This window comes from Salvia miltiorrhiza, chromosome 7 (assembly GCF_028751815.1).
Source record: "Salvia miltiorrhiza cultivar Shanhuang (shh) chromosome 7, IMPLAD_Smil_shh, whole genome shotgun sequence".
In the NCBI taxonomy this organism is placed as follows: Eukaryota; Viridiplantae; Streptophyta; class Magnoliopsida; order Lamiales; family Lamiaceae; genus Salvia; species Salvia miltiorrhiza.
In genome coordinates this window covers 51663291-51735379 of record NC_080393.1, presented here as the reverse complement: position 1 = coordinate 51735379, position 72089 = coordinate 51663291, and the positions used below count along the sequence as shown (strand labels likewise).

Genomic DNA, 72089 nt, shown 5'->3' with positions numbered 1-72089 from the left:
GGCCAGGTCCAACATAATCACTCCCCAGTCACACGGGATATACTATCCCGAACTTGGAAATTATGTGTCTTCTAAACCCTCAACATACTATACATAACAAAATTTAAGTTCACACCAGCAAGCTAAAAGCTTAAACTCAGGGTCCTATGTTCTAGACTCTTGTTTCGAAAGTTCAATATTTTTCGACTCTCCTCTCATGTTGCGGTGGTGGTGGCGGAGTATTATCCCGCCTATCCTTCACATCACACTCTTGATGACATCTTTGAGGCATTTTTGAAATCACAAAAGGAAAACTCAACTCGACCAACGCTCTAAGCATCCTCAAAACTCAAGTTCAATTTACTAACTCAACTTTAAGGAAACCCTCACGGTTACCTTAACATTCATCTGTAAGGCAATAAGCACTCACGAAATGCTAACAAAAAGACCACTCTGGTCAACCTAATATATCCATCAGTAGAATGCCTCTTTTTAGATGGCTTACATAAAGGGGTTATTTAAACCCTACAAAAACCATAGTATCTATCGTAATGTCCCTTCTAAATCGACACCATTAATAGTACTATGTCTCGGTCTGGACCTCCTACGGTAATTGCTACCAGTTAACTCATCTAGTTGCTACTTTAGCACACTAGGAACATCCATCTATTTAACATCAGTAGGGTACTAAATTCGCATGCTTATCTATCATCATGTCAAAATCTCAAGTACCAGTATCTCCTAAGTAAGTTATATACATCGCAATGTAATTGCAACTAATCAAAAACGAGGGTGTACCACGCATACTCTCAAGATCATCCTTAGCTCTAGCCTACATCGACTTCTCTTCTCATCCTCATCAACTCTAGCCCTCCCCGGCTACTTCTCATCCTCATTATCGTTTATCATTTTATCATCTTTGGTAACTGATACTCAAGAATCGACTCGATATCTACTACACTCTTCTAGAGTCCCTGGTAGAAAACAAGCATCCGGTCAGTAGATCCGCATAGAAAATCTGGGTATCTGTAACAAATCCCATCTCCTGTGGGTCCAATGCTCAAGACGACATGTCCCATCATATTGAGTGGCGTTCTTCCTTGCTCAATCCTACCACTCGATTGGTAGCACGGGGACTAGGTGCACGATGCCATCCAGTCTAGTAACAACCATAAGGCTTTCATCCTTTCATAGTCTATGAACATGTGTTTGAAAATCTGCTAGGGTATCTCTGTACCACATACTGTACGCCTCGTCCTCGTATCCGATCTTTCCTGAGTTCGATCTCACAACAGTCCACTTTCGTGCAGTGCCAACAGTCCTGGCCAACCTATAAGGAGAACTTAAAGGTGACTCTAGGAACTAACTCTACTTGGCTCCAGCAACAAAAATAAACAAAACATAACTTAGCAAAACTCCTATTAAGTAGTACTGTTATCTTAAAACTCAAGCTCAAAACATCTAAATTCATAACTCAAACCAACAAGTACTTAAAGCAATTGCTAATTCTCTCAAGCTTTAGCTCTAAGTTCTCATTTCATCCTTCTACTTAATAAAAAAAATCTCTCTTAACAATGACATTAGATTCCTTCATCTAAATCATCGTGACTTATCACAACTGCTCAAACAATTCTCATCACAAAACATCTCAAATACATCACATCATAACTCATAATTATGCATCCTCAATCATATAACATCATATGATATAAACGCTCTCATGATTCATCATGTAACATCACATATGCTCTTACAACATAATAACTCATTATTAATCATGTTGTCATCCTCAAACTCAAACTATGCACCTTTAAAGTGTAACATCATAACTCATCATATAACCTCAACATCATGCTCTTCAAAATTTAACGTCAAATAAACTTTGAAATTTTACATACCTCGTTGAGCCTGGTGTGATGGTGCGCTGAGCTCACGGTTGTTAATAACTATTAGTCTAGTGACTCATTCTAGACTAAACTCAAGACTTCTAATTCAGAGCTTTCCTTCGCTCTGATACCACTCTGTCACAGCCCGCCCTAACTATGGATAGTTAGGCCGAGTGATCCACGACTAGGGATGGGGTTAAAGAAGAAGGGGAAGAAAAGGGGCGTCATTTATAGCCGTAAAACTTACTCATCTTAATAAAACTCGTCATTTTTATTCATTAATACTCAATTGAAAACAGTCTATGAAAGACAGCATAAAACTTAATTAATATCATTAATCAAGTTATACATCGTATGAAACCATTCTCTTAAGACTCAAAGTATGACATAACATACTATAACATCAACAACATCTTGCAGCGGAAAGTAGCTAGACATATGTATGAAGACATATTCTAGACAGGTTAACTATTTATTAACAACCCTGGAGACTCCGCTCATTGCAGCACCATCATCACATCAGCTCAACCTGCACATTTAGAAAACATATGCAGGGCTGAGTACAAAAGCACTCAGTGGGCACGTATGCCTAGGTATAAAAATACATGCTTCAAAACTGTAAATTGTCATGCCATCATAATCAGTACAGCAAGGGAGTTTTTCGCTAAAAATGCCCAAGCTTACTAAGTTCATTTGTGATTCTTAAAGTTCGTCTGATCAGACTAAGTTCTTTTGTAATCTATCATATCTGAAACTGTGTGCCGGAGAGGTGGCCACCTCTCACGGTCACTTGACCGGCCAACCCGCTAGATGACTCACGGTCACTGGTGTACACTAGTCCTAGCAGGATAGCTATCAACTGCTCAGGACCCGAATTCGATTGCATCATTGGCAAAGCCAAAGCAGATAGATATCATACTAAAATTTAAACATTTTATGGCAAGACAACAGTTGTAATATTTTCCAGTTCAAAGATTTGTGACGAAATAACTTGTTCAAAGGTAGCATTAAACTCGTTTGATAGATATATAAAACTGAAATTAACAGTTAAATCATCTCATGCATTCATTCGTATAAGAGGCCTACGACACGCAGGGGATCTCTATATACGTATAGTAAAAGTAATGCCCACCTCGTTGTGTCTCTGTATCAATGAGTAACGTCACTCTCTCCCTCAAGTCGTTACTTCCCAAAAGGACCTTCATCGTTATGAAGAATTGGTGAGAAGTTATAAAAGAAACCTCGATTAATAATCTAATCTCTTTTATGAAACATTAGTATCTCTAATGTTCATCTCTCTTGATTGTTAATCAATATAACAATTATTATCTCTCGTCATTACTCATTAATTATAACATCCTTATGTTATAATTAGCAGCGCTTCAATTAAAAGAAATATTTAACACATCGAAAAGTCCACTTTCTTAGCAGATCTATTCGCTCTCATCTCGTCTAATTAACCGATTAGAAAGTTAAACTTTCCATTAGGCATGTATTTGAGTCACGGGTCAACAAGAATTGACTATGCTCAAATTCTAATTTCACTAAAAATTTCGGCATGACCTATTCATATATAATGTCAGCCACGAGATTTCAACGCGTGAATCTCACTACGTGAACTCGTCTCTCGACTCAAAACTTAACATCTTGACATCTTTTCAACGCAAACCAAACAATTCAAAATCATCAAAACTCTTTATCAGTAAACTATCATTTATACTCGACACCAATTGTTCGAGTGTCAGATACCAACATTTATGTGCGTTAATCATAACTCTCACAACTCACACCATTTAGTCATATCGTATCATCCATCAAAACAAATATAATCAAGTTGTTTTCTAGAAAGTTTTGCTGTTTTTGTGTCATCTTTAAAAATTCATAACAACCAACTCAATCATCATAAACTCTCATACCAATTGATCTCAAAAACTTCATGAAGTGTAGTTCACTCTAAAAATGGTAGTTAACCAAAAATGTTAAAGGTTTTTGGAGATATTGCTCTTTTAGTGCAGGCTGTCAAAGATTGACAGTTTCTGCCAATTTTGTTTAGGCCATTAGAAACCAAGGCAAACCTTAATAAAATTCCATCAAATTTAATCATCCAAAACTAAAGGTATCCTTGAAGATTTGGTTAAAATTTCACAAGAGAAAACGTTCATATGATCTGCCAAATAAACAATGAAACTCATACACTTTTACTGTTGGACAAATATGACAGCAGAACAGGGCATTTTTGAAATAATAAACTGCTCTGTTTCAGAGGTCATAAAAATCGAAATCTTATGTTTTTAGAAAAGCATTGAAGTCTAGTTTCGTTTAAAAAAAACGGTGATGCAAAATCCTTCATGGATTAATAGATATAAACGTTTTTGTGAAGTCTACCAATAGTTGACAGATTCTGTCAAGGATTTTTCAAAATATCTTTAAAATAGCAAACATCATCCAAAAGACATGAAATTTTGCAGCAACGAAATACACATATCATAGATAAACATACTAAAATTTCAGAGCCATCAAGCAATGAAAACTCATCGAAACATAAGCTTGAAACTGCTGTAAAATTTTGACAGAATTCCAGTTTTAATTTCGTTCAACAATTATCATCCATAAATTGTAAATCAATTAGCATGCTCATGTGATATCGTAGAACACATATACGCAATAATATTCATTATGCAACGTCCCAAACTTCACGAATTTAAATAATCATACTCTAAAAATTTATACAATTTTCGTGCTTGGAAAAATACGAATTTAATATATATCGATTCTAGCATACCCCTAAGCACAAATATCAAGTCAAAACGATCAAACAAAAATCGAAAGACAAGCTAATATGTGAAAAACGGGGCTGCCCTCATGGGTTTCATAGCTACGGTTCGTTCCGTTCTTACTCCCTTCATTAAACATGCTCAACATCTACCCAAGAACAACATACTAAAATTTCACGACGATCCGACGTCGTTTCAAAATAAAGTCGAGAATCGACGTTTTTCGACGTCGACGAAAATCGAAAAGAAAACCATCAAAACGTAGGTAGAGATCTTACCTACTTAGATACGTGATCGAAAAGATGATCGGCGTTCGTCTCGGTGCTCAGATCGGAAGTCAAAAGCTTGAACACCAAAGAAATGGTGTTAACGTGAAGTGTGTGTGTGTTTCTAATGTGTTTTAGTGTGTGCAAATTAGTGTGTGTGTTGTGTGTGCAGCGTGAGTTAGGTGAGATAGAGGGATAGTGGGCAGTTGGGGGGGGTGGTTAGGGGTAGGGTAGGTTAGATATTTAAGATATTAACCCGTTAGTCGTTAAATATCTCGTTTCGTCTCGTTTTAACGATTAACTACCCATACTCTTCGTTACTCGCCCTCTCAACCTCTACTCACTTTCATTGCACTCGTAATTCTATATAAATATAGAAAACACAAGCTCGTTCTCGAAATTCTAATAAACGAGCTCGGTTCGTTTATCGAGAAAATCTAGTTCACTATTCACTCGTCGTCCAAAAATAAAAACTTTCATTATTGGACTCGTATCGAAAAACTAAGAATATTTTTCGACGACGTGCACGTAAGATTTTGAAAGTCGACAAAAAGACGAAATAGCAGTATTTTACTATTCATCGTCAAAAAGTCAAAATTTTCAAAAACGTCTTAACGGACTCAGATCTCACTTCCGAGTTCACCGTTCTCATTCAAATAATTATCTCGAATTATTCGAATACTCAAACTCAAATACGAATATAAAATCTCACATCATTCTTACATCATCGAAAGAACATCTCAACATCTTTAAAAAAAAAAACTTCATATAACTCCTCATCTCTTTACAAAGTAATCAAACAAGGGATCTATACCCTAATTACTCAAACTTAAGCAATTAAACACGTCATCAAAAGCACGGGTATTACAAATTGCCATCCCTAATCACATACAAACTTGGCATTAACTTGTCTATTAACTTGTACTCTTACACATGTATGTGTACCACTTAGAGTCTTTATCATACATGTAGGCTCTCCATGGATCTTGCTCGCATATAATCTCCATTGGCAGCCTGCAGTGCAAACGACCTGTAATTTTCCATGCGAACTCTTTGTCCACTTAATATTGTAGCCATTTGCCACGGCCCATTTTCTAATAACTTCTTGACATTCTCTTGGATCTTTGAATCTCATACCGAGCTCCATCTTCAAATCACTGAAGGGAATTCCCTTCGAGTACAATTTAGACTTCAACTTTTTTTGCCCTTCATCATCCAAGTTGTCACACGATGCATCTGAATCAACATCATCTACATCAATTGCCCGCGTCTCATCTGCTTTGCAAACCCTCTTTAGAGTTTTGTCTTGTCTTTCCTTCTTTCTAGCTTCGATGAATTCATCATCTTCATCAGAAAAGTCAATATATATCTTCAAGCCCATCATTTATGGTTTCATCATTCTCAATAATTTTCTCATCAAATTCCCAATCGACATCTTCAACATCCTCATCTTCATCTGCAGCCCGGTCTTGAAGCCTGATGTCTTTCTTCTTTCGTATCTCCTCCACATCGGTCTGCTTTTCTTTCTTACATTTACAATATATTTCTAGCATTTTTTGTCATCCCACATATTTCATTGCCAAACTAACAAAATCTTAATAGTCAGCTTCATCTTCCACGTTCACAAATTCAAACTCCCCACTATCCTTATCCCATATCTCGACATGCTATTATATCCAAAATCAGCAAATATCAACTCATTGATGAAGGCGTCTTCACAATCAAACACATCATACTCGGGTATGTCGAAAAAATCTCGCCTTATATATACTTTATCATCCTGAAAACCCCCACCATGCCACATTCTAAGCAAAACCACAAGCTGCGACATACTGATATATATAAAAAGAAACAAAATTGGTCCAATAAATTATTGAAAATGATGGTTGTCTCGGTGCATTTTAGTAATCCAATGATACAATCTAACATATAATCAACAATGACTTATTCAGCTTTTTAGAAATCCAAAGATATAACCCAGCTTAGAAATATGAAATTGTATTGTATCTGAAAAATAATTATCTTTTTAATTCAAAAAAAAAACATCTATCTATTCACAAATTAAAATAGCATAAATATGAGTCATTAACCACATGATTAATGACATAAACAGTAAACAACATTTATTTTTTCGATTACATCTTTACCCCTTGAAATAAGTTCAAATCTGCAATTATCTTGTTCCACCCAAATACATCGGTATGCCCTCGTCTCCTCCATCGGCACCATCAGAACTTGCGACCAGGTAATAGCTGTTGCAGGGTTGGGCGAACTGGGCTTCATCTAGCTGATTGACGAGAACATGGTGCATTTTTACCATTGTAAACTTTGATTCATATGTTTTATCCACAATAATTGGTAGTCAAAATTTGGGGTTTTCCAAAACCGATATGGTTTATGTTGAGTGAAGAGTACAGAATGGTCGACAATTATTTGTAATGTTCACTTGAATGTATCTGTGCTAATTTTTTGCCTAGTTTGGATGCCATTGGGCATAATGGCAGCGGTGGCGGCGGATTGAGCATGGCGGTGGCGACGCGATTGGGATATGGCGGTGGTAGAACTTGTCGATGTCAGGAGAAATTTGCTTGTAGATGGAAGACGCAAAGAAGTTGTGTACTCGGAAGGTGAAGTACACTGATGATACAAGGTTCCAGGTGGGTGAAAATGTCACAGCCCACTATCCCTAAGGATGGATTACCCGGGGTTATAACTCAGGGTGGGAATTAAGAAATGGAAAGAAAGGGGATTTGTCGAACATTTCAAGAAAACAACATTCATTCAAACAAACTAGTAATATATATATATAGGAGAAGGCTAAAATAAGAACGCTTCTTAAAATATAAATTAGGAACCATTTTCAGCCCTTAGATCATCAAGATCTACGGTTGATTCATCACCTTATTGGATAAATTCATGGTCCTGAGTTCGAATCCCAAAGGTAGCAAAAAATTATTTTTTGCAATTCATGCCTTTATACAGTTTATTCATGCGTGTTATACGTAAAATTCATGCATTTTTGCTGGTTCGTAATTCTTAAAATAAGGGTGGTTTCATTTCATAAGAGCCATTTATCATGTGAGCATAATATAAATATGAAATTAACAGTTAAATCATCTCATGCATATATTCGTATAAGAGGCCCACGACACGCAGAGGATCTCTATATATGTATAGTAAAAGTAATGCCCACCTTATTGATTTCTTATAACGGGCGTGGAGTCACTTCTTCTTCGGCTTCACTTCCTGTCGCCCGGACCTTTATTGATAAAGAGTCAGTAAGTTCGTGAAGAAATTTGTCATAAGACAAAATCTATTTCTACTTACCTAGGGTATCTTTTAGTGTTTTAGGGTTCTAGCATCCATAAAATACATTTTGATTAAGAATAGTCAAAACCAACCATAGCCTCGTGACCAATGACATAATATCACGTAATATCACATAACAAACAATACATGAACCACAAATCTCAATACTTAGTATCACTTAAAATCACGAGTTCACTTAAGCATAAAAACCATGCACCAATTTTTTTAAAAAACATCCTATACATTTTTTACCATGTAAATAAATAAGGAATTCTACTACTTATTTACACATAACTTTAAAACATAAGACATTTTAAATTCCATAAAAATGGAATTAATAATAGAAGTGGTTGGGGATGATTCTATCTCGTGGAATGGATCAAATTCTGAAAAATTTTCAACAAAAGAGATGTATTTTCTTCTTCACAAAGACCCAATGATGGTGGATAATATCCCGAAAGCCTCCAAGTTCATTTGGATGAAATGCATCCCGTGCAAAGTATCATCTTTCGTCTGGAAAACCCTACTTGATAGAATCCCTACAAGAGAAAATATGATAAAGAGAAGAGTTAGCCTTGAGAACAATGATTACGTCTGCCCACTCTGCTCCTCTCAAGTGGAGTCTTCCGAGCACATTCTGCTCCAGTGTCCGTTTGCTGGTATGGTTTGAAAAAATATATGTAGTTGGCTCAGACCACCCTTCATTCTTTCGTCTTCAATCTTGGATCACTTCTATGAGTTTGTTGAGAAGGGTGGGAACAAGATGGGAAATAAGTTATTCAACTGTATCTGGCAGTGTGCATGTTGAAAGATCTGAAAAGCTAGAAACGAGAGAATATTGACACATAAAACTCCTGATATTGCTAGAACGGTGGATATATGGTATCATTTTCTGCACTTGGAGATGGATTAAGGTGACGAGTCCTTTTAATTTTGGCTACACATCACATGAATGGGCTACCAATCCAATTAGATCTTTCCCGGCCAAAGTCCTTTAATTTTCCCTAGTCTCCCTAATGTTGTTTTTCCTTGTTGTACTGTATTGGTGGATTATGTGGTGGTGTTGTTCTTTTTCTTTGTTCTGTGTTGGACTGTTTGGTGTTTTAGTTTGAGTACTCCTTATACTCCTTTAATAAAATTATTTTACCTTCCAAAAAAAAAAAAAAAATTGGGGTTGGAACACATGTCAGCATAAGAGGATGCACAAATAACTTTTTAAAAAAAAATTATTAATTTAAAGTTAAAATGGTAATTTGTTAATTTAATCTAGAGTTATATTTCGTCTATCAAACAAAAATATTAGATATCTTAAAATTATATCTTATCTACCAAATACATGTAAAGAAAAATCACCTAATCAATACTCCCTCCGTCCGCGATATCATTTCCATATTTGTTATTTCGATCCGTCCGCGATATCGTTTTCACTTCCATTTATAGTTGTAGGGTCCACATATCACTTTATTCTCTTAACTTTATACGCAGATTATTGGGTGCGACCGTCGCACAGGTGTGCGACGGGTCGACCCAGCCCCAAACCCGCCCTCCTGACCCGGAACCCCGACCCGCGTGGGTTTGACCCATGCTCCTAATTATTACATTTGTTTATAATAATTGTTACTTTTAATAAGCATAATATATACATTTGTTCATATAAATGTATATTTATGTTAATATAAGTAGTTAACTTCAATATTGTGAAAATTGTAATATTTTAAAAACATTATCTTTCTTTATAATAATAATAATAACTTTTTATTATAATAATGAATAAGTTTTATTACAACAATAATTACAATTAATATAACATTTTTGAAACATTACATTTCTCCATACCAAATATTACTTTTTATTATAACAATGATTATTTTTAATAAGCATAAATAATTACATTATTATTTGATCAAATAATTATTATCGTAAGAAAAAGTAATTATTGATATGTATAATGTTTTATATTGAATGGAGGAATAATAAAGGAAATTCATCCCGGACTCCGGTGGACGACAGAGGTGAAAAGAATCATAAAGAGTTGGATGGCGTTGTTGGGGTTGATGAAATTGTTTCGTACCGTTCACCAGTGGAGCTGGGAAGCGGAGTTTTGAGAGGAGAAATTCAGAAATCGTCTTCTCCTCGGATGGGGTCAGGTTCGAGCAACAGATTTTTGGTTCTTGATGATGATGAGTTAGATGTGGAAGCTCACACAAAAAATATGAGCGACAAGCTAACACACATGAAGACTCCTTCTGATGATGAGAATGAGGTTGCTACGGATTCAGAGGAGTCGGTGTATGACGAGCAGATTGTTTTGGAGTCGAATCAGCAAGAACAGAAGTCGAGAAATCAAGATTGCACAGAGGAGGATATTGTTCTTAAAGAACAACAATTGGAGGACAAGAGAAGAGAGTTGCTTGAGATGGAAACTGCCATGCAGGCGCAAAGACAACAGAAGACTAAGGCTCATGTTACAGGGAACCCTAATACTGATTCGGTCATGGTTAAGAGGGGCCGTGGTCGACCAACTAAACAGGAACAGGCGTTAAAAGCTTTGGAACATACGAAAGTTCAGGAGGGGATCAAAAGCAGGCTTCGGAAATCGGTTGATACTGGACAGAAAGGGATTTCGTCATTGAAAGTGGTGATAAAGCGAGCATCCGCGCGATGGATAATGTCGTGAAAGGGAGATGGGCAGATGAAGTAGAGATGAGCGATGCTCACTCTGCTGAATTCTAATTTTTTGGTGATGAATATAGTCGCGTGGAATATCCGTGGCATGACGGACGAATCCATGCGATTACTTAGGGAGATATGTTCTTCCTATTTTCCCATTGTTCTAGGTGTTATTGAGCCCAAAACTGCTTTTAGTAATGTCCCTAATAATTTCTGGAATTCTCTCAACCTTATTCTTGTGCATCAAAATTGTAGACTGCCGAGATGCTCGAATATTTGGTTCTTTGCTCATCAGGATGTTTTTACTACTGTTATCTTTTCCTCTGACCAATCGGTTATTGTCGACTATTATTGGCAGAATTTCTCCTTCAGAGTGGCTGTGGTTCATGGAGCGAATGATCAGCTCACTTGTCAGATTCTTTGGCGTGATCTCCTCCGTTTTGCGGGGACTAGCATGGTTATTAATGGAGACTTCAACGTGGTTAAAGGGGCCCACGAGCGCATTAGTCCGGCTCTTCCGTCGCCGGGTTCTTGCAGGGATTTTTGCAATTTTATTGAAGAGTTGGATTTTGTTGAATCGCCTTGTGATGGTTTGCGTTTTACTTGGTCAGGTAGAAGATTTTTACCGCGTCATGTGGAATCTATACTTGATAGAGCTTTTTTCTCTATGGAGTTTGGGAGTAGGTGGTCGTCGATTGTGACCTCGGCACTCCCGCGTTTGACCTCGGATCATGCTCCTCTTGTGTTGCAATGCAAAGATGATTATCGTCCTGGACGGAGGAATTTTAGATTTCTTAATATGTGGACGACTCATCCAACTTTTCAGGAGATGGTGTCGTCGTCCTGGAACAGACCTATCGACACTCGTTGCTCGATTCTTTGTGTTATGCTAAGCTGAAACGCCTCAAGCGGGATATTGGAGTTTGGAACAAGGAGGTTTTTGGGAATGTTGATTTGAATATTAGGAGGTTGCAGGAGCAGCTCGCTGAGGTTCAACAACGTATTTCGCTGAATGGCTATACTGATGATGTTTTCGAAGAGGAGATTGGCCGTCAAGCTAAGATAAATGTTCATCTTTCTCAAAAGAGTAATTTATTTAAACAAAAAAGCCGTGCTACGTGGTTGCAGGATGGGGATAGAAACACGGCCTTTTTTCACAGAATTGCCAAGTTTAAAAGGCGTAATTCTTCCATCTCTCACTTGCAGATTGAGGGTAATGAGGTCTTTGATCAGTCCGTGATTGAGCAGCATATTATCAGTTATTTTTCTTCGCTTTTCTCGGATGATGGCAGTCCGGGACCGGAGTATACGAAGATTGAAATGTTTGTCGATCATGTCATTACGGATGATCAGAATTTGTCGCTTATTCGTATTCCAGAGGACAGTGAAATCGTGGCTGCTGTCTTCGCTATGGATGCAAACAGCTCACCGGGGCCAGATGGTTTTTCGTGCACGTTTTTTCAGCAATGCTGGGTCACGATTAAGGAGGACGTGACAAGGGCTGTTAGAACTTTCTTCTTGAAGTCCTATCTTCCAAATGGATGCAATGCTAGTACGCTTATTTTGATTCCCAAAAAGGAGACGGTTACGACCGTGGCGGATCTGCGGCCTATCATTTTGTCTAACTTCTTCTTTAAGATCATTACTAAGATCTTGGCTACTCGGTTAAGTTTGGTGGCTGCCACTCATGTCTCCTACAATCAGTATGGTTTTATCAGTGGTCGCAATATTCATGATTGTATTATGATGAGCTCGGAAGGATTTTCGTGCATGCAGCGTACTGATCGTGGTTCCAATCTGGCATGCAAAATTGACATCCGTAAGGCTTTCGATACAATTCGCTGGGATTTTATTTGTCATGTGTTGAAGGCGAATGGTTACCATGAGAGGTTTATTGATTGGATCTTGGTCATATTCAAGTCGGCTAGGCTCTCGATCTTGTTCAATGGTACTCTTAGTGGTTATTTCTGTTGCTCACGTGGGGTACGTCAAGGAGACCCGTTGTCTCCTATTTTGTTCGGTATTGCAGAGGACGTTCTGAGCCATTTATGTTATAGCTGTGTCGCCTCTGGTCATTTGAAGCCCATGCATTTTACTCGGGCTTCGAATTTCCCAACTCATTTGTTTTATGCTGATGATATTATTCTTTTTTGCAAGGCCTCTGTCAGGAATGCCCATAAGATTAAGGAGATCTTAGATTTTTATGGGAGGATTTCTGGTCAGATTTGCAATTCGAAAAAATCCCACATTACTTTGGAAAAGGTGTTTCCATCGCTATGCAGAGAGGGATTAGTCGTGCTCTGAGCTTTCCGGTTGCTAGCTTGCCGATCACGTACTTGGGGGTGCCTATTTTTATGGGTAGGCCAAGAGCGTCTCACCTCATGGCTATTCATGACCGGATCATTCAGAAGTTCGCTCGTTGGAAAGGTTTACAGCTTTCCATGGCGGGGCGTATTTGTTTGGTGAAATCTGTTATTCAAAGCTCAATTACTCATTCGATGATGATTTATCGTTGGCCAAAATCCCTCCTGCATAATTTAGATAAGAACTGTAGGAATTTTATTTGGACTGGACGGACTGACTTGAAGCCTAACTGCCCGGTGAGCTGGAATAAAGTGTGTTCAATTAAGGAAGAAGGAGGTCTGGGTATCCGTTCTTTTACTTTGATGAATAAGTGTTTCTTAATGAAGCTGGCTTGGAAATTAATTAAAGGTGGGGAACCCTCTCATGAGATTATTCGCACACGTTACCTGGACATCTTTGGTCATGCCAAACATTTTGTGGCTAATTCGCCGGTGTGGCTGGGGATCAAGGATGAAGTGAAGGCTTTGGTGGAGGACTCTTATGCTTATATTGGTAGCGGAGACTGCACTTATTTCTGGAAAGACGATTGGCTTGGATATAAACTGGTAGAGAAACTCAATATTCCTCATTACATGTGGGATTATCTGAATTTTTCTGTTCAGGATTATTTCTATGATGGGGTTTGGCACTTTTCGGAGTCTTTTATGAGATGTTACCCGAACATTGTGGTGGATATCATTTCTATTCACATTGGGAATGAGAAGGACATCAGGTATTGGAAAAAATCTGTGAAAGGCGAGGTGTCTGCTGCTCTGGCGTTCTCTAATGCTTGTCATCGTTTCCCTTCGGTGAAGTGGGGGAAATGGGTTTGGGAAAATTTTATTCCGGTGAGACGCTCACTGATTTATTGGCGTATGATTCATAAGCGTCTTCCCACTTTGGATATTTTAATTCGCCAAGGGTTGATTACTCCGAATGGTTGGTCTTTTTGTTATGAGGCGGAAGAGTCAATTTCTCATATTGCTTGGAGTTGTAAGAAGGTGGTCCCTCTTTGGCGTGAGGTGTTGGGCTGGTTTGGCAAGGAGGAGCTTATTCATTGCTTAGATATTCACACTTTATTGGTTCAAGCTTGGAATAGCAACTTCAGTTCACAAATCAATAATCTTTGGAAGGCGGTTATTATCAATATTCTTTGGAAGCTTTGGGATGTCCGTAATAAAATTATCTTTTATAATGGACGGTTTGAGCAGCGGGCGATCATTGCGTTTGTTAAAATGGCTATTAAGGAGTTGGATGTGGAGTTTCCTCGGTTGGGAAATACTAATAATTCTTGGCCGGACTACTTGATCATGCGTCGTCTTGGAGTGCAGAGTAGAGCGGCGGCTCCCCCATCTTTCGTCGACGTTCATTGGTGGCCTCCGGTCAATCATTGGATGAAAGTGAACACTGATGGTTCTACCCTTGGCGCTCCGGGGAGTATATCTGCCGGGGGGTCTTTCGGGATAAGTGGGCGGCTGTCCGAGGTTGTTTCCACGTCAAAGGCGGTATGGGATTTGCTTTTGAAGCGGAGCTTTTAGCGGTCATCACGGCAATCAATATTGCCCATTCTAGGGGATGGCGTTTCTTATGGGTTGAGTCGGATTCGTCCTATGTGGTTAATCTTCTTAACCCAGATCGGAAGACGTTCCTTGGAGGTTTGTGGCGTCCTGGAAATCGGTGTTGAGGATTCTGCCGGAGTTTAATATCATGGTGACTTACATCTATAGAGAAGGTAACTCTCCGGCAGACATTATGGCGAATGGGGAACGCACTGAGGGGTGGTGGCCTTACCCTATCGATGAAATCAAGAAGGCGGTTGCCTTGGACATGGCAACGCATAGCCATATTCGGATGGTGAAATAATGGGCTGGTTTCTCTGCTGCTTTTCATCAAACAGTTGGTGTGCTATTTTTGGGACCTGGTTTGTGTTTGGTTTGGTTCGGTTCGGTGCTTGATGTGGAGTGTTGGTACTGACTTGGGTGGTGCGAGCTCTTGGTGGTGGAACTTAGGTGGTTGGATGGTTAGTCCTCATTTGATGAGGATTTTTGATTTTCCGTTGAGCAGGTCGACTGTTTCGCCTCTCGCGGATATGTCGCTGTTTTGCAGCGTTTGGTGGCACGTTCACGTGAAGTGGTTTACAGATAGGTGGCGGGTTGGTCTTCGTCAGTTGGCCAGCTTCATGATGTGCGATACTTTGGTTTGGACTTCAGCTGTTTCCGTCATTGATGAGCTGAATTTAGGAGTACTATCTCCTCTCTTTTGGGTTGGGTGGGACTATGGGATGAAGCTGAGCAACGAATTTTCGATTTCTGAAGGTTTGAGAGGTCGTGACTCTAAAAGCTTTAGAGAGATTACAAGAAATGTAAGTAAGGATGGTCGTGGGCTATTGTGCATGGTTGGTTCTTACAGTGGCAATTTTTCAAACTGTTGGGGCGCTATTTTGGGGCTGTTTTTCGTGGACTTTTGGCTGGAGTTAAGTTCTTGGATTTCGTGTAGGTTTGTTAGCTGGTGTTGGGATGGACGGGTCTTCGACGACGGCATCTCACCGGCCGTTTTGACTATCTCTCCTGACCTCTGGTATGCTTCGTGCGATAGGGTGAGAGAGCTCGGCGACGGCGCCTTACCGGCTGAGACTCTCTTAAGCCGCACCACCTGGAATTTGTGGCAGCTGCAGGGATTGCGCCTTCAAGAAGGTTTATTTCAGGGCCTCGGCGATGGCGTATCACCGGCCGGGGCTCCTTCTACGACTGTTCATGGTTGTTGTTTGGAGGCGATGAATCCTTCGGAGGCTTTTTGTTTGGTTGGTGCCTCTTCTCTGATGGATCGATGGCTGGAGGAGGGCCTCGGCGACGGCGTATTACCGGCCCGGGATCCTTCTATGACAGACGTTGATAAGGCCGGTTCGTATATTTTTTCTTTTATGGGTTCTTGGGTCTCTCTTGTTTTTGTTTTCTCTTGTGTTGTGAAGCCGAGATTTTCTAGGGGCGATGGTACGGCCGGAGCTTCTGAGATTCTCCTATTTCAGCTTCTAAACACTTTTTTCTTTGTAGACGAGTACTCTTTTTCCTCTTGCTGAGGTTTTAACGAGGCTCGGCCCTTAGTTTGCTCTCTGTGCTTTCAAGGGTTTAGGTTTTTTCTCCTTTCTTTTTTTTAATATAATCCTATTTTAATAATATTGAATGAAGGTAAATATTTATATTAATATAAGTATACATTTGTGCGACAAAATGTATATCTTATGCTTATTAAAAGTAAATACTCCTATTAGGGTTTAGTGTTCAGGCTTAGGGTTTAGTTTACAGGGTTTAGAGTTTAGTTTATAGAATTTAGGGTTTAGAAAATATAATACATTATATTAAATGAAGGTAAATACCTATATTTATATAAGTATACATTTGTGCGAACAAATGTATATTTCATGCTTATTAAAAGTAATAATTATTATAAACAAATGTAATAATTTAGGATTCAGGATTTCGGGTCTGGGCACGGGTCGGGTCGGGCGCGGGTCGGGGCGGACCCGTCGCACTGGAGTGCGACCGCCGCATGCAAGACCGGCCCAACTTTATATCAAAAAGTGTCTTTATTGTGGGTCCCAAACTCCACTCACTACAATATCCACTATTATCTACTACTATCCACCACTTTTCTTAAAACTCGCGCCGTCCACAATGTGGAAACGATATCGCGGATGGAGGGAGTATTATTTTATCCAAATTTTAACTATCACACTTTATCTCAACTTAGATATCAAACGAGGCCTCATCCATTTCGTGTCGATGGATTTTATCTTGTCCAGATTTGCACCCATCTCGCTTGACCTAATTAGACTCTAAGCAAAAAAAAAATCGATTTAATTTTTTTGATCAATGTAAATGATACTTCACAAATAATATATTTTATAGAAGCAAATATTACTTTCTATAAAAAAAAATGAAACATTGCAAATACACTTTTAATAACATAAAATGATACTTATAATGTATACAATGATTTTTCGCATGGCCGAGAAAGGTCGGAGCAAAAAAGAAAAAAAAAGAAAGAAACAGACCGTACAAATCGAAATGGGTCGGGCCGAACTAAATCGTCAACCCCATACATCCGATTGTATAAGAGAATTTGTCTATATATTTTTAGATAGAACTTTGAGGCGATTTTTGAGGTAGTCACTGAAAATTAGGGATGTCAAAAAAGCCCGAAACCGACGGGTCGATCCGAATAGACCGATAAAAAAGCTGGGTTAGGGCTGAAAATTTTTAGCCCGAAAAAAATTTAGTCCGAACCGAAAATAGCCCGAGCCCGATAGGGTTGGCCCAAAAAGTGAGTGGGTTGGCCCGTTTAACCGAACATTTTCTTAATAATTGATTTTTAAACTTTAATACTTTACTTTTTAATTCGATAATAACATTTTGATGCTTGTAGAATATGTTTTGATTTTTTCCAACGGTTGATAACAAACTATGATATAAAAGACAAAGAAAGATAATCATTTATATTAAATTTATATACAATTTATATTGGAAACGAAGTTAAAGTTAGATATTATGTAAACTTACGTTAAAAAAAACACTAATTTTTGTATCTTAAAATAAGGCGAAATGTTTTGATTTAAAAAATACGACATATTTTTATTACAAGAATGTGATTATTTATAAAAAAAATTAAACATATAAAAAAATCATAAACTTGCGTACCCGAACGGGCTAGTCCGAAACTGAGTGGGTTAGGGTTATGATCGAAAATTTTTAGCCCGAAAAATAAAAAAATCGACTAGCCCGAACCGAAAATAACCTGAAACCGAATAGGTTGGCCTGAAACCGAGTGGGTTGGCCTGATTGACATCCCTACTGAAAATACTGAAAACCAATAGCTGCCCACCAACATTATCTCACTAAATTTTAACCAAATTTTAAATTTTTGGCCAAGAATGCCCCCGGACCCATTATATTTGGCGGCTTTTATAGAACTTGGTGAAGTATAATTGAACGGGTATAGATTTTCTCGATGGATTATTGTAGAACTATGAATTATACCTAGTGTTGCTTGAGAATCGAGAGAGGAAAGTAAAGTTGGTCGCACAAAATTTCGATTGCTGCAGTATTATAAGTGAAGATAGCGTAAGTTTACAAGGTACACGTTGGTAGCTATTTATAGATTACACGTAAAGGGTAAAATGGTAACTTCATTGCTGGAGCATGCGTCTTGCGTGGTCAGGGGCATAATAGTAAAATTGCCCTCAGGCGGGAGATTTTCCCGCTCTTCTGGTGATTCCTCTGGCAAAGACCGTTGCTCTGGCGAACATGGCTTCTCTGGGTAGGCCGTTCCTCTGATAAGGCCCATCACTCTGACTTCTCTGCGGGAGCCCGTTTCTCTGATGAAGCCCGCTCCTCTGGCTTATATCATTTCTCTGCTCTGCACATATTACTCCTCATCAGAACTGTTATAACTTTTTCTACATAACTCCAATTAAGATGATTCTGGTGGACACAGAAAGCTCTTTTAAAGATGAAGATATCGTATCGTTTAAGACCTCAAATTAGTCTCCGAAGTTTTGACGATAATTTTTTTGAATATTGGGACAGCCTAAAAAGGAAAACATGTCATGAATAATGAGACGGAGGGAGTATAATTTTCTTTTTATTTTCTTTTTCTTTATCTTTTTTATTTTGTTTTATTTGTTTTTAAAACTATTAAATTCGACTAACTATAAAATATTTAATATACACATCACATTAAAGATCACAATAAGAACTTTAATTTGATATATTTTATGTAAATGTTTGATTTAAAATATAAAAGTTATATTTATTTAAAGATTAAAATTTTAAAACATTCTCTCTCTCATATTTTTTAATAAGTCTATTTTTCATTTCATTTTTGTTTTTATCTTTATCTTTATTTTTATTTTTATTTTTTTGCTTTTTCATAATACTAAGGAGATGATTGGTATGATGGAATGGAATGAGGGTGGAATGGAATGAGGTTAGGAATGGAATGAAGGGGGGAAAGGAATGACAAACCTTGATGATTCCTTTGCTTGGTATGCATAAGGAATACAAGAGGAATGGAATTGTAATTCCTTGTTTGATTCCATTCCTATGATTGGTATCTAAAAATAAATTCTAGGAATGGAATGAAATTATTTTGTTTTACTAAATTAACATTTACAGCATAACTAGCATTTGCACTCGTGCAACGCACGAATTTTTTTATATATTTTATTATATATAAAATTTATATTAATTTGATTTTTATATAAAAAATTCTAAATATAATAAAAAATATTGTAATTTAAGATAAATATTTTAGTTTAATATGAAAAAATAAAGAATAATTCACGTTAATAATTTTATTATAATCACAAATTTGCCGCTCAATTTTGTTTGAAATCAATTTGAAATTGAGAACTCCATTTTTAATATAGTATAGATTTATCAAATTGGCATTATTTTGCATCTCTCATCTCTATTTTGTGTTATATTTGTAGGGACAAACCAAAATTTGCACTGGGGTAAAATCGGAAAGAAAAAAAAATTGTATATTAATAAAATTATATTTTAAAAAAAATTGACGTATTTTCCATGCATATTACACAAAAACATGCACCCCCAAAAAAATTAAGTTTTTCTTGCCACCCACAACCCCCCAAAAAAATTGGAGGGTGGAATGGCGAGAAATATTTTTTAAAAAATAAAAATATTTTTTTTTTGGGTAGAGGGGGTGGGGTGGAAGGGGTGTAAGTAGGGGTGGGGTGGGGGTGCAAAATATATAAGGATAATTTAGTCAAAACCTAAATTTAGGTGAATTAGAAATGGAATGGAATGGAATGGGTAATACCATGTGGGAGAGAAGGAATGGTGATTCCTATATGTAAAGGAATGGTGATTCCCTTAAGAATGGTGATTCCTAAAATAAAACTATACCAAGCATATGAATGGAATGGAGGTAGGAATCACCATTCCATTCCCACCTCCATTCCATCATACCAATCACCTCCTAAGTATTATTATTGTGAATTTTTCTTAATTTTTTATTTTTCAACATTCAACTAAAATATATTTAGTTAAAATTATTTTTTTATTTGAAGGGAGGGGGAGTAGTGGGATTTAAATTTTTAAATCTCATTGTTTACATATAGAAATTGAATCCGTATCAATTTTATATAAATATTAAATATAAAAATATTTTTCGTACATTACATCGGGTGCAAACGCTAATTTAACTTAAAAACAATAAAAGAAAGCGGGGATCTAATTTTTAAAAGTTGAATATAGGGCGACTGGGCGAGGGATGAATTATGGATGCATGCGATGTTATGAGTATAAATTAATTGGAGTATCAACCAAATCCAAATCCAAATCCAAATCTTGGGTCAGACTTTAAGTTCTGAATCATCTACAGACTACAATAATATCTCTCGATATATATATGAATTAAAAAGATCTCACATCACAAGCACATGTAACCTATGGCATAAATAAATTCACACACTCTGGCTAGCTAAATCCAAATGCAGATTGATATGGTCAACAGGTCGAGATAATCACTTATCTATTTCTGATGTGAATAATTCAATTTTAATTTGTCAGTTTAACCAATATATAAATAATTAATAATTCCCAATTACAGTTGAACTAGTATTTGCACTCGTGCAACGCACGAAAAATATTTTTATATTTTATTATATATAAAATTGATTATCATTTGATTATTATATATATATATATATATATATTCTAAATATAATTAAAAATACTATAATTTAAGATAAATATATTTTAGATTAATATAAAAATAATAGAGAATAGTTCATATTAATAAAAAATGATATTTTAAAAAAAGAAAACAATATAAGTTAAAAGATAATTGAAAAAAATAGATTTATTCAAAAAAAAAGAGGAAAGAGGAGAGAGAATTTTCTTAAGTATTAATCTTTAAATAAATATAATTTTTATATTTTAAATTCAATATTTACGTAGCATATATCAAATTAAAGCTCTTGTCACGATCTTTAATTTGATATGCATATCAAATATTTTATAATTAGTCGAATTTCACAATTTTAAAAAAGAAATAAAATAGAAAAATAAGAAGTTAAAGAAAAAGAAAAAAATATGTATAGCTTAAAATAAACCTTCAATTTTATTCTAACTACAAAATTACCACTCAATTTTGAAATTGAAAACTCTCTTTTTAATATAGTATAGATGTATTATGCGTTGTGACGAATTTCCACTATTTTATAGTATTTCGAATAATCGATATTAGGTGGCCATTTTTTTATGCTTAGTTAAGTGTTCGATAATTTTTGAAAACAATTATACTGATTTTTATCCATTCAATTCTAATATATTTACATCAATTATCACAAATAGCTAGACCCTTCATTTTTCTTTTTAATTGGTCAATTAATCACTATCATAACTTTTTTTAATTTATGTTTATTTCGTACTCATCAAATACACAACTAACTGTTACTGCTCAAATAGAAATTTTATTAAAAGAAAAAAAAAAAGCAACCCGTGAGAGCACAGATGCAAACAAAGGTCCGGGTCACGAAGGATCCGTCAAATGGCAAAATAAAATCAGCCTAAAAACCCCCGCAAAGGATCACAGGTAACCGAAAAAATAATCAAAATGAAGAATATGAGGGAATATCTAAAGAGTCGTCCTCGGTCCAAGAATCTTCGTCGTCCACCAAATCCCCCTATTTTTTACAAGCCACCACCGACATAGATCGAGCTGCGTCGGGAGAGGAATGAATTACAAAATTTTGTAGAATCGCACCTCTGGCCTGAGCCTGTTGCACTTTATTGAAAAACTCCATCGGCAAAGGAACTGCGCCCTGAACCCCAGCAGCACGTCCCGTTGCTTTTTGAAAAGCATAAATATCCGAAGACATATCATTCTTGATCACATGCCAGAGTCGGTGCTTTATCAAGGAGTCAGAAATACTCCCCTTCCTGGATTTAGCACCCTTCGGACACCCACGACCGCGAGTTACTATCACTGGCGGCAAAGCTTCCGTAGAAGCAATTTCGGTGTCCCCCACTATCGAGTCTTCCTAAGTACCACCTCCAGCGACGACCTTGCCAGAGGACAAAGCAGAGCCATCAACAGCAAGGTTCCCCTTAGATGATTGGGAAGTTTCCTGCACCATATCCTCTCCAGCCCCAAAACACATCTTCTCATCAAACAATGACACATGATTTTCTAAGGAGTCCAGGGCTGATGGGACTCCTTCATAGCGTTGTGAACCATCCACCGGTGTTCTCGGGTCCACCGGTGCTTTCGGGACCTCCACCCTGGAATCCTTCATCGGTGCAACAGGTTGGACCGGAGCCTTAGCTCTATTGTCTCTTGCTAGATCATGCATCACATTGGTTTGTTCACAACATTCAGAGACACGGAGCTTTGGGGATGGGACCGATTCAGATTCCATATCATCGTCTTCAAGAACATGCTCATGCCCATCCTGCAATAAACCACAATCCAAAATGGCATTAGCGTGAGGAGCTGAAGATGGGCGGGTCGCATCCGGATCAGCCCCGTCAGGAAAATACGCGGCTGCTGCCTCCGTGTGAGAGGGAGGGGCGGCACGGGGCTTTGGGTTGAGAGCAACCCGAAGCCAATTAGCCGTTGACCGATGGGCAGCCTGCTTGTGCCTCTTGACTCCGGTAAAGTTGTCGTCAGCTTTAGGGGCCTCAGGGAGCTCAGCCCCGATGTCAGTATCTCCTTTGCCACTTCTGCAGTCTTTAGTAGAATGGCCCGTAGAGTTGCAAACAGAGCATAAATAAGGCAAATTTTCATAACCGAATTCAACAATAAACTCAATATCCCCACATTTAATATCCAAAGCCTCATGAATCACAGCAGTGATATCCATCTCAACAAGAATTTTAACGAAGTGACCCACTTGAGCATGCACAGATATACCATCTATCAAAATAGGATTGCCCACCTAGCGGGCAACCCCGGATAAGACCTCAGGTTGCCAATATTCATGCGGCAAATTAAATATTCTAATCCATACCTGTGCCAGCTTAGAAGCCGTCTTGTACGAGTCGAAGTTCGGGACCCAAGCTTGAAGGTGGAGGATCCCAGATCGGAGGCGCCAAGTAGATTTCGCAAAGGCAATCGACAAATCTTCTGCGGTAGAGAAATTCAGGGTGAAATATCCCTTACCGAGAGGGTGAATCATCCATGGCATGGATGGCATCCACAACGTCTGCAATTCATTCGATAGGTCAGCCGCATAACGAGGTGAGTCCCCTTTGCGGAGCAAAAGTCGGCCATGAACAGCATGAGCAAATCATTGGATTTGGCGTTGGTGGAACGAAGGCTCCAAAACGAGGCAGCGTTTGAGGTCGACCAAAGTTGGGCGGAGGACCGTAAAATCATGAGCAGGAACATCTAAAGGCCTATTTGAACGGCTTTTGACCGCCGAAGCAAAAGGCGGCTTCATGGTGATGTTGACGTCGGACGTTGGTTTCGCATCCGGTGTGATCCCAGTTCGTCCATTCTCCATAGTGGAGATGGCGAAGGCCGTAGCATGCATGCTACTTGAAGCCACCAGAGCGCCGCTGGCAGGGTTAGAGATCGGCTCACCGTTGTTAGGGTTCGCTTTGGAGAACGGCGGCGGTTTGAAACCAGCGTTGTCAGCGGATGGATTGGTAATGCATTCTGGGAAGAGGTCGGAGAGTAAGGCAGGAGACAAGAGCGCCGATCTGGATGCGGCGAGACTAGGGGCCAGGGAATTAGGGTTTTCCAAAGCAGAAACCCTAGGAACTTGGTGTGTGGCGGTAGCTGCAAAGAGTTTCGGAAAAAGGGCCGACGCCTGATCAGAGTCTGCCATGATTCGCTGGCTTAAGCAGGGGCCGGCCGAAGTAAAGGTGTGTGAGGCCGAGACGTTGGTAAACGTCGGCTGTGAAGGACGGCCTTGAGCGAAGTTACTCGACATTGGAGGAAAATCTGAGGCGTAGGAGGCTGAGGACGACATGACGGCGCCGGTCGGCAAAGCGAAGAAGGTTCGGAACCCTACACCGCGGGGGCGGCGGAGGCATCGTTAGAGAGAGGTGAGAGCATACGCATCGTTCGGAACCCTACACAACTAACTATTACTAAAACATGTGCGACTCCTCTTAGAAAGATGGAGGTGGTCTTAGGTACACCCGGGTGTACCGAATAACCGGGTTATACCTTCAGTTAAACTTTTACCCGCACCTTGATTTGAACCCATATCCTGACCTAATCCATATAAATAATATTATTTTGGATACATGTCAACCTGATTGTACGGTACACCCAAGTGTAACCAAAATTTTGTGAGAAAGATGTTTCAGAGACAGAGGGAGTAGAAAAGAGCATAAACTACTCTTTGAATATATATATGTATTTGTAAAACCCTGTCTTTTTAATTATGATTTTAAATTAGTAAATATAGTAATTTTTTTTTTTTTGCATATTTTAAATAATAACGAGAGATATAAAACATAATGATTTAATATCCAGTCATGAGTTAGTGACCCAATAATTAAATGTCAGTTAACTACGCAGTTAAAACTTTGTTTTACAGTTGATTGATTAAATCAATATTCTCAATTTTCCAAATTATGAATCGATTTCAGATCGTGTTTATTTTAATTACTAGCATTTGCACTCGTGCAACACACGAAAAATATTTTTATATTTTATTATATATAAAATTGATATTAATTTGATTATTATATAAAAATTCTAAATATAATTAAAAATACTATAATTTAAGATAAATATATTTTAGTTTAATATAAAAATAATAAATAATAATTCATATTAATAAAAATTAATATTGTAAAAAAAGAAAACAATAAGTTACTAAAAGATAATTGCAGAAAAATAGATTTATTCAAAAAAAAAAATATATAGGAGAGATAAGAGAGGAGAGAGAATTTTTTTAAGTTTTAATCTTTAAATAAATATAATTTTTATATTTTAAATCCAATATTTACATAACATACATCAAATTAAAGCTCTTGTCATGATCTTTAATTTGATATCCATATAAAATATTTTATAATTAGTTGAATTTCACAATTTAAAAAAAGAAATACTGTGACATGCATACCAAAATATTTTATAATAAGTTGAAAAGATTGAGATAGCAATAAATCTGTGACATCATAACTTTTCTCAATACTTACAATGATCTTACATTTTTCTCAACACTTACCATCAACATGTCACGACTACAGAGGTCATGCATCTTTTTCCTTATTTTCCTCGACCACCATGCCTAAGGCTAAGGGTATATATAGAGAGAGAATTGGGTCAAACTTCTTGGGCCTAAATAGAGAATAGGCTCTCAGGCGCCCCATTTTCTCCTCTCAACTAAGGTTATTGGTCTGTGTTGGGCCAGTCCAGGAATTCATTACTAGGATTAAAGTTGAACCTTTTATAAAATAACATTCGGACCATGATATTAATTTAGTTTATAATATTAGTTCATTCCACTCAAGAATTAATGTTGAACTACATCTATATTCGAATCAGGTCTAGTAAATTCAACTTAAATAGTCATTGTGATTAAAATACCATCATTTTCTTATTATCATATTGGAATAAATATCCACATGCAGGGTTTGATATTATAAATTTATGAGTTTATTGAGGGAATGTTGTCATCCTTAACGGATGCAATTTATCAATACAATTAACTAAGTATCCCGTGCGAAATATCATTGCCCAAGATATAGAGTATATTAAGTTTTCATAAAAATCTCTTACTCGATGGGCATAGGGCTCGTTCTGCGCGATCATGAGGGTGCCTTCATCCTCGGCAAATCTGTCAAAATGCCGGGATTGAGAAGTGTGGAGGAAGGTGAGCTCATTGGCATTAAGGAGGCCCTCTCTTGGCTCAAAGACCTGGGTTACACGCGTGGCTGGGTAGATTCGGATAGCAAACGGGCATGCGACGTCGTGAGCTCGGGAGAGAGAAACATCATGGAGTTAGGCGTTATTGCTGCCCTTAATTTTGCCGAGGCGACCTTCTGCTTCTTCCGGATATTCGTCTCCGCCATATTAGAAGAAATCAAAATACCATCGCTCATTGTTTAGCGAAGGTCGCGAGGGATATTACGACACAACATGTTTGGAATGAGCCCCCTAACTTTGTGGTGGGTCATTTCCATGTACCATGCTCTTGTGGTTAATAAGATATCTCCTCTTTTCCTCAAAAAAAAAAAAAAATCTCTTACTCTTAGTAAATCAAACAATGCACAAGTACTCGCATATACCTAGAAAAATTTATTAAGATTTAGACCAATAAGTTCTTGACTCCTTAGTTCTCTTTCAAGATCAAAGATAAGAGAACATGTCTCGCTGTAATCCTTTCATATGTTATTAACGTACTAATAAACAATAGCCAAGACAATCTATTTAGCTATTTATACTCCAACTTAAATCAGTAAATTGTTTGCAGTTACTTCAGCTGTGAAATCTATTTATGTCTCACGAGTAGGAATATCAATCGGTCCAACCCACCGAATTTCGTGTTATCAGGTTATTCGAGTGCAAACTAATAGGGTTAGAAATTTCAAACCCTAACCTTAAATGTTCGGGTTTCGGGCTAGTCCATCGGACTAGTCAGGCTCGAAAATTTATTTTAAAAAATAATTTATATTTCTTTTGAAAATATTATATTTGTAATGAACAAATACACGTATAAATAAGTAATATTTGAATGAGTGTATAGCTTAGTTGGTTGATTAATAAAACCATAAACTGCAGGTTGTAGGATCGATACCTGGAATTGGAATTGTAATTATTTTTAGTGCATTATATATATATATATATATATATATATATATAAAACTCTTATTAATTTTATAAAAAAAGTAATATTTGAACATCGTCTTACATATTAACTAAAATGCAACTCTTAGATATATATAAAGATGCAACATTTTTGTTAAATAATTATTACTCCCTCTGTCCCAGAAATAATGGCCTGTTTTCCTTTTTGGGTTGTCCCACATATAATGGTCTGTTTCTTTTTGGGCTATAATTAACACATAATTAAAACTTTTAATTAAGGCCAACAAAACCCTAATCATTTCCCACCTCCACCAAATCTGCTTCTCTCTCTCTCTCTCTACTCCATCGCCTCCGCGGAAGCAAACAATCAGGCGTCGTTCCCCTTCTCCTTGCTCTCCTCCTCTTCCTCTTCGTCGGCTCCCTTTTCGCGGCCATGGCCGACGACAGGGGCCTCTGGAGCACCAATCGCTGCCGCGGATCTGTCAGGAAGGTCGGGCGCGGCTCGGGCTGGACCAATATCGGACCGTCATTTATCCTTACTTTTCATATTTTCCCCACTTCCAATAGTAATTAAAACACATTTTTCATAATTTTCAATACACTTAACAATCTTTTCTCCACTCTCGATACACTCAACAACCTTTTCTTAAAACTAGTGTCACTCTCTCTTATGAATTATTTTCGTGGACGGAGGGAGTATATTTTATTGGATAACGATATTTATTTATAAGCCTTATCAAATAGATTTAGTGTAATATCTAATCAATTGATATATGCTTATAAATATATAATATTTTATTTATAAAATTACCCTTAAAATAAAATATACAATTGTGATATAATAATCAATTTATATTTTGTGCTCAAAAACACTTTTTTTATTAGTAAAGATTAATTTAAATCGTGTGTGTTGACCAAGCGGTCAAGTAGTTAATGTCTAAGGCCAAAAATCTTGGGTTTGAGTCCACCGTGGTGCGGCCTTTAAATTTCTTTATTCTATAAAAAAAAAGATTAATCTAAATCAACAATCATACACATAAGTGATACTCATTCAGACATTAAGGGATGTGCCTCTGATGATGACGTGGCCATGTTGTGATGATTGATTGTCCATGTGTACTCAACGTCTGAAAATATCATGTTCTTGGCTTCAGAGACCGCTTCTTCTTCTTCAGGCTCATCAATAACAGTTGAAGGCATTTGAGACATCCTTAAACTTTCCAATTTTGTTGTCACTTCTTTCATGGTTGGCCTCATTCTCCCCTTAACATTCAAGCATCTTCTTGCAAGTTTTGCGACTACTGTCACAACTTCTTTTGCACCTTGCTCAAAAACTTGGGTATCTAAAATGGCATCAAGATTGTTTTTTTCCATGGTTGCAAGAAAATGTGTGGCTAGATTTCTTTCCACTTCTGATCTTTCCCAAGAGATTGGTTGTTGTCCTGTTAGAAGTTCAAGAAGAACTACACCAAAACTATAGACATCGCTCTTTTCTGTATACTGACTCGTTTGGAAATACTCTGGATCTAAATATTCAAATGTCCCTTTCACTAGTGTGGTTAAGTGAGTCTGGTCAACTTCAACGAATTTGGAAATTCCAAAATCTGATACTTTGATAACATACTTTTCATCTAAGAGGATATTGGTGGATTTAATGTCTCTGTGATAGATAGGAACAGAAGCAGAGTGTAAGTAGGCGACTGCTCCGGCTATATCTGCAGCAATTTTCAGTCGCATGTTCCATGTAAGCGGAAATTCAATCTTAGGATCCCGAATGAGATCGAAGAGCGTTCCACATGGTAAGAACTCATACACAAGCTGAGGAGCTTCGGTCGCAAGACAACAACCTAACAATTTAACCACATTTTTATGATTGATCTGTGATAATATCACAACCTCATTGATAAACTGCTCCACTTGCTTCTCATCAACTTGCTTTACTTTCTTGATGGCCACGATCGTACCATCGGATAACATACCTTTGTAGACTATACCTTGCCCTCCTTGTCCACAAATGCGATTTTCGTTGAAATTATCAGTGGCTTTCTCCAACTCTTTTGCAGTGAAGAGTTTGGTTTTCCCAAATGTGCCTTCACTTGTTTGTTGTTGCAAGAGAAGGTGTTTGAACAAATCTTCTTTGTGCTTTTTATTCTTTCTCTTCCTTAATATCTTACACAACCAAACAAATAGTAAGAGAAGTAGAACAAGTCCCAGTGCAGAGCCCAAACCTGTGGAAAAATTACTCAGCTAATTAACAAAATTAAAATAATTAACAATTTATGCTTAGATTTTCAAATATTCGCTCTCTTTTTTGCTTCTGCTTATTTAATTTCTTCTCGTGTATCAAGAATCAATTATATCTATAGATGAATATTGACCAAGTAAAACATAAAATTAAATGTACTTCATATAGTGAGGACCCAAATTGATTAGACTTTGGGTTTGGAATAAATATATTACCTATTAAGACAATTTTGATCATGTTTGGAGATTGCAACCTCGTGCAACCACTTCCGCTCAATCTTCCATCACCGGTATACCCTCTTAGACACAAACATTCAAAAGAGCCGGCAATATTTTTGCAATAAGAATATGCATCACATGGATTATTTGCACATTCATCAATGTCTGATACAAATTATAAAGATTAAGTTTATTCATAAGATAACTCATGTAAAAAAAAAAAATCATGTAAAATTTTCACAAAAAAATACTAGAATTGGATATTGTACTCCCTCCGTCCCGCGAGTCTTGACACGTTTGGGTTCGGCACGGGAATTAAGGAGTTGTAGATTAGTGTTTTAAATGTGTAATTAATAAAGTATAAAATTGATAAAGTAGGAGAGAAAAGGTAATAAAAGTGATAAAGTAGGAGAGAGAATATAATAAAGGTGATAAAGTAGAAGAGAGAAGGTAATAATTATTACCCAAAAAGGAAACGTGTCAAGATTCGTGGGACGACCCAAAAAGGAAAACGTGTCAAGATTCGTGGGACGGAGGGAGTATATATGAATATAATTTTCTTTTACTACGTAAAAAAGGCTAGAATTAGATATATATATATATATATATATATATAGGGTTGGGTTCCGGTGGATCCCTATGCTTATAATAGATCCGTAGATCCAAATCTAGACCACACATTTATGACATGTGGCACATCAAGATGGTGACACGTGGCAAGACATTTGAAGGCAAAATCTGGAGAGGGGTAAAATTGGAATGTAATTTTCGAAATTAAAAAAAAAAAATAGATTTTCTCAAAATAGGTATATTTTAGATGCATAAAGTTTCATACGAGAATGCATGAACTTTCATATAAAAATGCATAAAGTTTCATATAAAAATGCATAAGATTTCACCCCACCCCAACCCCACCCCCCACACCCCTGAACCCCACCCCACCCCAGAACCCCACCCCCACCCACCCCCACCCCCCCACCCCCCCCACCCACCCCCCACCGCCCAAAAAAAAAATTTTTTTTTTATTTTTTTAAAAACTGATTTTCTGACCACTGACCCACCCCTACCCCCCCTACCAAAAAAAATTTTTTTTTTAATTTTTTTATTTTCTCAAAAACTGATTTTCTGACCACTGACCCCCCCACCCACCCCCCACCCCCCAAATTTTTTTTTTTTTTGAAAATCAGTTTTTAAAAAAATAATTTTTTTTTGGGGGGTGGGGGTGGGGGTGGGGGTGAGCCAGCAATCAGAAAATCAGTTTTTGAAAAAAAAAAAAAATTTGGGGGTGGGGGGGTGGGTGGGGTGGGGGTGGGGCAGGGGTGGGGTGGCGAAACTACCAGATTTATTAAAATGAAATACATTTTTTGTATAATTTAATGCATTTTTATGTGAAAACTTTATGCATTTTGTTTGATTTTATATGCATGTGAAACATGCCTATTTTTGGGGGGTGATAATGGGGAGGGTTGGGGGGGTGGTGTGGGCTGGATTGGGGGGTGGTATGGGGTGGGGTGGTGAAAATACCAAAACTCGAAAAATTAAATGCATTTTTCTGTTCAAAGTTATGCATTTCATGTGAAAACTTTATGCATCTTTGTGTGAAACTCTATGCATCTAAAATATATCTATTTTGAGAAAATCTAAAAAAATATATATTTTTTTAATTATTAAATCCGAAAATTACATTCCAATTTTACCCCTCCAGATTTTGCCTTGGAATCCTTGCCACGTGTCACCATCTTGATGCGCCACATGTCATAAATGTGTGGTCAAGATTTGGATCTAGGGATCTATTATAAGCATTGGGATCTATATGATCCCATTCCTATATATATATATATATATATATATAAATTTAGAACCATTTTCAGCCCTTAGATCATCAAGATCTACGGTTGATTCATCACCTTGTTGGATATATTCATGGTCATGAGTTCGAATCCCAAAGGTAGCAAAAAATTATTTTTTCGATATTCATACCTTTATACAGTTTATTCATGCGTGTTATACATAAAATTCATGCATTTTTGCTGGTTCGTAATTCTTAAAATAAGGGTGGTTTATTGAATAACCGCCCCCTATATATATATATATATATATATATATATATATATATATATATATATATATATATATTGTCTATTCTCTTTTTTTATATTGGCCATCAGACTCTAAAAAATCAAGTTATTGGCCAACGAATTTTTGGACTCATACCAAATTTCAAAAAATTAAAAATTTATGTATTTTTTGGCAAAAAAAAATAAATCTAGTTAAAAATCAAAATTTGAGTGTTGTCCGTGTATCTATAGGCAATTAACCACAAAAAATATTAGAACACTAACCTTGGCAGCCTGGATGGAGATAAGCATTTCCTTGGTATCCTTTGGAGCAGTTGCAGAGGTAGCCTCCAAGCGTAGCATCATAATCAACACAATCAGTGTTTGCCTGACACATATAATCAGTCGGATTTAATTGCGCTTCTTTGCAATTCAACGCACCAATCCTCCAATCCAATGCTGTGCTCGGGTATTTTGTTCTCGAGAACAGAACATCAGGTATGATCCCCGTTGAGTTATTCATCAAGGGAAATGAAGAAGTGTATATAGTATTTTTTTCAATGTATTCAACGAAGGCGTAGCTGCAAGAAAAATTTGTACGTGGCCATCGTCCACTTAGGTCGGTTAAATTTGCTTCAAGGTAATTCGTGCCTGCAAATCCACTTAATTAGCTTGGCTTTCTTTTATATAACTTCAATATTTCCCAAGTTATTTCCTTTTTACTAAATGTCTGTTTTGAGAGTAAAAGTATTAAAGAATGCGTATTGAATAGTATTGTACTAAATTAAATTTCCAGGGTGCGTCGAGATTTAAACATACACAACTTTAGGATTTTTAGAGGGTAGTTTTGTTTAACAAAAAGTTAATAATTTCCACAAGAATAAAATTATATTAATTCTAAGCAATTTAATAGTAAACAGACAAATTTTCCTTTTTAATTATTTTTCTATCATCAATTTTCAGAGTTTATATATAACTAGCATTTGCATCCCGTGTAATGCACGGAAAATATTTATATATATATATATATATATATTAATATAAAATCGATACCAACTAGATTATCATATGCATAAATATAATAAAAAAATTATTTTAACTAAATATATCTAAACTGAATATTGAAAAAAAAAATCGCAACATTAAAAACAAATATTATGAAAAGGCAAAACTAATAATTTTTAAAAAATAACAACATTAAAAATAGATATTATGAAAAGGCAAAAATAATAAGTTAAAAAAATAAAAAAATAGAGTTATTAAGAAAAAGATGAGAGAGGAGAGAGGAGAGAGAATTTTTAATAATTTTAATCTTTAAATAAAAATAACTTTTATATTTTAAATTAAATATTTATATAAAATATATCAAATTAAAGCTATTATCGTGATCTTTAATTTGATAAGCAAATATTTTATAATTAGTCAAATTTTAAAGTTTTAGAAAGAAAAAAAAAAGAAGATAAAGAAAAATGAAATAAAAAGAAAAAATATAATTTACAAATAAACCTTCGATTATAAAATTGCTACTCAATTTTGAAATTGATTTCAAATTGGGAGCTGCCTTTTTAATATAACATAGATATTGCAAACAATAATTTTTTTTGAGAGAAACGAGACGATATATTATTGAACACAGGTACATGGTAAATGAAGATGACCCTCCACAGACACCGGGGGTTCACTCCAAACATGATGTGTAGAAATGTCTCTCGCCGCCTTGGCTAAACAATGAGCAATAACATTACGCTCACGTCTAATATAATGAATTTTAAAGCCCGGGAGAGTTGAAAGCTCATCCCGACAGAAACTAGCAATAGCACCTAACTCCGAGATGTTTCTCTCGTTTGACCAAATCGCGTTGCACGCACGTTGGCTATCACTCTCCACCCAACCATTCTCAAAGTCAAGCTCCTTGATCCAAGAGAGGGCTTCCTTGATGCCCATCAACTCACATTCCTCAACATTACGCTGCCCCATAATGTTAAGAGTTTTCCCTGCAATAAAATCTCCCTCGTGGCTTCTAATGACCATGCCAATCCCCATGGAGTGAGAGCTAGTGAAAAAAGCTGCATCAACCCCGCAAATAACCATACCAAGCGTAGTGGGGTGCCAACCCAAGCACGTAGGAGCAGCCCGCTGATTAGGCCCATGCTGCGTCTGGGGCGCCCGTTCCAACAACCAATCAGCTCGACAATCTGCAACAAGAAAAACCGAACGGGACGGAATAGGGTATATGCCTTTCCAAACAACTGTATTCCTATCGCGCCATATTTGCCAGAGCAACATGCAAATAGACGCTTTCAGCTCCTCATTCTTGTCATCCACAATCGAAAACAGCGCTTGCTGAAAAGAATCACACCTGTTAACAATGGTGTCAATGGCGGCGAAGAACTCACTAATACGCCAGCATTCCTCAGCAAAAGGGCAGTGGAAAAAACAATGCCAAAGATTCTCATAACCCTCTCGGCAGATGGCGCATTCACCGCCAACCGCAATCCCACGAGATAAAAGATTTTGCTTCGTCGGGAGGTTATTCTTCGCCGCGCGCCAGAGGAAATGACGGACCTTCGGCAGAACATTGATCTTCCAAAGATTGCTCCATTTCCCATCTTCGCGGTAGGTCTCATCGAGCGTAAGGGAGCTCGCCAACTTATAGGCCGACTTCACCGTATATCTCCCATTGTCAGAAGAATGCCAAATGAGTTTGTCGAGAGCCACGTTAGGAAGCAAAGGAATGCTGACAATCTCTCTGAAAACAGCGTCACTAGCAATAGCGTGGATAATATTAGTATCCCAACTTCGAACTCCCGGCAACATGAGCTCCTTCACGGTTAGATCATTCATTAAAATAGGTGATGCAGTTCAGAGCAGAGCACAGGATGCAGAGCAGAGCCGAGTTTCAGAGGCTGCACAGAGTGAAGATTCGGTACACGTGCCCATTGGTCCGGTGACGAGGGCTAGAGCCAAGACGTTCAAGGCTAATTTAATGGCGTTGGTGGAAGAAATCTGGAGGCAAGAGCTGAAAAGACCAATTGGAGAAGGAACGATAGATCAGAGCTCAAAGATAGTAAACCTTATAGCTTACAGAGAAGAGCCGCACAGCAGAGCCGATCCGCTAGAGCAGACTCGATTCCTCTGCGCTTTGTTAGAGCAGCGGAATCGTTTCGCCCGAGAAGACGCGATTCCTCTGGCTTTGCCAGAGCAGCGGAATCGTTTCGCCCGAGAAGATGCGATTCTTCTGGCTTTGCCTGAGCAGCGGAATCGTTCCGCCCGAGAAGACGCGATTCCCCTGGTTTCGCCAGAGCAGCGGAATCGTTCCACCCGAAAAGGATCGACTGTGCAGAGGATTCACGTCGAGTCTGCCCGAGCAGAGAATTCACGTCGAGTCTGCCCGAGTAGAGAAATCAAGTGGAGTCTGCCCGAGCAGAGAAATCAAGTGGAGCCTGCCCGAGCAGAGAATTCAAGTGGAGTCTGCCCGCGCAGATTCAACCCGCCAGAGAAGACTTGATTCCTCTGCGTTTTTCAGAGGATTTCTCGCTAAGGTTTCTTTTGACTTGCCGAACAAGTTCCGTTATTTCTTTATTTCTGTTTATTTCCTTTTTATGTAGGGTTTCCTGTTCCCTATAAATAGGGATGTTATGTGTTGGACAAGGTAGACAATTTTGATAATATAACAGTGAGTTTAATTCTCTCTCAAGTTTCGAATTCTTCTTGATAAACAAGGATTCAACCTATCGACGAATCGACGAGTTCTTCATCCCTCGCCGTGTGTCATTCAGCGTCTCCGAGTTACTGCGTCAAATGCACGTTGGGGTCTAGGGATTCGTTCGCCTAGATCATTTCGTGGTTTAGATTCAGGGGTTTTGAGGCATTCCATCCTTTATCTGTATTTTCAATTTTATCCGTTCATTTTCAGTCTTCCGCTTACAAATCAAATAGGTCGGAGATTTCCGTATCTTTTACGTTAATGCTTGAGTTTTCCGGTAAAATTCCATAATTTTCGGCGAAGATCATATCAATAGGAGAGTCCGAGAAAAGCCAGAAATTCTCAGTACTACGAAGCCAAGGATCATGATAAACCTGAACTCGACTACCATCACCAATCTGCCATCTTACCCCACGCCTAACCAAGTCTTGCGCCGATAGGATACTGCGCCAGGTAAAGCTCGGGTTGTGCCCAACAGTGGCACGCAGAAAATCACAAGTAGGGAAGTATTTAGCCTTTAAAACTTTGCACACAAGAGCTTCCGGCTCATCAATAAGTCTCCATCCCATCTTTCCGAGCATTGCTAAATTGAGAAGATGTAAGCTCCTGAAACCAAGGCCACCGAGTTTCTTATCGACACAAAGCCTCTCCCATTTCGTCCAATTAATGCCTTTCCCATTTCCGCTCTTATTTCCCCACCAAAAGGTGTTCATCATGCGCTCCATCTCATCGGTAAGGGTAGTGGGGAGTGCAAAGATCGCCATACAAAAAGATGGAATCGCTTGGGCCACCCCCTTGATAAGGACTTCTTTTCCCGCTTTTGATAATTTCTTTCCATTCCAGCCGTTGATCCTATTCCACAGTCTCTCCCTTAGGTAAGCAAAGCTCTCTCGTTTCTTCCGGTCGATAAGAGAAGGGAGTCCCAAATAGCGACCTGTATTGAGAGGTGACAAGACCCCCAGTATAGAAGAAATGGCTGCACGATCAGCCACCGAAACATTTCCACTAAAGAAGATCCCTGACTTTTGGTAGTTGATTGCTTGCCCCGAAGCAGATTCGTAAACCCCTAAAACACTTTTCAGAGTAGCACATTCATTAGTTGAGGCCCGATAAAAGAAGATGAAGTCGTCGGCGAACATTAGGTGGGAGATAGGAGGGCCCCCGCGACTAATTTGGAGGCCGTGTACCGTACCCCGTGCTGTCTCGTGTCTCACCATAGCCGAAAGGCCTTCTGCACACAAAATAAAGAGATAAGGGGAAAGCGGATCTCCCTGGCGCAGCCCTCTATGTGGATTAATCGGACCAACAGCCACTCAATTAATAAGCACATCGTAGGTAACGGAACGAACGCAGAGATTTATCCAAGCGCGCCATTTGTCATAGAACCCAAGACGGCGCAGCACCACGTCCAAATATTTCCAGTCAACCCCGTCGTACGCTTTACTGATGTCGATTTTGAGAGCAAGAGATCCATGTTTCCCTTTGGTTTTCTTCTTCATTGAGTGGATCGCTTCAAAAGCGATGAGAATGTTATCTTGTATAAGCCTTCCCTCCACAAAAGCCGACTGAGCGCGGTCCATAAGATGAGGAAGCACTCCTTTTAGTCTATTACACAGGACCTTAGAGAGGATTTTGTACATAACATTGCATAAGGCAATGGGACGAAGATCTTTCATAGTTGTCGGGGACTCCACCTTAGGAATGAGAGAGATATGTGTATGATTCAAGTTTGCTGGAAAAGACTCATTTTCCAACCAAGTACAACAACTGAAAAAGACATCATTTCCCACCACATTCCAGAACTTCTGATAGAATTTAGGATTAAATCCATCGGGGCCAGGAGATTTGTCTGGATGCATTTGAGAGACAGCAATAGTAAATTCTTCCAAACAGAGAGGTTGTGTAAGTTCGGTATTCATATTGTTGTCTATACAGGGATGAAGGCGGTCCAGGGCCTGGTGATAGTTGCTGGTGTCCGAGGGCTCATCAAAGAGCTTCTCAAAATATGATATGGCCACATGGTGGATATCTTGATCGCTAGACGTCCACCTCCCATCGTCACCTTGGAGTCGGACAATTTTATTAGTTTTCCTCCGAGCGAAAGCCATGGCATGGAAGAATTTCGTGTTCCGATTGCCGTCCTTTAGCCAAAATTGTTTAGCTCTTTGTTTCCAATGAGCTTCCTCCCTCAATAAAATGACTCCAAGATCTTTCTTAGCTTGTTGCAGATTTCGAACATAACGAGCATCATTTCGTCCCTGCAAAATAGAGATTGTCCTCTGTAGATCACTCTTAGAACGTCTCTCAAAATTCCTAAGGTGAGCAGCCCACACAGTGATGGAATCAGAGACTGCCATGAGCCGCTCCATGATGTGAATGCCATGCAAGTTCGTCTAGCAGTCACGGACGACGTTTGGTAAGTCCGGCTCAACACACCACTTGTTTTCAAATTTGAACCGTCGAGAAGAGCGAACAAAAACCTCACCCTGACATTTGAGAAGAAGAGGCGCATGATCAGATATGGGCGCCGTGAGTGCAGTTAGAGTAGCAGCAGGAAAGAGGGTTCTCCAGTAGACAGTGGTCATTCCTCTATCAAGTCTCTCCTCCACCGAACTAACTGTCCCCAAGCCACGAGACCAAGTGTATTGACTGCCATTTAGCGGAAGGTCAGACAATCCACAATCCAAAACCACGGTACGGAAGCCTGAGAAGAGCCAATTGGGATGCTCGACCCTTCCACGCTTTTCTCCTGGATCCAAAAGGTCATTAAAATCACCAATAACAAGCCAAGGAAGAGAATTAATACCAGCCAAACGCCGCAGAAGATTCCAGGAGTCCCTGTGACGATTTCTTTATGGGAAACCGTAGTAACCAGTAAGCCTCCAATCGCCATTGACATCCATAATGTGGAGGTCGATATGATTTTGAGAAAAACCAATGAGTTTGCAAGTCGAGGAAGAATTCCAGAGCATACAAAGCCCGCCACTCCTCCCCAAACTATCCACAGTAAAACAACCCTCGAAGTTAAGACGAGAGTGGACTTCTTCCATGCGAGCCTTGTGAGAAATGGTTTCACACAAGAAGACAAAATTGGGCCTGTGAACTCGGATGAGTTCATGCAGCGTGGGAACTGCAAGGGGTTGGCCCAGCCTCCTGCAGTTCCAGCTCAAAGCTATCATTGGGCCCGGCTGGCCCTGAAATCGGAGCCCGCCGATAGAAAAGTAGTAACAATCGCGCCATCCTCGATAGTATCAGAAAGAAAAACATCGGTTGTGAAAGTTAGCTATGGAACAAGAGTAGGAGAGCCCCTGATCCGCTTTCTTTCATCAATGTGAACATGAGTAGGATTATCAATTTGCATTAATTATCTTGAGTGGAAATGGTTGCTGATATCTTGTAAAATAACCCCCTGCTGATTTGGTGGGGTTGCTCTCCGAGAAATCTGCTCATTTGTTACATGAATAATGATACTCCTATTTTCTTGGGATTTTCCTTTTGGATCTTGTAACGGCTCACCAGAAACCCTAGCAGCTGCCGCCTCCTTGCTAGGGTTTTCGCTCGTCTCCTCCACCCACAACCACTTGCCGCCGGCAAGACTGGGAAGCCTGCGATCGACAGCCTTGAGCCCAACACCCCATTCGCGAGCCATGTCCTTCGTTTTGGGATCGAACATAAGATCGCAAAAACTCTCCGAATGCCCTAGTCTTCCACAAAGGAAGCAAAAGACATTGAGGCGTTCGTACTTGAAGTTAACAATGAACGTGGACCCATCTTTATTTTTAATCTTCTTAAATCTCTTCAGAGGCTCCGAAACACGAACACCAACCTTGACTCGCATATATTGGCGCCATACGCCTGAAGAATTCGAACTATCGTATTCCAGAAACTTTCCGATAAAGTTTCCTAGCAATCTGCCCACGCCCTCCGTTAGATAGCCCGCTGGGAGGTCATGGATTTGAATCCAAAAGGGCAGCGTATCAAGCGGGACACTCAAAGGGAATTCACCACGTTGTAATCTATGGAGAATGAGAGGAAAATTGCCAAAAGCCCACGGACCTCCTTCGTAAACCCTAAGGAGATCGATTTTATGGAAAAATTGAAAGATAAATCTTCCACTTCCGATATCCTTCATAAAGACCCCCTCGCAAGACCGCTACGCATGAGATTGAAGTTGATAGTTTGGTCTGTGAGAAACTTTCCGACGAGGCAAAGATCCACAGCAACTGACGAATCTCCCGCAATATCGTCATCAAGTAGAAGTTCATCGTCTTCTTCTGATAACCTCATTCCGGCCATATGATCTTCCATGAGAGAGCAGGACAAAAAAAACGAGGAAGAAAAAACAAAGGTCTCAACAAAGGAGAAAAACTAGGCTCTCAACGAGGAGAGAAAAAGATTTGTAATCCTAGTTAAGGAGACTACTATTATAGTGATGTTGTTGTGATTGCCCTATGATGTTTTCTATATTTGCGATCACCATATGATGTCTTCTATGTTGAGGGTTATGTCATGCTGTCATGTTTCAATTTTTTGCAAACAATAATTTAAAAAACCGCAAACCCTTATCTTCTTCTTCTTCTTCTTCTTCGATTCCTAATTTTTTTATTTGAATTTCTTCTTTATCTCTATCTTGTTATTCTTCTTTTTATTTCCGTTATCTGCATTTTTGTTGGAAACAAAATATGAAATATGAAGTGATTATTACCTCTTGGAATTGGTACCCTACAACAAGCTTCACCTCCCAAAGATGTTGTTCCATAATCGCACTGTGCGTTATCGTATTCGTAAATCCATGAGTCGGAGCAAATGGCTGCGCAGGCGGTGCGAATAGAAGCTAGATTTGTTTGTCCAATAACCGCCACAGCTGTATCATCGCAGCCAACGGCAGTGATCCAGTTCTCTTCTGATAATCTATATTGACTTCTCATCAAGTCAAGTGTCAATCTTCGCTCCTCTGCCTTGGTTATTCCATTTTCATTGTTGTAGCAAGTTGAAGCTAGGTTGAGATAGTTGACCAAAACTTTTGTTGAATTCAGCTCAACGATTTCAGTGTTGAAAATGGCGAGGTAGGCTTTTGGGGGGTTGGTGCTGGTGTTGCAGAGAATTTCAAAAGATGGCTCCAAGCAACAATTTGGCCCCACTCCAAATGGATATGGAATCGACACTTGCCCACATTGATCTAAGCATCCAGATTTGGCAATTGAACTTCTGGAAAATGAAATTGCTGGCAAAGAAGCAAAGGAGTTAATGCAAATTTATTTATGTAACAAATTTACATAAATCCACCATGCATGTATTGTAAAAAGAATAGTGGGATGTTATTAGAGATAGTAGTGAGATGTTATATTTCTTTAATTGAGATTAGATATATATGAAAGGTCTTTCTTGGAGCCTATAAATACTACATGGATCAAAGAGGGTGATAAACAACAATTCCACAAGTTTTATAGAGTCTATAAGTTTCCTACGTATTTTATTTTGTTTGTTTTATCTTTTTCATTACTGAATACCGTCAAACTCGAACAAGATTTAGAGGGTGTTTTCTCATTCAAAGTGTTTGGCAAAATAAGCTCCTAAAGAGCATATAAGGTGTAAAAATAAGCTCTAAGCCTCTAAGAGCATATAAGTTGCTCAAAAAATAAGTTCATCTACCTTAACTTATTTTCTCATTATCTTATAAGCAACACTCATTTTACAAAAATAATTCAACTATATATTATTTTTTATTTTCATCATATATCATTCTAATTTCATTTTTCTTCGATTTTCTTTCTCTAACAAATTTTTTCTCTCATTGGCTAAAAATTCTCTTTTTAGCTTTAATTATAAGCTCAATTACTCAAAACACTTTGACATCTTATAAGCTATTAGGAAACTACATCTTATAAGCTCTTGAAACATCTTATAAGCTCTTTAAAATAAGCTTAGCCAAACACCCTCTTATTTAGTTAATGAATTTCACTAAACAAGATTTGAACAAATTTTTATATAGTCAAGATCTAAATACTTTAATCTGTTTCCACCTCCGTGGACGCATTACATATATGTTATTAAGATGTTTTTCGAAACACAGTACTCCCTCCGTCCCGACTATCTTGAGATATTTTTCTTGGGCACATGAATTAAGAAAGTAATGTTTTTTGTGTAGGTGAAAAGGTAAAAAGGTGAATGAAAGGTAAAACTTTTGTCAAATAAAAAAATGTCTCAAGATAGATGGGACGCCTAAAAAAAGTAGTGTCTCAAGATAAGAAATAAACACAAGTGGGGAGAAAAAGAAACTAACTTTGGCATCCTCCCTGTAGGTAAGGATTGCCCTCGTAGCCTTGCACGCAGTTACACATGTATCCTCTATTGGAGTCATCATCAACACAAACACTCTTGTCATCTCCGCACGCGTAAGTTGCGGAATTCCTAGCTCGGCTGCAGTTCTCAGTCCCAACGATCCAGTCCAGCCGCACCACCGGTCGTCTTGTTGCTGATGCCCAATTATCATTTACCAATGCCGTTGAGTTATGGAGGTAGTACAACGGATACGAAAATATGGTGGTTTCATCCAGCTCCTGCATAAAGGCGTAGCTGCATGGGAAAAGCTTCTCACGTTGTGATTTCCCGCTCAAGTCAATTAATTGTGCTTCCATCACACTCGTGCCTGCATCAAATTTTAGGAAACTAGCTAGTAAATTAAGTTTATATTTGGTTAAAGTATATAAAAATTTCTACCATGCCAATTACCTTTATCGAGTCTTTCCTGGCAACAACCATGAAATGGGCAATTCCCGACGCCACCTGTACCATTCTTGTTGGCACAAAACGCTGAGCAGCCGCCGGAGACGGAACTTCCGTTGGATCGCAACACCATATCATCACAGCCGATGGCGGTGAGCACGTTTCCAAACGACAACGTATAGGGGGTTCCCGACAAGTTCAAACTCAAACTATGCCCATCATTTGCTGACAAATCATAGCAAGCTGAAATCATGTAGGGGTTTATGAGGCGAATGTAAGTTTGATTGATTTCAATCACTTGTTTATTGATGAAAGAGAGGTAAGCTTTTGGAGGGTCAGTGGAAGTATTGCAGTCGATGTTAAAATACGGGTTGAGGGAGCAATTTGACCCGACTCCGAATGGATATGGAATGGGTAAATTCCCGCAGGTATTCAGGCATCCGGGCTTGGCAAATTGAGCGGCGGAGAATAGTGGTGAGAAAAGTAGGAAGATAGAGATTAGTTGCAGAGGCCGCATAATGAATGGGTTTAGTTGAATGCGTGCATGTTTTGTTTAAACGACTTGTGACTTTCTATAACTATATAAATATAAGATTCTTTGGGGAGGACTTTGACTATTAAATATATTAAATAAATAGATCTTCCTTCTATATATTACTCCCTACTTCCCAACTTTTAGTATCCAACTTTTCTTTTCTGATTTAGTATCTATTTCTATTTTTAGTAAAAGTAGATGAGACCCTTGCTCAACTTTAATTATTTTAACACTCGTATAAAACTAGAACCCTTATTCCACTCACAACACACCTAATAACTTTATTAAAATTTGTGTCACTCTCAAATGGATACTAAAAGCGAGATGGAGGAAATAAATATTTACTAATTTTTTGAATTATATCAATTATGAGAAATCAATATCTTGAAATTTCCTTTTGAAGCATTCAAAAGAAGTGGCGAAATTTCGTCGAAGGGGACTAGTGGGGGTGCTGCTATTATGCATGTCAAACTTAAGTTTTCAAAGGTGCGTAGCTCTTCAATCGCTTTTTTGGACTAATATATTTTTCACATTTAGAAGATACAAACACGTACTCCCTTCGTCTCATAAAAACATGAATAATTGGAAGTGACATGAGTCTTAAGAAATATTAGTTGAGAGTTATTGTTAGTGAAAAATGAATTCCACTTTATAAACTGTTATGAGAGTATTGAGTTAATTGAGAAAACGTAGTGGTAGATTATAATGATTTTTTTGTGAATAAGCATGAAATGGGGGATAAAATATAAAGGATTAGTAAATGAAAATGTTTATGTTATTGTGAGACGCCTCAATATAATGTTCATGTTTTCGTGAGACGGAGAAAGTATATTACAACTTTCCTCAAAAAAAAAAGAAGATATACTCCCTCCGTCCCCATAAATATGCATAGTTCACCGTGGAAGCTCTATCCTACGTGGCGTCATAGAATCATTCTATTCTAATTTTCCTCAATTCTCATTCATTCTTATTTTCTCTAAATTTTTAATCAACAAATTTCTATATATCTAATTTCGAACCTATTCCAACTCCACGCGTGATATTGTTACGCTAAATTAGGGGAGTTACCAAAAATATATAAGACTTAAAAGACTTTATTATCCTTATTAAAAAGAACGAACATGTAAAATTGCTTCTAATATGATCCGTTGGATTAAGCTAATCTAAAGGTTAAAAATCTTTCTCATTTCTCACAACATATGAGTTTCTCTAAAGAACTTTTCCATATATATATATATATATATATATATATATATAAGTAAAATAATTCTAATTTTTATCAATTCTCATTCATTCTTATTTTTTCTAAATTTTTAATCATCAAATCTATATCTAATTTCTTATGCATTAATTATATCCCAATCATATATATCTAATTTCCACGTTTGAGCTCCAAGGAAAGACTAAATGGAATCAGCACATTTCTTATTTTATTTACTTCAACCTATCATCTTTATCTTTTTCTCTTGATTTTAATTATTAACATGTATTTGATCAACATCACAATTATTAACAAATTATAGATAAACTCAAATTCTTAGATAAATCCTATCAAAGGTAGAATTCTTTGTCAAATTAACTATCTTATATTTCATCTATAAAAAGGTGTATAATTATTTTTAGGGGTTATTGCCAGAAAATACATATACTTTGTCAATTTTCTGGTTTATATCATGACTTTATAATTTGGCCAGAAAATACATCAATTTTCAATTTAATTGCAATTATAACATGACTTTATAGTCTGGCCAGAAAATACACCAAGTTTCAATTTATTCTCAATTATAACATGACCTTATTTAGATTAATTTTCATCATAGATGTATTAATATTTATTGTATTTATATTAAATTGTTATGTACAAAATATTTATAATTGATTGATTAATTTTTATAAAAATTAAGTTAGATGATTAATTATTTCATAATATATATATATGTATATATATATGTATGTATTTTTAAGCCATCAATATAATATCTTGTTTATATATATATATATATATATATATATATATATATATAGGGAGAGGTTCAAGAAAGAACCATAAATAAAAGAAGACCGGAGAACCATTTTCAGCCATTCGATCATCAAGATCTACGGTGGATGCATCATCTTGTTGGATGAATGCAGATCCTGGGTTCGAATCCTGAAGGGAGCATTTTTTTTTAATTTTTTTAGTGCATTAATTTTAACAGCGAATGCATTAATTTTTACGGTGGATGCATTAGATTTGATGGTTCTCCCGTTCTCACAAATAATGTAGTTCTCTCTAGAACCACACCCTATATATATATATATATATATATATATATATATATATATATATATATATATATATCTACATTTTCAAGACACAAATGCACATATATATATATATATATAAATTTGATTTTAATGTTCTATTAATATATTATATATATATAATAAGTATTTATTTATTTAAATTATGAAATTATAAAATATTAGGACCAATAAAAAAAATTGTGTACATATATAATAGAAACTATGTTAAAAAGTAAATAATATTATATATTATTTACATATAGATATATATTTATCAAATATATATGTATTTATATATAGTATATTGTGAGATGAAAAGAAAATTAAAAATATTTAATGTATTAAACTTGATATTATTATACTAAATTAATTATAAGGTCATGTTATAATTGAGAATAAATTGAAACTTGATGTATTTTCTGGCCAGACTATAAAGTCATGTTATAATTGCAATTAAATTGAAAATTGATGTATTTTCTGGCCAAATTATAAGGTCATGATATAAACCAGAAAATTGACAAAGTATATGTATTTTCTGGCAATAACCCCTTATTTTTATATCTTTAACGTGAACTATTCTCATCAATTCTGCTTTTCTTCTGCCGGTTCTGCTTTCTTTCTCCGCTGCTCTACCGGTTGGCAAGTTGAAGTTTCTGCTCTCTTTCTACGTAGAGGTATTTATTCAGCCCTTAATCTTTTTTTAGGTTATTAGTGTTGTGACTGAGGATTAAGAGATAGTTGTTGGAGCGCTATATCTATGTATGATTATGAATTATGCGTAGAATTGTGTGAATTCGTTTGTTGATTTCTGCTGAAGATTCCAACAATAATACCATAGCTAATATTTCCAGAGCCGAGAAGTAAAAAGTGAAGAATGGTCCCTGCTTTAGTGAAAACAATTAAAGAAACGAAAAACAAGATGAGGAAATATACTTTATATTTTTTTCAATATTTAGAACTAATGCAATGTATAAATATATTCTTATTTGCAGATGCAATATATTCATCATGGGTTGCTAGACAAAGGAGGCGAGCTATTATGTTACGCAACGTAGATTACTCAAACATTAGCGAAGGAATAAGATAAATTATATATTATTATTTTATAATTCATGGAGTTTGTTTAAGCCAATTTGGCAAGCCATTATGACTCGACCTAATAAATCTTCTGAATTTTTTGCAGATCTCAAATACTCATCATATATTGATAGACAACGAAGACGTCATATCCTATCGAGAAAAAGGAATAGACCACTACAAAACAACAATGTTATCTGGATTCATACAGGTAAATTATTAACAATATATAATAATAATAATAATAATAATAATAATAATAATAATAATAATAATAATAATAATAATAATAATAATAATAATAATAATAATAATAATAATACTTTTTTAGAATTATTATAACATTTGTATAATAAATAACATAGAATAGTATAAACTGAAGTAGTAAATTGATTAACAAAATTCATTTATTATTATGTTATTAAATTCAATTGCAACCATAAAGTCAAATTATACATTTTATAAATACATAATCTATTAATTCAGTTAGTAATACCAATTAAACATACGTTTAGAATCTTTTAATTTTTAATTTATTTATTGTTCTGTTTTTTTTTTCTTCCAGTTCCTTATAGTTATATATTTTTTAATTTTATTTTTTATTATAATTTCACTAAGGGTAAAATATTATATTCAAACAAAAAATAATTATAATAAATAATTTTTTATTTTTGCAGCTAACATCAATCTTTTGTTAAACAAATTAAATGGTTATTTACATGTAGTAATACTTATTTTTAGGTATATATATTTAATGCTTCTCAGAAATATATTGATCCATCTAATGAGCTTTGCAATGGCACTAGGCTGATAGTAACTCAACTTAGAGAACGTGTAATTGAAGGCAAACTCATTTAAGGAAAAAATGCGGGCAAGAAGTTTCCCATAGCTAGAATGATTATGAGTCCATCAGATTTCGCTAAATTTCCAATTCGATTTCAGAGAAGGCAATTTCCTGTGAGTGTTTGTTTTGCTATGACAATAAATAAAAGACAGGGACAATCTCTTTCAAATGTATGATTATACATACCGAAACCAGTTTTTAGTTATGGACAACTCTACGTGGCAATCTCAAGATCGAAACCTAAAAAGAAAGGTCTAAAGATTTTAGTATGTGATGAGAGTGGTCATACGCAAGACACGACAACTAACGTTGTGTATGATGAAGTTTTCGATAGATTATGAGGTAATTGCAAATTTAATATTTTATTCAATCTTTAAAAGCTTTAAGTCATTACCGATATTATTTAAAATATTTTTTTCTTATATTTTGCTAGGCTGATTTGATATGTGTGTGTTGCTTGTGCTTGGAGGGAAGAAAGGTGCAATAAATCCCATCATATTTCTTCATGTTCATAGGTAAAATATGTTATATGAGGATGGTTGAGCCGGGTCGATTTAGGGACGATGGTTAGGCCAGAATTCTTGAAACTGACCTTCCAGCTCCTCTTTCCTTTCCTTTTTGTTTTCGTTTTAGACGAGTACTCTTTTTCCCTTCTACGGTTTTTCCTACCGGATTTTCCGTAAAAGGGTTTTAACGAGGCTCGACCCTTAGTCTGCTTCTTTTTTGCTTTCAAGGGTTTCTTAGGTTTTTCTTTTCTTTTATATATAATCGCATTATAATAATATGTTATATGAGGATGAATATATTTCATCTTTTACTCTATCATGTTTCGGCTTGGGACTTCGGAGTTTGCTTTATTTATTTTTATTTTTTTTAGGGGGGATAGAAGTTGATTTTTAAGCATCGGAAATTTCTAAAATCATCATAATCAGATTGGATTGGTGGAAATGTCTAAGAAATAGTTTCTTACAATTAGCTTATGAGTTGAGAGGATTGTTTGACTAAATATTAGTAAAAATGTATTTAGTTAACATCTTAATTTTACTTTAAAACAAATTTATTTAATGCTTTATTTTAGTGAAAATAATTCATCAAACAAAAAATGTATTGAATATAATTATAAATATTTATATGTTTTCATATATTCCCGTCGATTTTCGACGGGTTACCGACTAGTCTATATCTATATATCTATCTATTTATAATATAAAAGATGAGTCTAATGTAAACTTTTCCCACCAAAATTTCTCTCTCTTTATTTTTCTTTTTGTAGTTTTTGATTCTCTTTTAAAATCATCAACTTTAATTTATAAAAAAATATTCAATATGGGTGTTAAATTAAAGATAATGACGATATCTTTAATTTGATGTAAAAATTATAAAAAATAAATTTAAAACCATAAGTTATTATAGTTTAAAAGTCACAAAATTATTTTTTTTCTCTCTCCTCTCTCTTCTTTCCTCTATCATATCCTCTCTCATTTCTCATTTTTAAAATGTTACGGTTCTTTAATTCCTTTTTCCATATTCTTTCATTTTATTTTTTTATGTTTTTACTATATATTAGTAAATTGAAGAGTTTAATTTTGCAATAGCACATTTATTTAAATTTACTGAAATTGTATATATTTTATTTTTAAAAATGAATGATACATATCTCATGTTAAACCCTTTATTTTTCCACTTTCCAATTGATAAAAAATTGTATATGTCATAGTAACTTTATTTTAAAATTTGAGCATAAACAAAATGACCACATAAATATGATTTAAATATGTATTCAAAAACTATATTAATCTATAGTTATATTATATGTAAATAAATAGTTTTGTACATCTTAGAATATTATATGATCCATAATGATACTCATTATCATCTATACTTGCTTTTGATATTTCATACTTTATATATTTATACACATTATCAATTAAATCAGTTAATTGCTATTTCAAAAATTGAAAATTCGAATGTTTTCATATTTATATTTTTATTGAGATTATATTGTAGATAATTTGATTTTTATTGAGATCATGTATGTTTATATTTACTTATATATATATACATATATATTATTTAATATTTATTTATTTAAACTATTGTTCAATTTCAATGATAGTCGTGCATCGCACGAGCGGGCACATACTAGTAATATATGAAACAACAGTTCAACGGTAACAAATTCCCGGCAAAAAATTGTCATTTTTTTCATTCCAAAATTATAGTAGCATATTTAAATGAACGTGTATACACGGAATGAGATTCAGTGTACCATACTTTATATCCCAATTTGTGTCCCACTTTCTATTTTATTTAATTTCTTATATATATTTTCTTCAATTTCAACTTTATATGCTTTAGTTTAATTTTGTGATTATTAACTAGGGTTTATTCCATTAATCTAGGCTATATAATTATTTTTTATCATTTAATTTCACTTTTATTAGCTAATAATAGGTTGATAAATTCAAAGTCGTGGCATATACTTTTTAAAAAATTTAATTTTTTGAAATAAAAATTAAATATAATTCATAGTATTATAATAAATTTTATTTTTATAAAAAATATTTTTAAAATAATAGATATAAGCATGAGACACAGTGGCACACATAAGATTGTGGGACACTGGATCTCATCCCGTGCATACACAACATCCACGCCAACAAAGTTAATTCGACATTCTCATCTTAGCATCAACAATTTTCACTTATACCTAAGATCCGCACACATATATTACACAAAAAGTCAAAATTTTTATTAAAAGACAAAGGAAAAAGAAGTATAAACAACACCTAAAATTTAACAGATCAAATTCAGGGTGAGAACAGAAAGGAGAAACAGTTTTCAGCAAAATCATTTAAAATTTCTCAATTCAATCGGGATGAACTATTCCATCACCCACCTTAAATCAATCAAGACGAACTATTCCAACAAGAAATCCTCATCACAACTTGGGCGGCCGACAATGCATCTTCTCGCCCTTCTTGAAAAACACTGCAGCAGCAGAACATTGAAAGAGAGTGAGAGGCGAGCGGACTGGTGGTGTGGGGATGGGATGGCAAGGCCGCAAGGGGGATTGACGGTGGGGAGACGAAACATCAATTAGATTTAGGCGTAGGGCAAAATAAAAAATAAGCATTAATTAAAACATTCAAAATAAGTAATGGGTGGGAATTTAAAGTACCCACTTTGATAACGTATCTTATAAAATTACCCACCCATATCAGATGTCTTATAAAACTACCCAAAGCACAATTGATGGTGATAGGTTTGCATAGTTTTTTGTAAAAGTTCTTACACTTTTCTTACACAATTTACACTTTTCTTACACAAGTACAATTGTGTAAGATAATGTGTAAGAGAGGTAGTTAAATATGACTCAAAATCTGAGAAAATGGCATTATTTGCAACTTTACGTCACTTTGTAACCCTAAAATGCCTTAAGTTTAAAAAAATAAGGAAACGTTTTTGTGTTATAAAACATGTATAAGAAATCTAAAAAAATTCCAAATTAAGAGTAGTATGAAACAAATTTTTTTTTTTGAAGCTAATGAAACATTTTGCCGCCGGTTAATCCTAGCCGCTCACAGTAGCCGCCGGAAAATGGATCCCGGCGGCAAAATGTTTCATTAGCTTCAATTTTTTTTTTGTTTCATACTACTCTTAATTTGGAATTTTTAAGCCTTCGTATTTTTGTTTTATAATATACACAAACGCTAGTGATTGGACAATTCATACGGCTACAATGCAGCTTTATAAGTGGGAATCTCATGCCTTTACAGTAAATTCACGTGAAGGAGATTGACAAATAAACTCAATAAGTCTCAATTTATTGAGTTTATTTGATTGAATATGAATTAATATCGTAACACATAAAATAATAGTAAATGTGAAAATAAAAATTATAGAATCATATATTATGAACTAAGAAAATATTATAGAGCTTAAAAACAATTACCCGCTAGCAATTAGTAGCCGGCTGAAATAGCCATGTGTGAGAAACCTTCACGGCTATAGCGTACGGCTACGTTTTGCTGGCGGGTAAGTTTTTAATTGTTTTTAAAATAATTTTTAATAGCATTATATAGAATATTGGATTTTTTTAGTCTTAATTTTCTACTATTTCTTCTATTTATACATGAAGACCTAATTTTTTTATTTTTATTATAAACTTAAAGGGTGATTGAACAATTGAAACGGCTATACAAGAGCCGAGAATCTTGGAAGCTTTATTGGGGGGATCTACACGGCTTTTGCAGCAAATTCACAAGGCATGTTTGACTAAGAAATTTGAAATTGGGCCCATTTCATACGTATAAGAATTATTTACCCTAGCCGCATTCACTCACTCACGGATTTGAAATTTGAGACGGCAAGAATTCATTTGAGAGAGAGTGAGAGAGAGAGAGGGAGCCGAGAAAGAGAGAGAGAGGAGAAAGAGTTTGATAGCATCAAATTATTTTTTAGAGAGAGGAGAGCATTCACGGCAGCCATACAACCGAAGGTAAATTGGAATGATTATTTATTTGCATTGTTTGTGTTTATCCCATTTTTCATAAATTCACATGATTATTTATATAGAACATTATTTGATAAATTCACATATACTTCACTAGGTTCCCTCTTTGAACGAATAATCAACAAATTTCTCAACTTGAAGGCATACTCCATGGCTTCTTCTTCAAACCAAGTAAGCATCCTATTTCGTTGAACTTAAATTCGTATTAGTTGTGTTTAATTATTTTCGTGAATAAGGATATTAGTTTTTCATGTTGTAATGTTATATTTTCGTGAATTAGTGGTGATATGAATGCCTTGGAAATTGGAGGGCCGAAAGTAACAATGGTGGATTTATCTTGATATATGTTATATCGAAAATAATATTGTCTATTTGGTTGAATTAATAATATATTAATTCTATATATTTAGATTATTAGCTAGAATTCATTTAGTTATATGTTATTTCGAAAATAATATTGTCTAATATTATCTTGATATATGTTATTTGGAAAAGATTTGTTATAGAATTAATCGTACATTTAGCATTATATAGAATATTTTTTTGCTATTATTTTATGTGTTATGATATTAATTCATATTCAAATCACTAGCGTTTGTGTATATTATAAAACAAAAATACGAAGGCTTAAAAATTCCAAATTAAGCTATTATGAAACCATTTTTTTTAAGCTAATGCAACATTTTGCCGCCAGTTAATCCCAGCCGCTCATAGTAGCCGCCGGGATCCATTTTCCGGCGGCTACTGTGAGTGGCTAGGATTAACCGGCGGCAAAATGTTTCATTAGCTTAAATTTTTTTTTTTTGTTTTATACTACTCTTAATTTGGAATTTTTTCATAATAGTTGGTGTTTCTTAATTAATTATATTTTGGCTTTTTAATTGATATATTTTTGGTATTGAATAGATCTCTTATCGGAGGCCCGGTACACTCAATCGTCCCAGGACGCAGATCAATTCTTACTATAAGACCCGTTATTTGTCCACGATAGCCGCGAAACTGAGGGACATTGGGGGTGAAACACTGGAGTCGACGTTCAGGCAGGGTTGATTTGGATCTTCGATCCGAACTTGTATCGGCTACAGGGACAGCCACGCCACGACCTGATGGTCGCTCTGTATCCTTTGGGCTGCCTTTTCTACCGGGTGCTTGAGGTGTCCTGTTGGTTCGAAAGGACAAGCATTATGGAGAACCCGATACAGTATCTCCAATGGCGTCAGCTGCAGATCGAGTATGCTGATCCTGCCGAGCAGTTTTCGCAGACCGACCGATGTAGCTCTGGTGTTTTTGCATGCATGTACGTGGAGCGTTTGATCGCAGACTCGCCGAGCCTGTTGTGGGGCAATGAGCATGTTCATAACTATAGGCACAAGATAGGCAGTGCCATGTACGAGTTTTGCACGACCCCGAATGCACTTTGATATTGTATTTTCATCCACTTTCACTGTTTTGCTTACCAACATTTTGACATTATATTTGAGTATCGTTTTATCTATATTTAATGCCATGATGACTTGTGAAATATATAAAACTATAAAATAAGATGAAAAATCTAATTAGCCACCACCAATATGTAGCCGTGTGGATTAGCCTCCATAAAATTCACTACTAGCGGCTACAGTATATATTACATTTTCGTGGTGGTTAATTTGTTTATTAAACTTAAATGACATGTTTCATGCATAATCAAATAATTTCAAGTTGTGTTATGGTATATACTAAATTTCTTAGTACAAATTGTTCATTTTCCCAAATTCTCATTCATGATTCCAACTCATAGTTGTTGTGACATGTAAATGGTGGTCATTGCTAAGTAAGTCTGATTTATTGTTTGAATTTTCCAAATATTAGAATTGAATAACTTCAACAACGTCCAAAAAACCAAAATAGAGCAATTAGCCGCCACAATTGTCTATCCGTGAGTATTAGCTGTTTACTATTTCACTAGCAGCGGCTACAACTTAGGTACACATTTTGTGGCGGCTAATGTTACATATAGTTCATTTTGTATGTTTTAAACATGGTACAACTGCAAACATATTGACAAACGTTAAATTTAAATCTTCATGAACACAACAAGGTAATTGGCTAATTAGGATAAAGGATATGCATTAAACATATTGTGTTACATGTTAAGTTCAAATCGGGGCTGTGACAAACATAAATACAACTACTCATCGGTAGATGTACCCTTGCACGATCGACGTGTGTGACCAGACCCGCCACAGAGACCATACATTTTGGGTCCTCGTTTCTTGCGACTACTTGATGCCTCCGCTGTAGCTGTGCTTTGAGTGGGCCTTTCACCCGTGGATCGAACTCGAGTCTCCTTTGGACGACCAGCTTGTCACCGAGAGAGATTTGGTAAAACAAGCTCAGATGCAATTTCGAAAGGAATATTCTAATTCTCTATGGGAGGCAAGTGATTAACGTCACCAGAGTATGTGTCAACTAGTGAACTGCTCCAGTAGTAAGAGTGGACGTAATCCTCCACTGACTCGTTCGCCTCACTGCAAAACAAACGATTATATTTATTGATCATCTAATAATGGTAATTGTGTTCATGAATAGAAATGACATTCGTAATGGCTGCAATCGCATGAGAACACGACATCTGGTCCAGGTTGAATTCGTTGCATTCACAGCTCTGCTCTTGAAGGTCAACCATATAATGGCGACCACTAGCACGAATCCTGTATTTTCTCTCGGTGGTCCTCTTGGCTGTGTAACGACGACTTTTTACAAGTTCTGCACTGAGCTTCTGTTTTGCCTCCGGAGTCAGATGTTCATCGCTCTCTTGTGCGGCCGCAAGCCTGTCGTTGAACCACTGCTCGATAACTAATTTGATTGCCTCCAACATCGAGCAGATGGGAAGACGCCTGGCCCACAACAAACGTGCATTGAAACTCTCGGCCGCATTGGATGTAAGGAAACTGTAACGGGACACAGGACATTGTGATCGTGCCCACTTCTCCGGGCCTACGCGCAACAACTTCTCGTACGCCTTTGGCTTCAGAGCAGCCATGGCTGACATTGCACGTATGTAATCTGATTGCTTGTAGGCGTATGCAGCTTGGCGGAAAAGCTCAGCAACATCGGGCCCGTAACCCTTGATCTTGTTCAACAAGTGGTAGTAGCAAATAGGGGTGGGAAGATAGGGTATCGGGTATCGGGTACCCGACTACCCGACCCGAAAAAATTGGGTATAGGGTACCCGATACCCGAAAAATTAGGGTATCGGGTCGGGTTCGGGTATTAGGGTGGTCTAAAAATCGGGTATCGGGTATACCCGATCGGGTATCGGGTATACCCGAATACCCGAATTTTTTATTATTATATATATATTTTATTTAATCAATTATATTATTTAAAGTTAATTGACTATTCAACTCTCTCTCTCTCTCTCTCTATTCTCTAACATCTGTATTGAGTGATTGAGTCCACCGACTCAAATTCAGATTCTCAATTCTCTCTCTTTCAATACCTCGCTCGGTCCCTCTGGAGTCGCCGCGAGCCTTCTCCACCTACCCGCCGGACCGCCGCGAACCTTCTCCAACTACGAGCATAACGTGAGCCCTCGCCGCCCCGCCCCGACCCAGCGGCGCCCCTCGCCGTCCGTCTTCTTCTTCTTCCTCTTCTTCTTCTTTTTTTTTTTTTTTTTTTTTAAATACAGATCTGTATGTGTTATCGAATTTGGTCTGATTTGGTGTATGAATTTGGTCTGATTTTGTGTATGAATTTGGTCATCGAATTTGGTCAGCTTTTCTGTATGAATTTGGTCATCGAAATATCCGATTTGGTGTATGAATTTGGTCTGATTTGGTGTATGAATTTGGTCATCGAATTTGGTCAGCTTTTCGAGTGAATTTGCTGCTGCTTTTGTAAACTATCGAAACTATCGGGTATGAATTTGCGAATTTGGTCTGATTTGCTGCTTTTGTAATCACTCAATACAAATGAATTTGGTCATCGAATTTGGTCTGATTTGCTGCTGCTGATTTGGTGTATGAATTTGCTGAATTTGGTCATCGAAACTATCGGGTATTTCGGGTACCCGAATACCCGAATCGGATACCCGACTCGGGTATTAGGGTACCCGATTTCAGAATCGGGTTCGGGTACCCGATTTTTTCGGGTAGGGTACCCGAACCCGACCCGATTCCCAGCCCTAGTAGCAAATACCGTGAGTAGCATTTGGAAACTCGCTCTTCACAGCATTAGCGATGGAGACATGCGCATCAGATACAACAAGTAAATTCTCGGGCTCGCCGCAAGCTTGTCTCAGATGTGACATGAACCACTTCCATGACTCATCATTCTCGATCGGACCGACACCAATCGCCAAGGGGAAAACTGCCTCGTTTCCGTCTTTTGCCACAGCGACAAACAAAATGCCACTATTTTTCCCCTTCAGGTGTGTGCCGTCAACCACAATCATTGGTCGAAGGTGAAAGTAGAAAGGTGAGATGGAAGCCGCAAGAGCAACAAACAAATGTTTGAACCGGCAGTCTAGGTCTACTTCCAAACCAATCAAGGTGCCAGGATTCGCTTCCCTCAGGGCATACAGATATCTTGGGAGCAGGAGGAACGAATCATCAACTCGACCGTATATCATCTCCATCCCGAGATTTCTTGCACGCAGCGCGACATCATATTTGATTTTGATGCCGAAATCGCGTACCAACTCCGCCATAATGGATTTTGGCTTAATGACCTCTTCATCATCGTGTATTCTATTTGCCACATACGCTGCAACCACCTTCGAGTGTGCCTTGATTTTTTTAGCTCTGCACAAGTCCCCTTCGCATGAATGCTCTTTCAACTTATGCACTCCCCACATCCCTCCGCCGTGACTAGACGTACAAAGATCAAACTTTCATTTGTCAGAGTGCTTGCACGTGAAATAGACGCGTCCCGGATTTGAGCGGATAACTTTTGTCTCAGTGCCTCGCTTCATGTTCCACAAACCAACAACAATGATCAGGTTTTCTTTGCTGTTGAAAAAAGAATTCCTCTGCAGATCATCAACTCTGGAAGGGTCACTCTCGCGAGCAACCAGCGAAGCCGAGGCGTCCACCGGAATCAAGGGAACTAACCAATTAGTTAGATCACCGGTCTGGGCTATCGAATTTTCGTCACGTGTTGTACTTTGTCAGATCCAACCTGCTCGCTCGGTCTCCGTGAAATCTATTAGATCGTCGTCTAATAAATCCTTAGAGGCATCAGAAGCAGTGCCCACCTCGAGCGCAGGATCGAAATCTTCGTCATCTTCCTCAGAATCATCATCGTCTCCTGCTGCAGCCGAGGCTTCAGCTTCGTGCTCAGGTTCCTCATTTGTCTGCACCTGGTTCAATCTCCCACATACTTCATTAAGCCTTTCGGTTTGATTCCATGCAGATTCGTCTAGCGGTTGTCCATCCCATGTAAAATATTGTGGTGGAGGCGAGCTCTGGCGACCATGAAACGGCATATCATGATACGGCGTCTCATACTGACTGGATTGTGCTTCATATGCGTGTCCCGAAGGCTGAGCAAAATCAAAAGTAGGAATGTAGGCTTCTTCAACCGGACCGTTGTGGTGCTCAACGTACACCATGGGATAGTCAGCAGTTGCCAACAAGGCTTCCACGTCATCGTCCGTGGTCAAGCCACATTTCGTCTCCCTACCAAATAGATTGGTCGTCAAATAATACAATTGGTAGCTCGAGCTCAACGAATGCGTCATCATAATATTGTTGATGCTGTAGTTTCGTTGAGGAGGTGAAGGACCTCTGTAGCCCCACCAACGTAGTATATACCATCGACGACTCCGTTGTATCTCACATATATGTATCTCACGAATTCCATCTATAAAACCACATAAAATATAGTATTAAAATATGCTTAAACGCTTAAAAACTTCATAATGAACCAGAAAAACCAATTAGCCGCCAGTAAATCATTAGCCGGCAGCACTAGCCGCTGACCACCTTGAGGTCGGCGGCTAGTGTCACCTGCTAATGATTTTCTTGCGGCTACTTGGTTTTTAGTGTTTAACACAATCACTTAAACTAGGAAAGAGTCTAATATCTCATACAATAACAGCTTATATTTGTAAAATAATAACTTCTTCTCATAAATATAACATAAAACATGCAAACTATAAATTATACGAAGAATATGAGAAAATCACCTCTTCAAGTAGAATTTGAACACAAATTGCACCATCTATCGCACAAAACCATTTGTCAAATCTTGAGGGTTTCAATTTCTCAATTTCTTATGTCAACTCACGAATCTATGAGTATTTGGATTTCTGTTTTCTCATTCACAAATGCAGCCTTATTATAGATTAGTATTAGATTCCTTTGTACAAATTCACGTGAAATGTATTGTTCACTCAGTACAGTTCAATCTATTATTCAATGTGCAAGGGAATGCATGCATAAAGTAGTGTGCATTAAAGCCTCATTACAATCCAAATTTTTGCAGTCACCTTCTCTCTTATTTCATGTCGACATGTACTTTTTTAACTAAAAAATAACAAAAAAAATACAAATACACAAAATAAGGATACGTATGTTACTTTCAAACATTCATAACAAGGTAAAAAATTGCACAACCATATATATTACGTCACAAATAAATATTTTATAGCCAAAAACCAATGTAGCCGCAACGAAACCGTAGCCGGCGTCACTAGCCGTGTGTGAAAAAGTTCACACGGCTAGTACGTGCGGCTACGAAGTTCTGGCGGTTAATACTTTTTTTAGCTCTACAATATTTTTTTGTTCACAGTCCACTAGTTTCGAATGTTTAATTTAAAAATTGCCTATTGTTTTATGTGTTACTCTATTATTTTATGTTAAATCAAATCATGCATAAAATGAGTATTATTACCCCACTATCTCTCATATTTCACATCAATGTGTACTTCTTGTACTATATTAAAAAAATTAAATAAAAACTCTAAATTAAGGTATTCGTGTTGTAATGTTTTTATAACACAAACGTAAGCTAATTTTTTCTAACTTTTCAAACTTACAGTATATATTACATTGTGAAAGTGACGTGAGTTGGGCATTTATTGTCTCTTTTTCAGATTTTGACCCAATTTCAACTACCTATCTTACACAATTGTACTTGTGTAAGAACTTTTTCAAAAAACCAAGCGCGACTATCACCATCACTTTTGCCTTTGGGTAGTTTTATAAGATAACTTATTTGGATGGGTAGTTTTGTAAGATAGATTATATAAGTGGGTAGATTCCCCTATTCACACATAAGTAAATGGGTCCAAGACATAATCGTTGGCCCAATGTTTAAGTTTATTAATTATCGTATACATTTTATTTTGAGGCGTTAATTATTGTATACATTAGTTTGAAATATTATATTAGTACTCTTAAAATGTGCATATACTAATATATATATATATATATATATATATATATATATATATATAGAGGGGGGCTAAAATAAAAACTCTATTTAAACTATAAAATAGGAATGTTTATGGGCCTTTAGATTATAAGAGATGGATGGTCAGATTTATTCCCATTTTATAGGGGATATTAACGTGTTGAATTTGAATAGGCTAGATTTGTAATTTTACTTTTAAGATAATCAGGACTCCAAGAATTAAGGGATTGCATCATTAAATATTGAATAAGTTTCCATATTGCATTTTGATACTCTCAAGGATTATCGTTCACTCAAAAAGAAGAAGATTACCATAAGAAATTCATACATTCAAAAATAATTCGTACGAAAACCAAATAACAATTCATACATAAACAACAAATAATTCATACATAAACAACAAATAATTCGTGCAATCAGACATTCATCATTGTGCGCGGCCTCCTCAGCCCAGTTAAACGTCGCGCAGAGCGCAGCTTGCTCTCCAAGCCGTTTCCAGCAACGCCGCCACGCTCCGCCCACCACTCCAATTCAGTCGGACACCGCCAGCGCCCTGCACATATCTACCACGCCTCCTCAGATTTGGACGTCGAGCAGCAGCGCCGCAACCACCACAGCTCACGCCAATCCGTTGCCATCCCCACCTGCGATTGCCTCACCTTCCAGACGCCATTCTGCACATCGTCAGCGCCCCTACGTAATTTAGAAGCACCGCACTACCTTCCACCAGGACGTGCGACAATAGCCGTCATCCACCTACGCCGACTGCGAAAACCACCGTGCCGCCTCTCTGTCTGCCATCTTTAATTTGTGGAAGTAATATTTCATACATAATTGTCCAATTATTCAATAGTTCAGACCACATATTTCATACTGCAACCTCTAAAAAATAAGTTTAATATTTATCACTAATGTACGAATTATCAACATAACTGAATGAACAAGCATGAATTATAACAGATATTCAAATGCACACACGCATGCATTCCAATAATTCAATAGTTCAACCCACATAATTCGTACACACGATCATTTACATTCACAAAACACAAATAATTCGTACAGTTAAACTTGCCTTATTTTATTTCCCCAAAGATGAGGCCTTATTTTTGGAATCAATTAATTAAGTAAGAGAGATAAAACATCATCAGACCCAATTTTGCCCCCATCCGCATATTATCTACGAATTATAAGACTACCGGAAATGTTAAAACCGCCCAACATAGAATAAATCTAGACCGTCCATGATTAGATTTTAATGGTTAGGATTTATCCTTATATTATAGTCTACGGGAGTTTTCTGTATAGCCCTCCCCTATATATATATATATATATATATATATATATATATATATATATATATATATATCAAGTATTTGTTATAGAAATAAAATTATTTTTATTATTTGAGTTACAATAATAAATTAGTTTAAAAGTCTTATTACTCTTTAAATTTTCTTATAGTAACAATATATTTATATACGTAATGAAATATTGGTCATAGTAGCATAATTATTTTTATTATTTCAAATTACATTTATAAAATTATTTTATTATTACATCTATTTTAATATATATATATATATATATATATATATATATATATATATATATATATAGAGTTGCATTCTACGGAAACACAATATTAGATGGAGAATGGAGTCGCAATTTGGTTCGTCAGATCAATCTTGATCAAAGGCTGAGATTAGAAGTTAATATAATTAAAATTGGTAAGATTCATAATATCCCTTAATTTACTCCTTTCTCTCTCCTCTCTCTATCTCCCGTCACCCCTCACCTCTCTCCTCTCTCTCTCGTCCCCTCTCTCCTCTCTCTCTCTCTCTCTCTCTCTCTCTCTCTCTCTCTCTTAAAATCAAAATACATAATTAAGTTCATAAAACTATATCTGAAAGTTCGTAAAACTGTATTTGCAAGTTCATAAAACTATATCTGCAAGTTCAATCCTACTCTCCCATCTACCTCTTTCTCTCTCACGATTTTCCCCCATTAAACACCAGAAAACTTCAACACCATTCAAGACAAGTTCAACACAAGTTCAGAAGTTCAATACCACAAATTCAAAAGTTCACAGAATTATACGTATAAGTTCAATAAAATTATTTACAAAATCTGCCGCCCCCTTCTTCTTCTCCGGCGAATGTTCAATGCACGGAGAAGAGGGCGGCGGCCGGAGTTCAGAAGGCGGCGGTGGTGGCTGAACTTGAGGGCGTTCGAAGGCGGCGGTGGCTGAACTTGGGCGGCGGTGGTTGAACTTGATAGGGTTCAAAGGCGGCAGTGGCTCTGAACTTGAGGGCGGCGGTGGCTCTGAACTTGTGGGCTGAACTTGGGACGTTCGAAGGCGGCGGTGGTGGCTAAACTTGAGGGCGTTCGAAGGCGGCGGTGGCTGAACTTGAGGGCGTTCGAAGGCGGCGGTGGCTCTGAACTTGAGGGCGGCGGTGGCTCTGAACTTGTGGGCTGAACTTGGGCGGCGCCGAGGAAGGAGGCAGCGCCACCTTTTGTGTGTGTGTGTGTGTTCTGTGTGAGAGACGAGAGAGATAGGGAAAAAGGGACGGGAGAGAGAAGAGAGGAGAGAGGGAAGTGGGAAAAGTGACGGAAGAGAGAGAGATGAGAGAGGAGAGAGGAGAGAGGAGAGAGGGAAATGAGTAATTTAAGGGATTCTTATTTCCAATTATTATTTTAGTTTTAATCCAATTATATATCTAAATTATGATTAGACTTATATTAGCTTTTAACCTCCCCTTGATTAATATCGATCTAAACGAAACGAAAGATGTTGATACTCTAGGACTGTTTGTTCAAATCTTTATGTTCTTGTTCAGAAAACTCTCACCTGAATAAATATAGATATATAACAGGAGATATATTTTTCATACTAACTATAATGTATATATATATGATAGAGTTCTATGGATACCATCAAAAATTCAAAGAACGAAGACCAAATTCTATGTGTCGATCTTGGTATATCTAAGGGTGATGATTCATTTGGTGAAGATTTGATATTTTCGTTAATTGTCATAGATATAGGCAATCAAATTTTTTATTTATGGAATATTAATTTGATGAAAAGTCTGTTACGTGAATAATGCATCCACATATTATTAGGGGTGAGCAGAAACCGAACCGACACTGAAAACCGAACCGAACCGAACTGGATTGGTGTGGTTCGGTCCCAATTCTATTGGTTCGGTTTTCAGTTCGATTTTGAAAAGTAAAAACCGAAAATTTTTTGTTTGGTGTGGGTTTCCATTTTTTGGTTCGGTTTTAAATCGAAGCGAACCGATACATATTAATATTTTATTATATATAATTATTTTATAATATATAATTATTTTTCTAATTTTTTAACCTAAAACTAAAACCCTAATTCACAATCATAATATATAATTATTTATCATGTTCATGTTGTGGGGATTTGACATTTGAAATTTGTGTATTTTACATTATTTTACAATTTTTAATTGGTATTTTTGAAAAAAATAAAATAAAAATTTGCATCGTTCGGTTCAGTACCGAATCTAAACCGATGGTTTTATCGGTTCCGTTTCGGTTCGGTTCCGGACCCCCAATTGGTGCGGTTCGGTTTCAATTTTAACCATCGAGTCAGTTTTCGGTTTTGAGTTTTTGGTTCGGTTTTGCACCGAACCGAACCGACCCCTACATATTATGTTCATTGATATGTTCATAGAAAATACTAATGAACATACTAATGTTCGTTGATATGTTTGTAAAAAAACAAATGAACATACTAATTTTCGTTGATATGTTCGTAAAAAATAAATGAACATACTAATGAACATAATAATGTTCACATATTATGTTCATTGACAGATCAGGTCCCAGAACAGGAAGTTTTGAAATTTCCGGGATTTATACAACGTGATCCCGGATTTAAGTGGATTTAATCAACCAATATTTAATTACATGAAAAATTAAATCAGAAAATTATATGAACCGTTAGATTAAGCAAGATCGACGCACATGATTTGATCTTCGTTCTCTATGTAGGGGAGTGGTCTCCATAGAAGCTAACCATATATACATATATATATATATATAAGAGATTATTATAATAAACAATTCTCGTAATCAAACTTGCAAATATGGAAAAAAGTATAACTTCTGCTCAAAGTTTCGTTCTCCCGCAACTCTAGATTCGTTTCCTTCGCGCCGCCGCATGATCATGCTGGCAATGGACTCCGGCGTTCCTGATCGTCTTCCCTCGGATGTAGGCGGCCTCAACCTACCACCTGTGTCCTCCAACTTCGATCGAGATGGGCGATCTTCTTCTCCTATACCACAAACCCTAGCTACTTCTACTTCGGCTTTGCAGTTTGGGGTCGTTAATGATGTCTCATCTCTTGGTGCCTCTACAAGTTCGGTCATGCCTCTCAGTGTGGTTCCTAACACTACCAGTACTACTTTGCGCTCGCCGGTGCAAGCGATTGGAAAAGCTGGCGATACTCATGCCCCATTGGATACTGTTCATTTGACATCTGTGTCGGGGAGACCTTATGCCACGATTGTGGTGCCTAAAGCTACTCGTCATCCTGATATTCCCCTTCACAACATTCACGCGTTGAAGCCTCGGAAACATGGGGAATTGTTTTCTCTGACTGTTCCTCGTGATTTATACATGCAACGTAACGTTGATTTACATGCATGTTTGAATCCTATAAGATGTTATTCTCTTGAGTTTTGGGTGATTTTATAGTGTTTGTCTATCGTTGAAAATTTATTTTACAACTAAATATTCAATTTTATTATAAGTACAAAATTACCACTCAATTTTAAAATTAATTTGAAATTGACTTTAAATTGGGAGTTGTCTTTTTACCAATTCGGGCATTTTTTTTCCTCTGAAACCCTAGCCGCCTAGGGTTTTAGGAGTGTGTTTTCCTTCTCTTGTGAAGGGTATCTTCGATAGTTGGGTCGGTGTCTTGGCGTTCAGTGTTTTTATTTTTTCAATTCTCTCATTGTTGTTTTGATGGATCCGGAAGAAATATTAAAAAGGGTTGCCGAATTGCGACTCTCTGCGGAAGTTAATACCAAAGCCATCACTATTTCAGCTGAGGATACTACCGAGGAATCAATAGGGTGTCGAAACTTCTTATGGGAAAGATTTTTTCTGATCGGATTATTAATCGTGAAACCTTACGGGATCATCTACCCAGCCTATTGAAGCCTCGCAGATCGATGGAGGTGGAATTTGTCGAACGTAATATCTTCGCTATATCCTTGGATTTAGAATCGGACCGAGATCGTATTATTTCCGATGGGTCATGGCACTTTCATAATGAACTCATGCTTCTCCAGAAAGCTGATCATACGAATACTGCCGTGAATACAAAGTTCGAAACTATTCCTTTTTAGGTCTAGTAGCACAACATGCTTATCGCATACATGGATTCTCGCATTATCCAGCGTATAGGAGAACAGATAGGCACCATTTTGGAGATTGATGATAATCGGGGAAGTACGTATATTGGACGATATGCCCACGTTAAGGTGACGAGATCTATTTCTGCTAATTTGGTGAGATGTGTTCCTATTAAGATTGATGGCACAACAGAAGAACAACTTATCCTAGTGCTATATGACAAGCTCCCTGGCCATTTTTGCTTTGCATGTGGCAAGATGGGTCACTATTTGAAGGACTGTGATGGAGATGAAAATATGAAACTAAATCCAAGGTTTGGAGTTCGGCTTAAAGCGGGGAGAGGCCTAAAATACCGTCACAACACACACACCTGTCTCTTTTCTCGTACAATAGGGGGTCCTCCCTCGCTGACCCCTAGACAGAATTCAGAAGACCCGCGCCCTCCCCCCGGAGCCTACAAATGAATATTGAGGAAGTGTCTGCTTCGGATGAATCTACTCACAAAACTACTGATGAGGCGGACCTCCAGGAGGAACAAATGGGTATTGAGGTTATGAATGATGCTATGAATATTTGAAAACATGCAAGTGGAAGGAGGTAGGGGCAACAAAGAGACCTCGGGGGTGGCAGTATCCTGGGAAACAGCCTAGAAGGAGTTGAATAATTATTCATATAACGGACCTAAGGGTGATTGATGCGTCTTCGAGTTTTGGGCCATTTGGCTCTATTTTTTCCTTTTATTTGTGTCAGTTCAAGTCTTTCCGGGAGAAAATCAGGTTGTAATGGGAAAGCAGTTCAGTCGGGAGAAAAGAGAAGAAATGTGGTTAGAATGGGCATTACCAGCCCACATTGCAAACATGTGTAACAGGAAGGAGCCTAGACGCAATACCTCTCAAGTATTACTTAGGGCATGGGAACCCAAAGCAACCCACTTGGTATGAGTCAAACTGAAAGAAGCAATCTGTATGACCACTACAATCAGAAGCACCCAACCACTGCTAGAAAGGAGAATCAAATGCAAGGAGATGTGAAGGATAATCGTGGAAGACAAGAGAAGAAGGTAGAAGAATCTAGAAGGGTGGAAAGTTGACCTAATCTACAGCTGGAGGAAAGGATCAATCGAATCTTCAATCAAATCAATCAAGGGAGGAGCCAGAAAAGAAAAGAAGATCCTGACAGAGATTTGAAGGCCGGCGTAGCTAGGGTTAGCCCTCCACCAGACGCGAGTATAAAAGAAGAAGAAGTCCCATCTGTTGAGGACTTTTTGATCTTTTGGCTAACGTGTGGCATTTACTCTCTAGTACCAGAAATAATTTACATTTCAGTTGTTTTAATTCAGTTCAAACACTTTATCGCTTTCTAGTATGTTCAATCGTTTGCAAGGAACAACATCAATGCTTTTGCCTTAGGTACTTTTATTAATTTAAGCATTTATCTTTACTACATGTTGCGTTCATATTATTTCATACTTATGTTTATCGATATGTGTGAGTAGTTCTTTTTGTTGGGTTAAGGGATGAAAATAACTGTTGTCGATATGTAAAACTATTGTGAGGCATTTGTGCTTTCGGTTGAGTCTAGTAATTCCGGATGGATTTGTGTTGAACATGGATAGTATGGGCTTAACGGGTGATCTCCGTTCGATAAAAGATTGTCCATGTCAAGCAAAGGCCAGGCATACTTGGATGTGACAACCAATATGCCCATGACCGAGTAGCTGAGCAGCATCAACAAAAAATGTTGTAGATCCGAAAGATGAGGAAAAGATTGATGGGATACATTGTCCTTCTTCGATCTTGGGCTTCTCTAGCAACTACCCATCAACTGTGACGAGGCATAAAGCCATGGTTATCAATCGAGGGAAGTACTACGCATCCGTAGGGGTATCACATGATTGGTTGGACACAGTTTCGAAAATGAATATCCCATGATGGTACACCTTCTGAAGGTGCAGAACCGTGGACCTCAGGAGAGAAGGTTGGTGAGGATCATACTTGGTGGATAACTGGTATGACTACTACCTAAGGAGAAGTGAAGCACAACCTTGTGACCGGGGAAAAATTGTGATCTTCGGACCAAGTGATTACAATGGACTCAACCATCTTAAGTGTGAAATATGATCTCTTGAAACGCCCCAATGTCTTTGGGCCACGCCTTGAGGTTATATGGATCATGGATGGATCATCAGTATGCCTATGACTGACATAGATATCGACAATAGTTATGACCTAGCCTGAACCTTACCCCTTGTTATATTTGATCTTCATTAGTTTATTTGTGCAGGTTATACAGATTGAGACTTGTGACACCTCAGTTTGTCTTTGGAGAACAAAGTGTTCCTCACTCCCTGTGGGATTCGACCATATACTTGCTACTAATACTAATCTTTGGTTGTGGGCATAGGAGAGTTTCTGTCCGTCTTGGGCAAACACAAGTATTTTGATCGTACCGCACGACGGGTGCATGTCAATGATCCCCAATCATGTGACTTTGAAAATATGTAGATTGAAATATCCCCAGCTCCTGACAAGAGGCGCATGCCTAGTAGGAAGACATCCATCAGCCCCAAAAAATCGAAGGTTGGCGTTGGTTTACTCAAGATTTCCCCATCTAAGTCCCGGCTAAATCTTCAAAGCCGAGGGTGGAAAAGACACGCGAGAGCACCAATGCCCCTTGCAGCAGTGGTTCTGACGAGAGGGCTGAGGATGGTCGAGGTGATTTAACACAGAAAGCGTTGTGGATGGTGATGTGGATAGGAAGAAGTCGAAGGTCTCATGACACACTATTGATGCCGAAGTTTTGAACGTACCAGCGGCAGAGGCTGCCGAGCAGCCCCACCGATCGCCATGAATGCGATTGTTTGGAATACACGGGGATTGGGGAGCTCTCATGAATTCCATGAGCTTCGCCGGCTTGTGTCCGGCTACTCCCCAAATGTGCTCTTTATTAGTGAGACAAAGGTAACAAAGAATAAGAGTCAGTGGTGGCGGGTTACGTTGGGATTTGATGGACAATTATTGGTAGATGCGAAGGGAGCTAGTGGAGGGCTCATGCTTTTTTGGAAGAACCCATGTTCGGTGAGTGTTAATAGCTTCTCAGATGGGCATATCGACTGTGTGATTCAGTCTAATGATATTCTTTGGAGGTTCACCGGATTTTATGGCCACACTGAGGTGCAATGACGAACGCATTAGTGGGAATTACTGAATCGCCTCGCGTGCAGCCGGTCGATTGATCTCCCATAGTTTGTAGACGGGGATGTTAATGAAATAACTTATAGGGCGGAAATTTGTCGGAGAAGGCGGAGGCCATAGTCCCAAATGCGGAGTTTTAACAATACCCTCCAATATTGTGGACTCCGAACAATCACATGTGATACATCCTTCACGTGGTACAAAGAAAAGGCGAGGACGCTCGTTTTCTCATGCTCGATAGGTTTCTTCATAATAGAATGTCTGATGATACCTTTGATATCAGTAAGGTTCAAGCGCCAGACCCTCACGGGTCGGATCACCTCCTATTGCTACTTCACCTAACAGCTAAGGATAATAAGATGGTTACCGGGAACGGGCAGAAATGGTTCTATTTCGAGCAAAAGTGGCTTCTTGACAAAACTTTTATATCAGATCTTCTGGTTCAATGGAGTAGGTGGGGGCCTCAGTCGTTGCATGAGCGGCTGGAATGACTGTCTCGAATACTTGAAGGATTGGTCAAAGGATAAATTTGAGAAGCCTGCGAAAGACCTTAATGAGTTAAGAAAGAGAAGGCTTCAGATTCTGAACACTATGCCGGGTGACAAGGCTTTTCAGGTGGAGTTCATAAAGATTAATAAGGAGATTGAGAAAGTTACCGAAGCGGAGGAAATTAACTGGAAACAAAGATCCTGTGCTAATTGGTTGGGCTTCGGGGATAGGAATACCAAGTATTTCCACTCTTTTGCTAGCAAATGGAAAAAGAAAAATGCTATATCTTGTTTCTTGAGAAGGGACGGCTCTGTGTTCGCTTATTTCTTTACACGCCGCAAGTGTACGGGTGCAATTGTGTATAGGCAAGCAAGGTCGAATCCACAGAGACTAATTAATACTAAGTATTGTCCTAAATTATTATTCTCTATCTCGAAAATAAATAAAAGATGGGTTTGTTTTAAAGCTAGTCTATACCAACTCCCGTGGCATACAACAGTTGATTACATGTAAGGCTACCGTCCCCGGATCACTCTTAAACATGCAACTCCCAAAAGTTCCTAGGATTAATGTCCTCCCACTTATAAAGTCTCTTTCGAATTCAATAAGAATGTTTTGTGTTCTTAGTTCATGTAATAATTATAATCTCCTGATATCAAATTAAAACCTAAGATTATGCAAAATTAAGCAATTAAATAAATAAATCTTGAATTATTTAGCAAACAACAGGCACAAGAACATAAAAAGGATAAATAAATCTTCAATTATTTAATCAAATAAAGTCAGGAATCCAAATCTATTTACTTCCTAAACCCTACAATAAAAATGTACTAGCCACACATAGACATATGAACTAGCAAAGAAAATTCAAGAATAAAACAAATCATCCAACAATAAAATCGGTAAAGTTGTGATGAATCTTCAATTCTTGTTCATTTGGTCTTCTCCGTCTGTCCTTCTCAGCTCTCAGGAAAAGATAATATGATAAAAAGGTAAAATCCCGCAACCTTTTCTTGAAGCTTTTGAGGGGTATTTATAGGCCAGAGTGTCAAATATTGTACAGAGCTCGAAAATACTGATAAAAGCCCAAAATTCTAAAAATTTCCGTAAATCTTGTCGGGCACTATTCACTGCTACACGCAACTTTCTTGTTTCGGCCATATCTTTCTTGTCTGAACTCTAATTTACGATCTGTTTGCGCTCACGAACTCCTATCGAGATGCTCTACAACTTGTATTTAAGACAATTCTTCCAAATTCTGTTTCATTATTTTCGAAAATTCGTCCAAACAACAAGGAATAAAAGAGTTCTTGAGAATAAACTAATAAATGCTCAAATAAACCATCAAACACACAAAATACTCATAACTAAGTATCAAATATGACATACCAAGAATCAAAAATGCATGTTTATCACACTGAGGCTAAAAAAGAGGAGAAAATAACTGACGTTATCCATGAGTATTCTGTTAAACTCTTTACTTCGAGTGCTCTTGATCCAGATGAGATAAATGAGGTTACAGGAACTATTGCTACTATTTTTAGCGAAGTCACGCGATCTGATTTGGTAGACCCTTTCACACCGCAGGAGGTAAAACAGGCAGTCTTTTAGATGCACCCTCACAAGGCCCCGGTCCCGGATGACTACCCCTCGTTATTTTTCCAGAAGTTTTGGGGAGAGATTGGTGACGAGGTGACTAAAGAGGTGCTTCGAGTCCTTACGGCAAAGTGAGTATTCGTCATTGGAATAAGACCTTTATTATCCTTATTCGGAAGACCAAGAATCCGAAGGAAGTTAATGAGTTCAGGCCCATCAGTTTGTGCAACACGACGTATAAGATTGTTGCCAAGGTTTTGGCAAACAGGCTCAGGACAGTTCTTAATTTGGTGATTGATGAATTGAAAAGTGCCTTTATTTTGGCTCGGCTTATCTCAATCAATATTCTCTTGGGGTATGAGTGCATGCATTGGATCCGAAATAAAAAATATGGGCAGGAGGAGTTTCGCAGTTGCAAAGTTAGATATGAATAAAGCATATGATAGAGTTGAGTGGCATTTTCTGAAAGCTATGATGGTTGTGTTGAGGTTTCCCCTACACTTGATTGATCTCGTTATGCAGTGTGTGGCGACTGTGGAGATTTCTTTTGTGATCAATTGTAAGGTCTACGGACATCTTGTTCCTTCCAGAGGACTTCGGCAGAGATGCCCACTTTTCCCATTCCTTTTTGTGATTTGCGCTCAGGGCCTTTCCTCTTTAATTCGAAGTTATGAGAATCAGGGCTTATTTGACGCATTTCCATTGCTCGATACTGTCCTTCTATCACCAATCTTTATTTTGCGGATGACATTCGTGTGTTCTTTAAGGCGACAAAGTCTGTGGCGGAGAACTTCGATGAGATTTTGGCAAAATATGGTAGAGCTTTGGGGCAGATTATTAACTTCGATAAGTCTACTATCACGTTTAGCCCCAACTCTCTCTAGACGGATATTGATGATGTGCTTGGAATTTGCGAGACTAATGGCCAAGCACTCTACCTGGGGCTCCCTACTTTTATTGTCCGCAAAAAGAAACTTCAGTTCGATTACCTTCGTGATGGAGTGGTGAAAAAGGTCTCTTCTTGGGACCATCGGTTCTTTTCCCCGGGTGGCAAGGAGGTACTTATTAAATCTGTACTTCAATCGATACCTACTTATGCTATGTCTTGCTTCCGAATCCCTATTGGTATTTGCACGGATATTGAAAAGTGTTGTGGAAATTTTTGGTGGGGGCGAGAATGAAAAAGGTCGGAACATGCATTGGGCAAAATGGAGCAAGCTCTGTGAACCTAAATCCCGGGGTGGCCTTGGTTTTCGTCGTTTAATTCGTTTTAATCAAGCACTCCTTGCCAAGCAAGTACAGTGTCTTATAAAATTTCCCCATTCTCTCCTTGCAAGAATGCTAAAGAGTCGGTATTTTCGGGTTGTTGATATCATGGAGGCAATTGTTTCATCGAATTCTTCTTATAGTTAACGCTATATCTGTTGGGGCCGTAAGTTTCTTGCACAAGGTTTACGCTGGAAAGTTGGGAATCGACGGAGTATTAATTATGGCTCACCGGGATAGATGGATTCCTGGAGTGGGCTGCTGGAACCCCACGTCCATGAATATGGCGACAGTTGATGAGTTTATTGATGGGGAGAATAGATCTTGGGACCGAGGCAAGTTGCGGGAGTTATTTCCTGAGTTCGTTGTGGATAACATTTGCTCCATTGAAATACATGTTGAGCCGAAAGCTGACAGTCGGTTTTGGGCCTTCGATGAAAATGGCCGGTATGTGGTAAAGTCCGGCTACCTTTGTGCGACGAAATTCTATGAGACGTATAATTCTTTCTCATCTTATCATTACAGTTTTTGGTTGAAGAAGCTCTGGTCTATTCATCTGCCACCGAAGATTAAACACTTTGTGTGGGGGGCCTTACATGATTTCATTGTTGTTGATGGCAACCTTGCTCGATATCATGTTTCGATGACGGACTGTTGTTCCAGGTGTAATCGTAGATGGGGATCCACTACGCACAGTCTCCTGTGGTGCGAATGGATCCGGGACTACTGGAAAACCACTGAGTATTGGAAAGAAATTAAGGGATTCAAAGATACTTCCTTAGACGATATTAATCAAGTTGTGCATGATCGGTGGGATGATGAGGGGCTGGAATTAAGGTTTTTTAAATTGTGGATGTGTTGGAGATATCTTTGTGATCTTAAGCACGCGAAGAAAGAGGGTTTAAGCTCCATTGATTTACAGCAAGGAGATACGCTGCTCTCGTCTTACCACAAAGCTCGCGAGAAGTGTTCATCGAAGAGCAAAACCTACCCCATGAAGGCGTTGCACACCGGTACCCCTCGCCGCAAGAAGTTCTGCGTGTTGATGTGGATGTAGTGTTCAAAGAAGAAGGATGTCGTTTAGGAGTGGGTTTCATTGTTCGCGATTATTTAGGCAAGATCATCAGTTTCCAGCTGTCAATCTATCGGGTACACGACGATCGTTCTACTTGGTGAGTTGCATGCGATTCTGGTTGTTGTGGGATATTGTCTTCAGAATGACGTCGGCCCTGTGGTTTTGTACTCCGACTCTCTTCTCACCATCCATACTTTGCATGATTCCCACCATGGCTCTGATTCTTTATGTGATGATTTGTTGGAAGTGTTTAATCACGCCCGTAACACTGTGGTTTTAGATTTCTATCATGTTCGCCGTGAGGTGAATCGAGCGGCTCATGAGCTGACTCATTTTGCATTTTCCTGTCAGAATGTAATGATTTGAAAGATGGATTTTTCAATCCGACCTTTGAATATTGCTCTTTCTGATATCTACCTATAATATAAAGAGTTAC

General features: G+C 37.5%; 1 protein-coding gene and 1 long non-coding RNA gene across 2 annotated transcripts; both read right to left on the bottom strand.

The window, feature by feature from the left end:
* Positions 1-2117: 2117 nt before the first annotated feature.
* LOC130994724 (uncharacterized) lies at positions 2118-5049 on the bottom strand. Its single transcript, XR_009091898.1, has 3 exons — positions 4918-5049; positions 2998-3064; positions 2118-2394 (listed from the first exon to the last, which is right to left on the bottom strand). It is a non-coding gene; the product is annotated as an uncharacterized LOC130994724 (long non-coding RNA).
* A 22928-nt stretch (positions 5050-27977) lies between these two features.
* LOC130994723 (wall-associated receptor kinase 4-like) lies at positions 27978-42522 on the bottom strand. The gene is made up of 6 exons (XM_057919790.1): positions 41980-42522; positions 41531-41896; positions 39953-40471; positions 31827-32192; positions 29482-29649; positions 27978-29249 (listed from the first exon to the last, which is right to left on the bottom strand). Exons 1-6 carry the CDS (start codon positions 42488-42490, stop codon positions 28069-28071), a joined length of 3111 nt encoding a protein of 1036 aa, XP_057775773.1. The 5' UTR covers positions 42491-42522; the 3' UTR covers positions 27978-28068.
* Between the last annotated feature and the right edge of the window lie 29567 nt (positions 42523-72089).

Bases quoted from the DNA above. Each gene is read 5' to 3' on its own strand.
- LOC130994723 (XM_057919790.1), bottom strand. From the start codon at position 42,490: ATGCGGCCTCTGCAACTAATCTCTATCTTCCTACTTTTCTCACCACTA. The intron at 40,472-41,530 runs GTTAGTTTCTTT...CTTCTTTGCCAG, and splicing joins CCTACAGGGAGGATGCCAAA to CAATTTCATTTTCCAGAAGT. The intron at 29,650-31,826 runs GTTAGTGTTCTA...AATTTGTATCAG, and splicing joins TCTCCATCCAGGCTGCCAAG to ACATTGATGAATGTGCAAAT.